We start from the raw sequence: 72,089 nt of genomic DNA, 5'->3' as shown, positions 1-72,089 counted from the left end.
ATTTAGTGCCTGTGTTCTCTTTCCCAGTTGTCATTTGTTGGATGCAATTTAGAGTTTAAGTTCTGTAAAAAAACCTTTCTGACTGCAAAATGAGTAGGAAGTGGCCAGTTCATTAAATAAAGTGTTTAATCAGAAGCAGTATTAACTTTTTTTAAACAGTGTCAGTTAGGTGTAAATGGTAGCAGCAGCTACTTCAGTGTCGTTTCTGCTTCAGTGAATATTAGCGGAAACTGATCAAAAAAAGAGAAGAAGACAGCTAATTAAATGAAATCAGTTAGAGGTAAAATAATGATCTGAACGTGAAACTGTAACCTAAAGCCACATGGGATCTCCACTGGCACACTCATACTTGTTAATTCTTTGAAAGGTAAATCAATCTTGTTGTGCCTTTCCATACTGACCCATTAAAGGTTGAAAGTGTCACATAATAGTATATTTAATTAGGACAGAAGTCCATTTAACATCAAGAATTGGTGATACAAATTCCTGCACTCACTGTGACTGCGCCATTACAAAGTCTATGCATTTTATTCACTCCATGTTGCACTGATTTTTTTTGTAATTCCCTTTTTAAAATGTATGCCAAAAGCTACTATGATGAAGTTTATCCCCTGTGACTGTAGATATCTCAATGTTCTTTCAAAATGTATCCTTTAATGGTATCATTTAAATAACATTATTTTTTCCTTTAAGGATATTCTGCCTGTAAAATGTACAATGGGACAGAATTTGAATTCATCCTGCTGGGGTTTCCTGCATTTCAAGACAAGGAGTCTAAATCAATCCTTTCTGCATTCTTCTTTTCTGTCTATGTTTTGATTTTACTTGAAAATCTCTTCATTATTATTGTAATTGTCATAGATGAAAACCTGCATAAACCCATGTATATCTTTATCTGCAATTTAGCTCTTGCAGATCTGTTAATTACTACAGTTATAATTCCAAAAACATTAGCAAATTTAATATTTAATCTGAACACAATTTCATTTTCTGCTTGTTTTATTCAAGCTTTTTGCTACATATATGGTATAAATGCCCAGCTGCATATCCTGGCAGCCATGTGTTATGATCGTGTCATAGCAGTTTGTAACCCCTTACAATATGTCACAGTTATGAGCAACAAATCAGTGAACACTCTGCTGTTAATTTGCTGGACTCTGGCATCGGTGTTTCCATTGTTCCTTTTGTGCTTTGCTCTCCGTCTGTCTTTTTGTGGACCAAACAAAATACCACACTGCTACTGTGATCATGGTTCAATAATCAAAATGTCTTGTACAGATTTTACTTTAAATAGTGTTTTAGGTTTGGTTTGTGGTCTTGGTCTCATAATTTCTCATGTCATTATTTTCATTTTTTCATACGCTAAAATTATAGCTGCTGTCCTAAAAATAAAAAGTGCAGATGGGTACATGAAGGCCTTTTCAACGTGTGGGGCTCATCTTTGTGTTGTGATGACGACACTGCTTTCTGCTGCCTTTGTCTATATCTCTTCTCGCATACCATCGTTTTCTATGGATGCTCGTGTCATGGCTGCTACTGTTCAAAACCTGCTTTGTCCGATGCTAAATCCCATTATTTATTCTCTGATGACTAAAGAGATTATGGAAAGCATAAAAAAAGTAATAAAAAAAATATCATAAAACCTTTTCAAGAATAAAAAGCAGATTGGTGTCATGTATATTAGAATGTAAATATCCATGTTAACATCATTAAAATTATATGTCAAACAGTTGTTTTTGATTGCATTCTCCTATAAAATATTGTTATTATGACTAAGAAAAACTAGTTTACTGTGCAGAAAGATTAAAAATGATGCAGCTAACCTCAACTAAACTGAATAATGAGTAAAAACATGTTTCAGATGTCAAGTTTGTTATTTAGTCCAAGGTAAAAACATATACACTGATACTTGTTTTTTATAATAATGGAACATTTACACAAAAAAAAACTGCCTAAAGTTTATTTAAATGCTAGAATAACACATTCTTTCATTATAAGAGGTAACACTTTAATATACATTCAAAGATCTTTAATAATAAATGAACACATTGGTTTATCCTATTATAAAGGTTGAATTCTGTACTGTATTAGTAAACCATATTCAACATTGATCATTGAAGGACATATTTATGATGGTTAAAAAATGAAAATTCTTCAAATTACCTTTCAAAACAGGAATGGCGGTGTATCCATTTGTTTCCTTCTCTAGAAAGATTAGTTGCTGCCTCATCTGTAGTTTGAAAGGCAAAGCAATGGGAAGAATATCGACTTTAAATATAGTAACACTCTCACCTTACCAACAATTTGTGTACATCTTAAACAAAACTCTTATTGAAATATAATTTGTCTTTTTTGTATTCAATTTAAAGGGACTGCAAAGAACTTTGGTAATTTTTGGAAGCCATCATTACACACATGGGCAAAAATGTTTAATTCTCCACAAAATCTAAAATTGCATTCCAGTAGATCAAGTCTTTAAAAATGGAATCTTTTTGCCACTGGCTAGATTTGCAATATGTAAATAACCAAATAAACAAACTGGCTTAAAAACTTTTTAAGATTTGAGAGGTTCAAGGACCTTAAACTACTAAAATGACTAAATGACTTGTAATCAATAGGTGATCCTTTGGCTATCCTTCATTAATTAAACATAATCCCAAAATTAATTGTGAAAAGAAAAATGTAATGCTTTTGACTAATGTTTTTGATACTGTCTAATCACAAATTCCACTGATTTACAACCTTTGCAATCTTCTCTTAAATCATATTGAATGTTTTATCAGTTTCCTCCGGGTGCTCCGGTTTCCTCCCACAGTCTAAAGACATGCAGGTTAGGTACATTGGCGATTCTAAATTGTCCCTAGAGTGTGCTTGGTGCGTGTGTGTGTGTACCCTGTGGTGGGATGGCACCCTGCCTGGGGTTTGTTTCCTGCCTTGCGCCCTGTATTGGCTCTAGCAGACCCCCCGTGACCCTGTAGTTAGGATATAGCGAGTTGGCTAATGGATGGATGTTTTATCAATACATTACATGGAAAATGGGTTTAGCACCTCATACTCACTTACTGTTCAAGAAAAATGTTTTTTTGTAGCCCGTAGAGACTAAAAAACTAAAGTTACCAACAATAATCTGGTTTCGCTCATCTCCTCTTTTTAGGTCAAATACAATGTCATTTTTATTAAATTAAATTTAAAAGGATTTTGTTATTTTGTATTAAGGTACTATTTGGATAGAGTTCTCTTTTGAGTTTTTATGTTTTTCTGTATTGATTCAATAGCTTTTTTTTTTTTAATCACTTTGCAGCCTTTGTCAATTTTTTGCAATACGTTTCACTCAGTTGATCAAGCTGCCCTGTGGAACATCCTGAGGGTTTGTGGCATCCCCTTGAGGTTGTTGGATATCATGGCAGGCCTGTACACTGGTGCTGTGAGTGCTATCCAGAGTGGAGGCAGGACCTCTGTGTTTTTCCCACTTGATTCTGGGGTTCGTCAGGGGTGTGTTCTTGCTCCTACTCTGTTCAATGCTTGTATGAACTGGGTGCTGGGCAAGGTCGTAGGGTCCAGCGGCTGTGAGGCATCTGTTGGTGAAGAAAGATTCACAGATCTTGACTTTGCTGACGATGCTGTGATCTTCATGGAGTCAATGAAAGCTCTGCTCAGGACGCTCGAGAGACTGAGCGAGGAGTCTGAATGTCTGGGCTTGTGAGTGTCCTGGATAAAAACCAAGATCCAGGCCTTTAATGACCTCTTGGGCACAGCCATTAGCAATGTGTCTGTTTGCGGAGAGAGTGTTGATCTTGTTGAGAGGTTTACTTACCTTAGCAGTGACATTCATGTCTGTAGTGACTCTTCCTGTGAAGTCAGTAGACGAATTGGGAGAGCATGGGGGGGTCATGAGGTCACCGGAAAGGGGTGTGTGGTGCTCTCGATATCTATGGAAGGGGTGTGTGGTGCTCCCAATATCTATGCAAAAAGATGAAGGTCCAAGTCTTTAGAGTCCTGGTGCTTCCTGTCTTACTATATGGTTGTGAGTCATGGACGCTATCCAGTGACCTGAGACACAGACTGGACTCCTTTGGTACTGTATCTCTCCGGAAAATCCTTGGGTACTGTTGGTTTGACTTTGTGTCAAATGAACTGTTGCTCATGGGGTCCTGAATGAGGCACATTACCTGCATTTTGAGTTACGTCACTACAGCCATGTGGTGCGTTTCCCTCAAAGGTGATCCGGCTCATAATATCCTCATTGTTGGGGATCCGAGTGGCTGGACCAGGCCAAGGGGTCACCCACATAACACCTGGCTGCGGCAGATAGAGGGTAATTTAATTTCCGGACAGCGGGACTGGACTAGTGTTTGATTCTGATATCCTTTTGTGGCAATTCTTTTTCATCTTAATGGTTAAAAATTTTTTGGGACCATTTCATCTACCATTTTGATTTTTATGCTTGCCACTATTTCTAAAGTTCCATAGTTTGGGTAAATGCACCCACCCTCTGAGGTTGTGACACAATGAGATGGATTAAAAAGTACCCCTATCGCTGGAGGGGTGGATTCAAAACCCTTTCCTAATCTCTCTTTCAAAGTCTTTTCCTAACAAAATTTAGGTTAACAGCTTCTTTGCATGTCTTACTAAGCTTAAATGTGAAGAAGGGAGTTTTGCATATTTTTGCAATTATTTTCTGTTATGAAGCGCTGCAATGAAAATGGTTGAAGTGTTTAATTAGAGCAGTCTTGAATTTATGTCTGTTGCTGTTCTTTAATCAAAACAACTCACTGTGTCCTGCTTGTTGTGGGCAAAAGACAACACTCAAGCAACAGTGTGTCCAAATATCACAGAAAACTTATCTAATAAATTTTCTAGGTCAGGTCAGATCAGTTGGGGAGTATGAACTCATATAGCGCATTGCCACAACCACCACATGACGAAACAGCTCAAGATCCCGGTTGGCAAACCCCTCAGGCAGACACACGATCCAGTCCCAATCATGACCATCTATCTGCTGCAATCAGGTGTTATGTCGGTGTCCCCTTAGCCTTGTCTAGCTGCTTGAGTCCTCAGCAATGAGTATCCTGCGAGCTGGATCACCCAGGTTGTGCCACATGGCCGTAGTACCGTAACTGACGCTCCTTCACAATCCAGGCAATATGCCTAATTTTCCAGGAAAATCTTTAAAATGATAGATAGATAGATAGATAGATAGATAGATAGATAGATAGATAGATAGATAGATAGATAGATAGATAGATAGATAGATAGATATCACCCTGAAAAATTATATACTACTGAAAAAGAAAACAGCATTAACTGCCATATCATTGTGAATATTATACATTTACTTTGAAAAGAAAAAAATAAACTTTGTAAAGGGGTGCCGCATGACTATGCTTTTCCCCTTTCAGGCCTTGCCTACAGTAAAAATTTAAAAACTCTGGTAAAAGCAGCATATGTAGGAGTACCTGTCAATGGAATTGGTTGGTGGGATTACACTGGAAGTTAATCTTGGCTGCAGCTTAAAAAGTGTTTCCAGTATATATTTTAGCTATCTAGTAGGCAGAAAGTTAGATAATGCAAGAGCTTGACTGGTTGCAGGAAAAAAAGAGGTTGGAAAGAAATGTATAGGATGTTGGATTGGGAGTCTTTATTGTGGTGCTATGAAATCACAATGCAAGTGATTTATTTTTAAATTCCTTAAACCAAAGGATTTTAATAGGAGTTGACAGAAAAAAAAGTTTTTTAAACAGGCAAGATGGATACAGAGGAAGACAAATGATCTAAAAGCTTTGAAGTTTAAAATAAAAGGAAGGGATCGTGATCAAAATTCAATACAAAATGGTCTAAGCCAAAAAGAATAAAACAGGCAATAACAAAAGGTTCTTTTTTTTCTTATGAAGCAAAGATAAAGCTGTCATACATGTGCATCCCGAAGTCCCCAGACAAGCTTGACTAAGGTAAGCAATACCAATCCGAGGCGAGAGGTTCTTTCTCCACAGTCCAGAGAAGATAGTCAGTAAGGGCACTCCTGACCGGCCGTGACATCAGGAGCAAGTCCTGTTGATCAGACATATGCATAGAAAGGCAGATACTTACAAGAGAAAGCAGAGCATAACAAAAGCAAGAGTGACTGACCTTATGTTTGTGTTTTTTAAGTTGCGTGTTTAAGTATCCATTTTCTGTTTCCTTTTTATTTTCTTTGTTCAGATAAGCAGGGTTACCAGATTGACACCCCAACACTTCTCTGTGCATCTGACCGCTTCCATGCCACAGGCCACAGAGTACACAGCTTTATTCCAAAGATGAATAGAGAGCAAACCAGTGCCATCTTAAATAAGGCATTGTGATGATGTCAATAGTAGCAATGTGGCTAGTCTCATGGTAGGACCAGCATAGCAATAAATATAAACTGTAATCTAAAAGTTAAAATGTAATGATGAAATAACATGCAAAAATAATGATACGTGTTCTAAACACAGAATATGACATAGCTTACTAGGAGAAGACCCCAGGCAAGACCCACTGGAGGGATTATATCTCCTTCCTAACCTAGGAATATCTAGGAATTTACCAGGGAAAAGTAGAAGTTGGTAGATACAGAATTGCCTGGGACTGTCCGCCATGTAGACATTGTCATGCTCACCAGGATAAGCAGTGTCAAAAAGGTGTAAGGTAAAAAAAACAAAGTTAAGCTAAATAAATATGTTTGTAATATAATATATTATATATGAATGTCTTTTTAAGATTAAGTAAGTTAACGTGTTTTGATAAGTAGAAAAGGATGTCTGAATTGCAGTATATGACTAAATGTTTGAGGACACCTGACCATCTCACCTATATGAGCTTGTTGGACATCCCAATCAAAAATCATAGGCTTTAAAATGGATTCCCAGGTCCCCATGAACATCTATAGCAGATTCTATCTTCCAGAAAGGCTTTCCACAAGATCTGAGTGTGTCTATAGGTATTTGTGCCTATTCAACCAAACAGCATTTGTGAGGTCAGATACTGATGTTGGATGAGAAGACATGGCTTACAATTATAGTGGCTATTCATCGTAAAGGTGTTCAATAGGGTTAAGGTGCTGAACATTCAACTTCCTCCTTCTTTTTATGGACCTGGTTCTGTGCATAGGGCACACTCATGCTGGAACAGAAAAGGGCCTTCTCCAAACTGTTGCTGGAAGAACACAATGGTCTAAAATATCTTTTTATGCTGTAGTATTGACAGTGCTCTTGACTGTAACTGAGGGGCCAAGCCCAAACTATGAACAACAGACCCAGGCCATTATCCCTGCTCTGCCAAATTTAACAGTAGGCACTGTGCAGTACAAAAGTTAGCGTTCCTCTAACATCCACCAAACCCAGATCCATTCATCAGACAGCCAAATAATGAAGTGTGATTCATCTCTCCACGTTTCCACTGCTCCAGAGTTCAATGCCAGTGTGCTTTACACCACTCCAGCTGACACTTTGTATTGTGCAAAGTGATCTTAGGCCTGTGTGCAACTGCTCGACCATGGAAATCCATTTTATGAAGCTTACAGGACACAGTTCTTGTGCTGATGTTGCTTCCAGAGACAATTTCAAACTCTGTCAGTGAGGTAAGAGAGGGCAGTTGATTTTATGCGCTATGTGCTTTAACACTCGGCAGTCCCACTGTGTGTGTTCTGGTGGTCTACCACTTTGAGGCTAAGCTGTTGTTGCTCCTAGACATTTTCACTTTACAGTAATAGCACTTAGAATTGATCCAGCATAAAAATTTCACATGCTGGCTTGTGGCAAAGCTGGCATCCTATGATGGTGTAATGTTTAAAGTCACTTTGCCCCTAGTATGCCCCCATTCTACTGCCTATATCTGTCAACGGAGACTGCAGGGCTGTGTGCTTCATTTTAAGAACCTGTTCACAAAGGGTGAGGCTGAAATACCTGACCCTAATCATTTGAAAGGGTGTCCTCATTCTTTGGCCATATAGTGCATAACCTCAAGAGTACCATCACTTTTCTCCATCCTGCTCAAAATAAAACTTTCAGTTTCATCAGGAAATGAAACTTCTCTTCAGAATATCTCAGAGACAGTCCACAATATCAAGAATCTGCCCAAAGGAAAACATTTGTGAAAAGTAAAGCTTTTCATCTTTAATCAGATGTCATTTCAAGAAATCTTGGCAACCAATATTTACACCCCTAGATTTGCATTTTTTCAGTCCTGGAATTAATATTCACAAATGGTGTTCTCTTTCTATCATTTGTAAATGTAACATTGAGGCTGTTTCTACTGCTGTATTTTTTTGTAGGATGGCTCCTATTTATTTTTAAACAAGTCAGTTTCATATGTTTAAGAAATTAAAAGCTTAAAAAGCAGTTTCAGTTGTTTTTGTGTAGTAAGATATCCCAAATACATTATCAATATTTGGTAGTTAACTACCTAACAGCAGGGGAATCACCTTCAGTGACTGACTGCACTTAGGGAAATGGAGGGCAAAACTCTAAAGAAATATAAATGCTCAAAATCACATACAACTTTCCATTTAAGGGGATAAAATTTAGAAGCCTTTCAGAGGATATCCTGGTGAGTTTTTATATTTTATACATCTATTGAAAACGGTAACATTTGGTTCAATGTTGGCTTGCCTACAATTTCACACACACAACAACTTTAAACTAAGTATTCTGCTTTCTAATGCAGCATTAAATAGTTCAAACATTTTACTAGAATTCAACGGGTAAGCCTGTACAGTGGACAGATGGTGTCGCCCAGCTCATGATAAAGGTGCTAGCTGTCCATTAAGGCAGATCTGCTGTAGCTCAGGTCGCAAGGCTGGGGATCGATTCCTGGCACAGTGGCAGACATGAATCCTTGTTGCCGGAATTATTTGCAGGTACCATATTATTTTTAATTCTGTATAACTAAGGTGAATTAATTTGTTTCCTTTGATATTGTCTAATATTTTCCTTTTATGTCACATTTATTACATAATGATTTCAGGAACACGCATGCAGGTTTTCTCTTGAAAACTCATATATATTAAAGCAGAAATTTAAAATATTAGTTACACATTTATTTTATACATGTACTACTAGTAATAATAATAATATGCCAGGATGTGAACTGAAAGGTGTTCAATCTGCAAGGGACCACTGTTGCAGTATTTAAAGTCATAAGTGCTTCTACAGTTTCTCTCTGGAGTGTTTACCAGTCACCACTGAAAGCGTCTTAGAACTACTTCTAAATTTTTTTCCCATAGGAACATTTTGGAAAGACCTGCTTTTTCATTCCTATGAGTTTTTACACAAACGGCTCCATATTATGATATAATTCTTACAAATTAATTATTCTCTGTAACCTAAACCCATGTTTTAGAGGCAATATGTAAACAGAAATGGCAAATGATTTAGAGTAATTATTGCATATATTGATAAGGGGCAAAAACAAGCATGTCATTGGATTTTGTTTAAATTGCATAATTTATTAAGGAACAGCTTAATGAAATATAAAAAAATTTGCAAGCAAAAATAATGCTTTGCTTTACCACATTTATACCCCTATTTGTTGCATTAGAAGCACTTACAGCAAGTAAATGCTCAACTGTGGCCATGGAAGGCTGAAATGCTGAAGTGACTGCAGGTTTTTGTTCCAATCAAGACCTGCTTTTAATGGAAACCTGACTCTTAATTAATCACATACTTATTTACTGCATTAGAACTTTATTGCGTCGTTACAAAATAACACAATAATAGTGACCTTTTTTAGGAATTTACAAAATAAAGATTACATTTTCCAGATCTTGAGATTTTTCTGTGCTGTTTATTTTGAAATGCCATTGTTGTTTAAGCAGTGCCTCACTGATGGTTTCACAAATGAAAATATAATTGGCATAGCTTCTTCTGTTTTCCATTTAATGCGTGTCCTCCCTCTCTCACTTGTAATATTTTAACTTTGAATCTTCTTTCTGACTGCAAAAAGATGGAGGTCAATTCTTTAATGGAAGAGTTTAATTTAAAGCGGTGTCATTTCTGATCAAATAGGAGCAGACATGGGTGCAAATGACAAGTGCAGCTACTTCACTGTTGCTTATGCTGCTGTGATCTTTAGCAAGCACATGATTTTGAAAAGCAAGATTTTTAAAAAATAAAACATCCAAATCTTGAAAAGAGGAATCAGAATAGCTTAGTCCAGTGGTTCTTAAACTCATTCATCTGGACCTCATGCGGCTGCAGTATTTTATTCCATTTATTGTCTGTTTTTAAATGAGCTACTAGTCCGATTAAGCAAGCTGTTAAATGTTGGGGTCAATGTACAAATTACAACATTTTCTGTAATTATATTTTTTATTACTGTGTACCAAGCATTTTCATAAGGATAGTTTTAGTGATTTTGTTTTATTGGTTTTTAAAGATTTCATCATCATCAAGATTTTTATTCTGCTTTTCCTGATGTTGGTGGCTCTGATGCTAGTTGCAGCCTGGGTGACTGCTCTGCTCGTTGTTAATTTGTCATTTTTGGGATTCAAATAAAGGAGCAAACTACACAAATAAAAGACAAATTAATAGGAACGCAACTCAAGTCAAGCTTTTAAAGTTAGAGCAAAAAGACAAGTATTTCAAAATGTTTACTTAATCCCTAAATCACATTGCTGTGCTTTACTGAATGCAAAAACAGAGAAGGAAAAATAGCTAAAGAAATGTGATCTTTTAGAAAGAAAATACCTCTTTGATTGTGAAACTGGTTGGAACAAAAATCTGCTGCCACAAAGGCTCTGCAGGGCTGAGTTTGAGCAGCACTGGCTCAGTTGTTCTTGTTAAATTCTTTAACAGGTGAATCAATCTTGTTGTGCCATTAAGGACTGACACAATAAAAGCCAAAACTGTCAAATAATGGCATATGTAATTATGACAGAAGTCTGGTTAAAATCACAAATTGGTTGGAACACAAGACTGGCCATGGCTACAAAATCAAAAGAGAAATTTAACTCACTGAAAGAAAAACTAAAGTGTCCCATGTACTCTGTTGAATGGATTATTCTTTTCTTACTATTTTAATTATCTTTTAAAATAATTGCATCAAAAGCTGCCAAGATTGTGCTTAGCTCATTTGATCCAAACTGTTTAATGAGCTTTTAAAATGTTTTATTTAAAATTAATATTTAAATAACATTTTTTTGTTTTTATTCTTCTTTGCTTTAAGGACGTTCTGCCTATAAAATGCACAATGGGACAGAATTTGAATTTATCCTGTTGGGGTTCCCTGGATTTCAAGACAAGGAGTCTAAATCAATCCTCACTGCATTCTTCTTTTCTGCATATATTTTGATTTTACTTGAAAACTTTTTTATTATTATTTTAATTGTCAGAGACGAAAACCTTCATAAACCCATGTATGTCTTTATCTGCAATTTAGCTCTTGTAGATGTGTTAATTACTACAATTGTCATTCCTAAAACACTAGCAAATTTAGTGTTCAATCTGAACACAATTTCATTTTCTGCTTGTTTTTTTCAGACTTTTGCCTTCTTACATAGTACTACTGTCCAGCTACATATATTGGCAGCCATGTGTTATGACCGTGTCATAGCAGTTTGTAATCCGTTACAATATGTCACAGTTATGAGCAACAAATTAGTGATCACACTGCTGGCACTTTGCTGGACAGTGGCATTAGTGACTCCATTAGTGCTCCTGTACTTTGCTTTTCAACTGTCTTTTTGTGGACCAAACAAAATACCAAACTACTACTGTGGTCATGCTGCACTAATCAAAATGTCTTGTACTGACTATAGTGTTAATAGTGTTTTAGGTTTGGTTTTCGGTCTTGGTCTCTTAATTCTTCATACCATTATTTTCATTATTTCATATGGTAAAATTATAGTTACTGTCCTAAAAATAAAAAGTACAGGTGGGCACATGAAGGCCTTTTCAACTTGTGGGGCTCATCTTTTTGTGGTGATTACGACGGTGCTTTCTGCTGGCTTTGTCTATGTCACTTCTCGAATACCGTCATTCTCTATGGATGCTCGTCTCATGGTTGCTACTGTTCAAAACCTCCTTTGTCCGGTGATAAATCCCATTATTTACTCTTTGATGACTAAAGACATTATAGAAAGCATAAAGAAAGTAATTCAAAAAAATATCATAAAACATTTTCAAGAATAAAAATCAGATTGATTTCATGTATATTAGCATGTAAATATATCTATGTAAACATCAGTTAAAATGATTACTAAATGTTTTTTAAGAAAGTGCTGTCATAATGAATAAGAAAAACTACTTAGTTGTGTAAAAGATTAAAGACTATTCAGGTAGACTTCAGTGAATTGAGTAATGAGTAAAAGCTGGTTGCAAATATTAATTATGTGGTTTAGTTTAAAGGAAAACGTATACATGGATAAATGTTGTACTTAATAATAATAATTTACACAAACAAATATTGTTCTCATCTGAAGTTACCTATTTTTTCCTGTGAAATGATTAACATAAATCTGTCCAGTGTAAAAATGAATGTTTAAATGTTTGTAAAATACAGTTTGTATTATTTAGTTGTAACTGGTAACACTTTTCAGTTTCACTAAGTCAGTTTCTCAGGAATTAAAAGATGAACACATTTGGTTTGACCCTCAATATTCAAAAATATTGAGTTAAATTATGTACTGCATTAATAAAAAAAATATTAAACATTGATCAATGAGGAGCATATTTATAATAGTAGTAAAATAAAAAAATAATGGCTGTGTATCTCTTTGTTTCCTTCTCTGGAAATATTACTTACTACCTCAATTGTAGTTTGGAATAAGAAGAATGAATACAGCAACACTTTGTCATCTTATTACAACTTGTGAACAACTTGATCTATCTATCTATCTATCTATCTATCTATCTATCTATCTATCTATCTATCTATCTATCTATCTATCTATCTAAATACATAAACTGAAAAAGGAATGGTTTTGTAATATTATAAACTAAAAATTGATTAAACATTGCCTACAATATTTAAATGATAATTAAACAAATTGTTTTAAACATTTTAAGAATTAAGAATTTCAGAGCCCAGTATGTAGGATTTACTATACTATAGTTAAGTTATAGTAAATAAATATGCTTGTAGCATAGTAAATGGTTTATAGTATTTACAATTCTTTTCGAGTTGTTTTTAAACTATTAAAATAACTGAGAAAAGAAACTGTAAAATATGAGAATATTCTATATTTGTATAGAAATATTTTTTTCTTGTTGTTATTGCTTATTTCTTTATGTATCAACAGTTCACCTATCGAAAAATAGTACTCTATAAAGCTCAACCACTCAGGTCTGAAGGGTGAAAATGACAGTTCTCATTACAGGCTACAATTAATCTTGCATGCAATGTCACTGAAATAAATAAATTAAGAAATGATTAAATCAATACACAAAGAATAAACAACAAAAAGCATATTTCATAACACATTTATTTATGTTTGCTCACATATTTATTGTCACATTTTATAACACGTTTATTTATTTGCTGTTTTATTGGGGATGAGTGAAACTTACCAAGTTCATTACTGGACTGATCTACTCTCACATCCTGAACCACACTCACAGAAAAAAAGGGCACACACATACAGACACATGCACACACACACGCACACACACTCACAGACACACACTCACAGTTGCACACAGTTGCACACTGTGCAAAAAATTTAAAACTTAAAATAGAGACTGTAATCTATACTAATAAAAGGCAAAGCCCTCACTGACTGACTGACTGACTGATTCACTCACTCACTCACTGACTTACTCATCACTAATTCTCCATCTTCCCGTATAGGTAGAAGGCTGAAATTTGGCAGGGTCATTTCTTACAGCTTACTTACAAAGGTTGGGCAGGGTTCTACGCTTAATGGTCATAATTGGAACATATTTTCATCCATATACTATAATAGACTGCAGCTCGATAGCCGTGGGAGGAGGAGTTTCATATTAAAGCATTTAACCAATCACATTTCATCCATCATTTGTTGCCAGGCAGAGAGAATAGACTGCAGCTCGATAGCCGTGGGAGGCGGAGTTTCGTATTAAAGCATTTAACCAATCACATTTCAGCCATCATTTGTTGCCAGGCAGAGAGGCTTTCACAATCCGTTGTGCAAGCACTCTAACGCAGGATAAATGTCGATGAACCTGTTGCTTCAACCAATCAGATTTTGAGTTGGTGTCAGTAGGGCCCTCTAGCAGGCATACGGCAACGTCACCATATTCAGACCCATTGATTGGATAGAAGCCGATATGAGGACCTCTACGAGGCCACTGAACGCATCGCAAACGTTCAGAGCGAAAGATCGTTGCGCACACTACGGCCAACTCCATGGCAGGATTCTGGACAATATTAATTGCCAGACACAGACCAGATTTCAAGACTACAAAAACCTGATGTTTGTCACGCTCCTCGAGCTCCAGAAGTTTTGGGAATACAAGAAAAATTTCACACATGCAGCCTTCTCCAGTTTAACACAAGAGCCACGGAGCGCTTTTTGATCTGTCTCAGCTACAGGAGTTAGAATTAGAATTAGAATTAGAATTAGAACAATCTAGACGAGAACAGGCCATTCAGCCCAACAAAGCTCGCCAGTCCTATCCACTTGCTTCCTCCAAGAAAACATCAAGTCGAGTTTTGAAAGTCCCTAACATCTTACTGTCTACCACACTACTTGGTAACTTATTCCAAGTGTCTATCGTTCTTTGTGTAAAGAAAAACTTCCTAATGTTTGTGTGAAATTTACCCTTAACAAGTTTCCAACTGTGTCCCCGTGTTCTTGATGAGCTCATTTTAAAATACAAGTCTTGATCCACTGTACTAATTCCCTTCATAATTTTAAACACTTCAATCATGTCACCTCTTAATCTTCTTTTGCTTAAACTGTAAAGGCTCAGCTCTTTTAATCTTTCCTCATAATTCAACCCCTGTAGACCTGGAATCAGCCTAGTCGCTCTTCTCTGGACCTTTTCTAGTGCTGCTATGTCCTTTTTGTAGCCTGGAGACCAAAACTGCACACAGTACTCAAGATGAGGCCTCACCAGTGCATTATAAAGGTTGAGCATAACCTCCTTGGACTTGTACTCCACAGATTGTGCTATATAACCTAACATTCTGTTAGCCTTCTTAATGGCTTCTGAACACTGTTTGGAAGTTGATAGCTTGGAGTCCACTATGACTCCTAAATCCTTCTCATAAGGTGTACTCTCGATTTTTCGACCGCCCATTGTGTATTCAAACCTAATATTTTTACTTCCTATGTGTAATACTTTACATTTACTGACATTAAATTTCATCTGCCACAAATCTGCCCAAGCCTGTATGCTATCCAAGTCCTTCTGTAATGATATAACGGATTCCAAATTATCTGCTAATCCACCTATCTTGGTATCATCTGCAAACTTAACCAGCTTGTTACTTATATTCCTATCTAAATCATTTATATATATTAAAAATAGCAGCGGCCCTAGCACTGACCCCTGTGGAACACCACACTTAACATCGCCAGTTCTGATGAGGTTCCTCGCACCATCACCCTCTGCTTCCTGTGTCTGAGCCAATTCTGCACCCATCTAAAAACATCACCCTGAATTCCCACTTCTTTTAACTTGATGCCCAACCTCTCATGTGGCACCTTATCAAATGCTTTCTGAAAGTCCAGATAAATAATATCATAAGCTCCACTTTGATCGTATCCTTTTGTTGCCTCCTCATAGAATTCCAACATGTTAGTAAAACACGACCTCCCCTTCTGAACCCATGCTGACTGTTCAGAATAACTCCTGTCCTTGTCATGTGTTGCTCAATCTTATCCTTAATAATTCCTTCCATTAATTTTCCTGTGATGCTTGTTAAGCTTACTGGCCTATAGTTGCTTGGATCTGCCCTGTCACCCTTTTTATATAATGGGATGATATTTGCCATTTTCCAGTCCTTTGGAATCTCTCCAGTGCACAGTGACTTCCTAAAAATATGTGTCAAGGGTTTATATATGTACTCACTAGCCTCCTTAAGAACACGAGGATAAATATTATCTGGGCCTGGTGATTTGTTTGATTTCATCTTATTTAATCTGAGCAGCACTTCTCCCTCTACAATTTCCAAATCCCTCAGTACCTCCTTAGTAGTTGTGTTTACCTCTGGCAGGTTATCCACTTGCTCACTTGTAAACACCTCAGACAAATGTAAGTTTAGGGCATCTGCTATTTCATTGTCTGTATCTTTTAATTCCCCTTTACTATTCCTGATGAACTTGACCTCCTCCTTAACTGTTCTTTTACTACTAAAATACTGAAAGAATCTCTTGGGGTCTTCTTTCGCCTTATCTGCTATATTCCTCTCCAACTGTCTTTTAGCCTCTCTGATATCCTTCTTAATGGTTGCCCTCATTTTCTCATACGCGCTACGGTTCTCTTTGCAGTCATTAGTCTTATATGCCTTATACAGCAGTTTTTTCCTTTGCAACTTCTTTTTTAAATCTTTATTAATCCATCGTGGAGATTTTTTTAGTTTCCTATTACTTCCAAATTTAGGTATGTATCTGTCCTGCATTACATGTAAAACATTTTTAAACCTGTTCCACTGCTCCTCGACTGTCTCCACATTTAAAAGCTTATCCCAGTCTATCCTACTTAGACTTTGTCGCATCTGCTCAAAATTAGCCCTACTAAAGTTCAACTTAACAATTTTAGTCTTTGCATCTGTACTCTTACAAAATACTGAGAAATACTGAGTTATCTTATATACAGTGCATCCGGAAAGTATTCACAACGCATCACTTTTACCACATTTTGTTATGTTACAGCCTTATTCCAAAATGGATTAAATTCATTTTTTTCCTCAGAATTCTACACACAACACCCCAAAATGACAACGTGAAAAAAGTTTACTTTGAGATTTTTGCAAATTTATTAAAAACTAGCAAAATACCCGTGCTTCGCAGCGGAGAAGTAGTGTGTTAATGAAGTAATGAAAAAGAAAAGTAAACATTTTAAAAATAATGTAACATGATTGTCAATGTAATTGTTTTGTCACTGTTATGAGTGTTGCTGTCAAATATATATACACACACACACACACACATATAAATATATATACATATATGCATATAAACATATCTACATATACACATATCTACACATACACATATCTATATATATACATATACACATCTCCACATATAACCATATATATACACATATCAACATATATACACACATACATACACACACACATATACATATATATATATATATACACAGACACATATATACATATATATACAGATCTACATATATATACATATCTACATATATATATATAAACATACATACATATATATACTGTATATAGCAAAATTCCCACGCTTCGCAGCGACAAAGAACTACTTTTAAATTTTTATTAAGAAGAAAAGAAAACCTTTTTAAACTGAGGGAAAAAATACCAATAACTATCTGTTAAGGATCTCTTTGTATACCACGTTGTCAGTTCAGCACTCCGGTTGTAATATGACCAAGCTGTGCACTGAGATTACTTTTGAGAATGCAACGTATAGTTGTCCAGGAGAAAAGCAATGTTGCCTCAAATCAATGGCAACCTTTTGTAGGGTGTGTCCTTGAGACTTATTAATTGTCATCGCGAAGCAGAGCCTTACTGGAAATTTGAGGCATTTCAATCGAAATGGGAGATCAGAGAGTACAATGGTGATGCGAGGAATACATTCAGAGTGTGGCGCTTTGCTGTTTTTTTGTGTAGCTGCCTTTACACAGCTTCTCTGCTGCTTTATAAACGAACGCCATATAAGGCCATCGTTTCACCTTGCTTCGCGGTTCTGTACTGTTTTATTGTCCGTTTATTACGATTCTTATAGTTATTGTGTAGCTATTCGAGACTTACTTTACTGTTCAGGTACCCATTTCCTTTATTTAATCCACGGCTTGCGTTATTTTTGTTCGTTTATTACGATTATAGATATTTATTGATTCCCTTCTTTAGCTGACTGCCTGCTCATATAAGACGCTCCACTGGTTTTTTGTGAAGCAGCCTTTACACAGCTTCTCCGCTGTTTTATAAACAAATGACATATGAAGCCATCAACTTGTCAATTGTGTAATGCGTTTTTTGAACAGGTTTGATGCATGGAAGTGATCACTCGTACTGCTTTCAGTCAGTTCACGTGAGCTGCTCTCTTGTGTGATGTTGCGATGTCCACGGCTTTATTTAATGTTAGCTAAGACCCGGGACTTAAAAGTTTCTCGCTACAGCAATTTTAACGTTACAAAGTGATCCAAAGTCTCGTTTATACCTCGTGTCTTCTCAATAAATTTGTATCTCATGAATAAAGTATTCAGCGTTTTTCTGCAGCGCTCTTTGGGAGCTCTTCATTCTTTTCTACATACTGCGGTCACAGTCAGTTTACGGGAGGCATGATGATGTCACACGCAGCTCTGCCCCCCATGGCCATCGAGCTAACGTCCATCACAGTATATGGAGAAAAATAGGTTCCAGTTATGGCCATTATGTGTAGAATTTCGAAATGAAACCTGCCCAACTTTTGTAAGTAAGCTGTAAGGAATGAGCCTGCCAAATTTCAGCCTTCACGGGAAGTTGGAGAATTAGTGATGAGTGAGTGAGTGAGTGAGTGAGTGAGTGAGTGAGTGAGTGAGTGAGTGAGTGAGTGAGTCAGTAAGTAATTGAGTCAGTGAGGGCTTTGCCGTTTATTAGTATAGATAAAAACATTTATATATATATAAAATATATCACAGCAACACTCATAACAGTGACAAAATAATTACATTGACAATCATGTTACGTTATTTTCGAAATGTTTCCTTTTTCTTTTTCTCTTTCTTCTTTAACACACTACTTCTCCACTGCGAAGCGCAGGTATTTTGCTAGGAATTATATAAATTTAATATGTCACTGTGCTCTGTACAAAATTATTCTACCTTCATGTACAGCTAACACAATGGCAGATTTAGCACACAGGAGTTCACCATATAAGAACTGCTAGACAAGCATTAGAAGACAAGACAGGGACTACTGCAAAATGGGCATTTCTGTGTGTCAAAGTCAGCATGAAAATGTATCCTCTGTGCCTTGTTTGGGAATGGCATGATTCACCAAAGTGGGGGCCTGCACATGAAGGAAGAGTATAAAGCCTTGGAACACTGCCCGGCACACCTTTGAAGACAACGGACAGATGGGAGATATCATCATCCAATCTGGAAAATCCTTCCGATGCAGCACTGAAAATGGCAGACTTTATACATCGGGCTCCCACTCCTGAACTTTGTCATGGCTTTCTCGTCTGTTATGCAGCACAAACCGTCATTAAAGAAAGTTATGTTATTTCTCTTATGTAATTCCTTACTGCCGTGTCATTAAGGGAGGGGTATCGCCTTTTTATATTATATAGCAGAATACCCGCGCTTTGCAGCGGAGAAGTAGTGTGTTAAAGAAGTTATGAAAAAGAAAAGCAAACATTTTAAAAATAACGTAAGATGATTGTTAATGTAATTGTTTTGTCATTGATATGAGTGTTGTTGTCATATCTATCTATTTATATTATACATATATATATATATATATATATATATATATATATATATATATAGCAAAATACCTGTGATTGGCAGCGAGAAGTAAAAGAAAAGGAAACATTTTAATAATAACGTAACATGATTGACAATGTAATTGTTTTGTCATTGTCATGAGTGTTGCTGGCATATATATATATATATATATATACACACATCTATACACATACATATATACAGTTATATATATATACATATACACACATACATATATATACATATACATATAGTATACACATACTGTATATATACACACACACATATATACATACTGTATATACAACATATACATATCTACATATATACTGTATATACACATATATACACAAATCTACATATATATATATCTACATATATATATTAGGGGTGGGACTCGATTAAAAAAATTAATCCAATTAATTAGAGGCTGTGTAAAAATTAATCTTGATTAATCGTATGTAATCAAGACACGTAAATTTGCCCCAAATCGCAAATTTTTTTTTTTAATTTAAAATGGTTTTAGTGGGCGACAGAATCAAATAATAGACATGGACATGAATATTGTAAACTGAAGCTGTTTTAATTTCTGAAAAAAAGCTTTTAAACTGCATTTGAATTCAAAACAGAAACAAAAATATCATCCCTGGTTAAAATTGGGCAGACTTAAAAATAAAGTGGTAGTTTAAGTACTTTAAGTACATTTTTTTCAGAATAGTATTGTCTTTAAATAATAATAACCAAAATTTCACCATAAAGTGCAGTTTTTCTTCTTAAAAAAATAAGTCAGAAACATAAAAGGTAATTTCAAGGATTTGATTATCATTATTTCTTTCAATCAGGCTCGTATTTGTAGTATGTGTTCAAGTTACATTCCGTGTTTGTCAATCGTTGTAAAGATAAGAGGTTTCATTCATCGATTAGTTCCTTACTGCATCAATAAACAGCTCGTCTTCCTCTTTATCTGAGACGTGACAAACTGCATGCACTTTTTTTTACGCTGTCTTCCTTTAGCAGGACATTCACTTTTTCCACCGTGTGCTTTGTTTCCGCAGTAGCTGCACTTATGAATATGATTGTATGTATAAGACGCTTCATATTTTTTTGCTGCCTTCTCAATTGTGTAATTCGGTTTTTGTTCAGCACTCTTTGGAACTGTTGCTTTTTGTCTGTGCACTGCGTCAGTTCACGTGAGCTGCTTGGTGTTCTTGCATCGAAGGTTCCCAGGTGTACTGGTGCCATCTCGTGTAATGTCAGCTAAGACCCGGCACTTAAAAGTTTCTCTCGCAGTTTCAATGAGTCTGTGCCAAACACCACCCTGACCATCTCATCTTCCTCTGCATAAGCACAGTCCTTCACACGTGAACATTTACCGGCAGTGTTTGTATTGGATTGCCGCTGATGGACGGCCTTATATGGGCAGGCACTAAATTACAAATGCTAGTGGTAGCCTATGAACTTAATTTAATATAAACTTACGGTTCACGCTGTGCTTTGTTTCCGCAGTAGCTGTACTTATGAATATGCTTGTATGCATCATTTGCTTCATAATGTTTTTCTGCCTTCTCAATTGTGAAATGGCGTTTTGTGCTCATCGCTGTTTGGAATCTTCCTTGTTCTCTACGTACTTACGTAGGAGGCGTGATGATGTCACACGAAACTCCGCCCCCCACGGCCATCTCCAACTCAAGACTCCATTACATTATATGGGGAAAAATAGCTTCCAGTTATGACCCTTATGCGTAGAATTTCGAAATGAAACCGAACTAACTTTTGTAAGTAAGCTGTAAGGAATAAGCCTGCCAAATTTCAGCCTTCTACCTACACGGGAAGTTGGAGAATTAGTGATGAGTCAGTGAGTCAGTGAGTGAGTCAGTGAGTGAGTGAGTGAGGGCTTTGCCTTTTATTAGTATAGATCTATATAGTTTTGGATTATGTAACATGCCACAATTACAAAAGAAGTTATTCCAACATTGTTATTAACATAATGCCTGCAGTTTCAAAATCATGATTTGTAACCTCCCAGGACATTTGTATAATTATTTATTTTTTTTATTTTCTTCAAAATATAGCAGCTTTTTGACCACTTCCAGTTTGAGACTACTTCTGTTTCCTTCTTCTGCTGATCAGTTGTAATCTTAATTTGGGCAGACGATGAGTAGCAATGGATGTGGACAGATGATAAGAAATATGTTCTGAACTGATGAAGAAGTGAAGAAAACTATGGTTACCTTGAACACATTGTCAAATCATTCACTGCTGCATGTCCTTGAGAACATTTTGGACTGCTGCACAAAGTGTACAAAGTGTGAGGGAAGTACTATGAAAAGGAAAATGTTCACAATACCAAGGAATCATAAGATATGGAAAGTGTGGTATACTCTCAAAATATTTTTTTAAATTAATAATTTAACTACATTTGGGCAGCATGAAAGGCGCAGTGGGTAGCGCTGCTGCCCTGCAGTTAGGACACCCGGGTTCGGTTCCCGGGTCCTACCTGCGTGGAGTTTGCATGTTCTCCCAGTGTCTGCATGGGTTTCCTCCCACAGTCCAAAGACATGCAGGTTAGGTGCATTGGCGATTCTAAATTGTCCCTAGTGTGTGCTTGGTGTGTGTGTGCGCCTTGTGGTGGGCTGCCGCCCTGTCAAGGGTTTGTTTCCTGCCTTGCGCCCTGTGTTGTCTGGGATTGGCTCCAGCAGACCCCTGTGACCCTGCAGTTATGATGTAGCAGGTTGGATAATGGATGGATTACATTTACATGATCTAACTTCTCCATCTCATAGTTTTCTCCATCTTGCCTGAAGAAGGGGCCTGAGTTGTCTCGAAAGCTTGCATATTGTAATCTTTTTAGTTAGCCAATAAAAGATGTCATTTTGCTTGGCTTTTCTCTACATTCATAATGGCTAACACGGTACAACAACCTAGTACTAAAGTTTTCTCCCTAAAATTTAAGTTGTTTTTAACCATTACTACAAACAAAGTTTTTTTTCTCCAAACCCTGAATAACAGCGGCTCCTAACATAACAAATGGAATCACTCATAATCGTACAATGCTTACTATTTCCACTCCACATGGAATGAAGGATGTGGTATTCATTTACAAAACAAATAGAGCTTTAAATCACATTTTAAAAGACCTGACCTCTACAATGATAGACTGCTATAAATGAAAGTGAAAAATAAGAGTTTTTGAGAGGCTCTGGGACTCACTAAATAATGCTTCAGACTCTGTAACGCCTCAAAATCAAAATGGTGGATGGCCCTTGAAAATAAATGTTAAAAATATACCATAATGTTAAAAATCACAATTTACTGGGTTTGCAAGAAAGTTTATATAATTATATATATATATATATATATATATATATATATATATATATATATATATATATATATATATATATATATATAATTTGGTTTATTAATTCTTACTCAGTAAAAACCCTACTAGAAATTTTGAAAAAGACAAAGAGTTTTCTTTTCACCGACTAAGCAATTTTTAAATCAAGGATTTTAAACTTGCAGTGAAATGAATGGCAATAAAGGGGACTTACAGTAGACGAAACTTAAGGGAAACACAAAGGGCAAACACTGAAATACAGTATAGTGCCACTATTAGAAGAGAATCCTGAATTATGTTAAGAACAGAGTATTAGAATAAACACTTTTTATTGATAACTAAACCTCCTTTATTCTGTTTCTCTTCTCAGCATGTGGATGTGGCACTTGGTGCCACTGCTCTGCTGCCCAGATGCTTTCCTGCATATGGAAAGTCATCTCTGATAAAGGAGCATTTCAATAATCAGATGGAAAGATTCCTGACTCTCCTTTGACTGGACGGCCAGCACAGACTCCACTGAAGAAAAGCCAGGAGCAGGTAGGCAGCCAGTTGGCCAAGTTCTTTATTTTGGATTTTCTCTTTTATAATTTTACCATCCATCGTTGTCCACTGACGACTGCTCATTAATTAATTAATTAATGGATAAATATTATTAGTTCCGATTAATGTTTAATCAATTTCTACCTTGGTCTGTGTTTTAACATATCTGCATTTCTGTGTGTACCAGTTCTGCATTTCGTAATTCGTTATGATCTGTAATTGTATTTTAACTGAGAATTGTTCACAGCGCTCTTGCACCTGCTCTCAGTGAAGAATACTATGCAAAAAATAAGTTGTATTTTATTGTAACTACCAAGGACTGAAATGATTGTTATCCCCTTTCACTCATTTTTTGAGATTCTTAATTCAATCATTTTCTATTAGCAAACATTGCATTGTAAGTGGCTGGAAAATTGCTGGAAAAGGCAGCATTCTTAAGTAGAACAATTTTGAATTCCTGTATTTCACAGATCTTTAAGCTCAACAACTCATTGCATTCCAATTGTTGTGGAAATGAAACACAACTCAAGGAAAATTCAGCCAAAACACTCAAACAATCCTACCACCTGACTCTACTAGAAAAAAAGCAGTCTGAAAAATAGTATAACACTGAACAAGAAAACAATAACTGCCATATTATTGTTAATATTATACATTTTCTTGAAAATAAAGACTGTAAATATTGTAAATGTGTGTCGCATGACCATGGCAGAGTAAGAATATACTTACTCTGGCAAGAGCAGCATGGTACCAATGGGAGTTTTCAGTTAAGAGCTCATAAATACCCCAATTTCTGCATTTGGCAGTGTATATGATAAAGCCGTGTCAGGGATGTGCATCTAAAAAAGAAAGGTAACCACACTGGAACAAAAGCACTGCTTTGACTCCGAGTGCTGCCAGTTGGCAAAACTGAGTTGAGAACTTGCGTACACCAAGCATTTAGTTTGCCTGGATTTGAGCGTGGAAACGGGCCTATGCAATAATTTTGTGCGTACGCACCATTTATACATGAGGCCCCTGGAATGGCTGCGTGATTACACTGAAGCTTAATCCTGGCTGGAGCCTAAAAGCCCTTTCCTGTATATAGTTTAACTAGCTTTTAGTGAAAAAGTGAGATTAGATAAGAGCTTGACAGATTGCAGGAAGAGGACAAGGGGTTGGAAAGAAGTTCGTACTATACAGTTGTGAAATCACAAGGCAAGTGAGAATGATTTTGTAACCAGAGGTTTAATGCATAACACTAAAACATGGTGTACAGCAAAGTGGAAATGTGTGTACGCACAAAAAAATTCAGATACATAAAACCATGTCTAAGCCAACTTCCACTACTTCCGCTACATAAATCCCGGTTAGTGTGAAAAGTAACACTCATGCACGTGCCTGCCACCCCACCCCATCTCCTCCCAGAATTTCACATATTTTAATATGCAAATCAATATAAATAGCCCTTTCCGTTCAGTGTTTGGTTAAAAGATAATGGAAAATCCATATGAAAAAAAGAATTTCAGCGAATGCGAAGTTGAGGCAAGGACAAAAGTACTATTTGTTCGCTTAAGCAGTGGTATAAACACCAAAAGGAAGTCGATTGAGTGATATAGAGTGTGGAGAAACTCGAAAGTTTAAGTTCAGAAAGTTGCACAGTGCCCAAAATAAAAAGAAGTGGTCAGATATCAAAGTCGTCATGAAAAGGTGAGTCATAGCCCACCATCTGAATGTCATATGGAAGCATATAAGGGTACAGAGAAAAGAAAAAAAAAATAGGGAGACAGTGAAAAAAAGGTCAAAATGTCCACTTTAATATCGTAGTTAATTTTGTCATTAAAGTAGAACGTCATAAAGTTAATCTTAAAATCAATATTTAATTTATTAGAGTTTCTCAGATCCCGTCGTAACTAAAGTAGCACGTTAAATGCTTCATATTGTATGTATTCTTCTATTTGCTCCATGTGTGTGCATCAGTACGTGTTTCTTAAACAGGCTTTCTCTTACGCCAACAGGGCACAGAATTCATTACATTCACGATATTACAGCTCTCTGAACAATTTAAATACTAGGATGTATACTTGATATCATGTTCATATGACATTAAAGAGAAAAGCCAAGCAAAATGACACCTTTTATTGTTTAGCTAAAAAGATTACAATATACAAGTTATCGAGGCAACTCAGGCCCCTTCTTCCGGCAAGATGTAATGTAATATGAAATTAATTAAAGCATGTATTAAACAAGAGGGCACGGTGACGCAGTGGTAGCAATGAGCTGGCTCCCCATCCAGAGATTGTTCCTGGCTCCCACAAGATGCTTGCTGGGATGTGCACGACCCTTGATAAAATAATCTATTGCAGAAGTACTATCTCTTTCAAACGTATGAACCCTCAATTCCTATCCTCCCTTTTCTTTTTTCAAGTAACCAATCGCCACACAATAAGTTCAGTAATAAATGTCAAACCATTTGTAAGCCTAGAATGCTGAATCTTCAAAACTTTTAAGGAACATTGAAATATCTTCATATTACACGTTTAATTATTCCATCCATGTATCCATCCAGGGTTGCGCCATTCCCAGCAAGCATACAGCGCGTGGCAGGAGCAATCCTGGGACGGGGCGCCAGGTCATCGCTACCGCTGTGTCACTGTGCCCACACGTTTAATTACTAATAGTATACATTATTTAAATGAAGTTAACAATTTATCCGTATAATGTAATATACTGTACATACTTTAAAAATGATATCAAGAGTTCTAAGAACATGGCTCTTGGAAATCTTAATCGACTTAGAAGTCAGTCATCATCATGCATAAATACACACTCTTCTATTGAATTGAATTGAATTCCTTTATTGTTATTGTATGGTACAATGAGATTCAATATGCAAATCCTCCATAAACTTATTTTCCTATAAAATGATAAAATAACGATAACAATAATGATACGATAAAAACAATGAAAAATACACAAAATGAAAGCAAAAGAGCAATATACTGTACATGTACATATATAGTGCAGATAGTGCAAATGGTTCATAAAGTGGCTCAGGTTGTGCAATAATACATTGCAACTTTACAGTGAGGTAATTGTATTTATAAGCACAAACAGTTCTACCAGGATAGATAGATTAGATTAAATAGATAGATTGATTGAGAACATTTATAGCTCTTGGGATGAAACTGTTTCTGAACCGTGAGGTTCGTACAGGAAAGGCTCTGAAGTGTTTGTGTGCATGGCTGAGGCAGCAAGTGGTGCACTGAAAGTAACAACGCTAAAGTAGCTGTGGTATTTGGAATAGTTTGGCCATTCCGTGGACCATTATATTGTTAGAGGATGATTACAATCAGATGCCTTTAATTTATAAACAATATGCAGTTATTTTCAGTGTAGGTGATAAAGTCGCGTCAGTGATGTGAATCTAAAAAATAAAGGGAAACCATACAGGAACAACAGCACTGTTTTAATGCTGTGCAAAACCGAGCCGGAAACTTAACACTAGAATTACCAGAGCCTACGAAAAAACTCGTAATTCCGTCCCACCTTAAACTGCTTCTTAAATCCCTTCACACCTCTCCGCCAGCGTCCTTTGTCTTCTAAATGTGCTGATAAAGAGAAGCTAGGAGCAGCCGGCTATTCCATCCCCCCACCAATTTAGAACGTGCACGAACTTCTCTCAGCTCATGCCTTGATTGAGTATCTGGGAGTGAAGTGGAGTTTTAGAGTGGAAATAATAGATCGTTGTTTGGAACACACATTTCATGTCTGTTCCGTTTCTACAGTAATCTGTGTCAACACATTGTTAAAACAGAAACGTTTTTTTATATTCTAGTAGTAGATGACAAAATGTAGGCATAAACTATATAATGTATGAAGCCTGAAGTCCAAATAGTAAAGAAACATTTTCACAAGAATAACACAATTGTGCTTTTATTCAAAATATAACTGCAGAAACAAAAGCCGCTTTAACATGCGACATTGACACCAGTTTATTGTAGCTGCTTCTGTGGTTCAATAGACTCAGCTCCCGCTTGGGAATCAAGGGTCATGAGTTCGATCCTGCCTCCGTTTTGAGAAGTAAACTGCTCTTAGTCTTACTGTTTTAGAATAAAAGCATACATTTGATTTCAGTCTGTAACAGCCGGTGCAATTTATGATCCTTGTAAAGGTTAGCTTTTTTTTTATTCACTTTTCATTCTCTCAGTCGCGCTCAGAATCAATCCATACAACCCCATCTGACACGGCTGTTTTCACTAAAGACGCGTTATAGCTCTGCAGTGTACCACGATGCATACTAACGCCAACCCCCCGGTTCTGACACACAAACGCTGGCGAAGCTGCCTTCTTCGTATCTCACCGTCACTTGCTTTTCTTTTTATTCAGTTTTATTGAGTGTTCCTGCCAGTCCCCGCATGTTGCTGTATGCTGTTTCTTTTGTACTCCAGGACATGCAGAGGAAAGAATGGTAAAGACCAGTAACTTCGGCGCTATATGCAATCATCAGACACTCCCCATCTGCCCGTGTCACTCAAACACAGGAACATATATTGGTGTAAAGTATAACAAAAGTGCACTTTTATTCAAGTGCACTTTTTCCATCGCCTTTTCCTGTAAGAAGCAGTGTACACACTTCTCTCTATGCTGTGGTTTCTATTACACACCTGAAAGAAAGAGACAATATATGTGAAAATATAATCGCACTAATGCAATATTATTTGAAAACGAACAGCGCCAGATCGGGTGTGAATTTATGCAGGAACTGGAAATTCTCTGATGCGGACCTTCCCCAGGGAAGAAAGTACAGTGTCAGGTGCTCATTCAGTGTAATAGAAACCATAGCACAGAGAGGTGTGTACACGCAACAAGTACACGGTCGTAAATGTAGGAAGGACGGTCCTTGGGTGTGTGGGAACTGTTAATATTTGAATGTGATGATTTTATATAGCACGGAATGAAAATCTGCACTTCTTAGCATTGCACCATGCAAGCTGTCGTATCAATCGCCTACTGTAACTTGCTTTCTTTTTTCTTCGGTTATACAGGTAGTTTTGAATAAAAGTGCACTTGTTTTGTTTGCGAAATGAAGTGTCTGCGTGCACTTTTCGTGGCATTACACGTGTATTTTTGAGCATGCCCGCTTGAGCAGTATAAAAGTATTGAAAAGTATAACAAAACAACGGGCAGATGGGGAGTGTCTGATGATTGCATATAGCCAACTTACTGCTCTTTACTATTCTCTCCTCTGCGTGCCCTGGAGTACAAAAGAAACAGAATACAGACGCGCTATAGCTCTGCGTTGTACCACGATGCATACTAACGCCCCCCCACCCGGTTCTGACACACAGACGCTGGCGAAGCTGCCTTCTTCGTATCTCACCGTCACTTGATTTTCTTTTTATTCAGTTTTATTGAGTGTTCCTGCCAGTCCCCGCATGTTGCTGTATGCTGGATATTTTCACATGTATTGTCTCTTTCTTTCAGGTGTGTAATAGAAACCACAGCATAGAGAGAAGGACATTGCTTCTTACAGGAAAAGGCGATGGAAAAAGTGCACTTGAATAAAAGTGCACTTTTGTTATACTTTTACACCAATATATGTTCCTGTGTTTGAACGACACGGGCAGATGGGGAGTGTCTGATGATTGCATATAGCCGGTTACTGGTCTTTACCATTCTTTCCTCTGCATGTCCTGGAGTACAAAAGAAAAGCATACAGCAACATGCGGGACTGGCAGGAACACTCAATAAAACTGAATAAAAAGAAAAGCAAGTGACGGTGAGATACGAAGAAGGCAGCTTCGCCAGCGTTTGTGTGTCAGAACCGGGTGGGGGGCGTTAGTATGCATCGTGGTACACTGCAGAGCTATAGCGCCTTTAGTGAAAACAGCCGTGTCAGATGGGGTTGTATGGATTGATTCTGAACGCGACTGAGAGAATGAAAAGTGAATAAAAAAAAAAGCTAACCTTTACAAGGATCATAAATTGCACCGGCTGTTACAGACTGAAATCAAATGTATGCTTTTATTCTAAAACAGTAAGAATAAGAGCAGTTTACTTCTCAAAACGGAGGGGCAGGATCGAACTCGACCCTTGATTCCAAGCGGGGCTGATCTATTGAACCACAGAGGCAGTTACAATAAACTGGTTGTCAATGTCGCATGTTAAGGCGGGCTTTTGTTTCTGCAGTTATATTTTGAATAAAAGTGCAATTGTGTTATTCTTGTGAAAATGTTTCTTTGCTATTTGGACTTCAGGCTTCATACACTATATAGTTTATGCCTACATTTTGTCATCTACTACTAGAATATAAAAAACGTTTCTGTTTTAACAATGTGTTGACAAAGATTACTGTAGAAACTGAACAGACATGAAATGCGTGTGTTCCAAACAACGATCTATTATTTCCACTCTAAAACTCCACTTCACTCCCAGATACTCAATCAAGGCATGAGCTGAGAGAAGTTCGCACGCTCTAAATTGGTGGGGGATGGAATAGCCGGCTGCTCCTAGCTTCTCTTTATCAACACATTTAGAAGACAAAGGCGCTGGAGAGGTGTGAAGGGATTTAAGAAGCAGTTTAAGGTGGGACGGAATTACGAGTTTTTTCGTAGGCTCTGGTAATTCTAGTGTTAAGTACACAATGGATTGAGCTGACATGAGAATGTGCGTGGCTTTACGGCAAGTATAGTTGTTATACATCGCGATGTGAGCGTGGAAATGGGTGTATGCAACATTTTTGTGTGTATGCACCATTTATATATAAGGTCCCAGGAGAGAAAATAATTTTTAGACAGAAAAAGGGCAGTTTAAACAGGCAGGGCAGAAACACAGGAAGTCAAACAATTTAGCAATGAAGTTCAAAATGAAAAGAAAGAATCTTGGTCAAACTTTTATACAAAACAGTCTAAGTCAAAACTAATAAAATGGGCTTTAGCCAAAAGTTACTTTTTATAAGCAAACAAAGCTTTACTCCAATGCTACAAAATAAAGAAAACCACACACACAGAAATGTGACTGGTCACGTGATGCCAGCTGACTGGTGCCTTATGAGGGAAATTCCAGACCAAAATGGTATTAACTGCATAACAATAAACTACAGGTAAAATTCCATTACAACAAATATCTTTACAATGAAATTTTTATTACAGCGAAGTATTTTTATGGTCCCGACAGCTTCCGCATATGACGTGGGTCTATAGAAATCTTGTTACTACAAAGTACATTCAGCAGATACTTTCATTACAATGAAGTGCCCAAAAGACCTTGAAATGCCTGAATGAATCATTCACAGAGTAGTTAGTTCTATGGTCGCAGCTCAGTTGTGCACAACGATCCCCAAACAGAAACATTATAATTTTTTTTCTTTCTTCGAACTTTCCTCATACTGTTTTTTTTTTTTTTTTAACTTTTGTTTACTGCGGTTTTCAGTGATACTATTTGCTTATTGCTCAACATCTGAAAAACATCCATTGGAATTTAACTCATTGTCACCCTCCTATAGAAACGGCAGACACAAAAAAACGATAACAGTTCATATTAGAAAAAAAAAATTACATTTTTGCAGCTCTCGATTGCGGCAAAAAGAAAAAAGATGTTGCCAGTGAATTTGGAATTTTACCATCAACACTGTCAACTTTCTTGAAAGAAGAAAAATCTCGGGTTGCAAATGTTGTATGTGAACTGCTGCATTTGAAGGCATTGAAAAGGCAGTTTTGATGTGGTTCAGTGATGCTCGTTCAAGAAACATTCCTATTAATGCGGCACTCATTCAAGAAAAGGTGAGGTTTGTAAACTCTCTTGAGACCTCCCCCAACTAGACAGCACACCGAAGAGCGTCCTGAAGTTCGATCTCCGCGTCTATGAAAGACTGTTTATCTGTTGCTAGGGCAACAGCAGGCTCAGAGTTATGCTGAGTCTCTCAACTATGTTGCATCTCTCTGCCAAAACAAACAGAAAAGATATGGATGGGTGATGCAAGGAATATTGTAAATGCAGATAACAGGATTACTTGGTCACTGACCTGGCCATGACCCTGCCTGACTCCTGTGTCTGTGTATAGCAGAGTGGCAGATCACGCTACAATAAATAAGTGTGCTGTTCCTGTTTCAAGCTGAATAAGGCTGGTTTTGCTAAGGTACTGAAACTAAGTCTTGTGTTTTGGAGTGCGACCCCGATCTTTTATGATTTGCTTCTGTGTCGCTTCACTGCAGCGCTATAAGCCTGATGTTGCCCTGCCCCGGCAATGGACAAATAATCTTCCAAAGATGCTGCAATTGCGCTTCGGGACGGGTGGGGAGTGAAGGAGGTCTCCAAAAAGTTCAGAAACCTCACAATATGAAAAAGAAAAGGATGATTCGGCTCCTGATTGATAACTGTGCTGCCCACAACATGCTTCCACATGTAGATAATGTTCGCATTGAATTCCTCCCACTCAATTGCACAGCAGTGTTTCAGCCAATGGATTTGGGCATCATTCACACCCTGAAAGTGTATTATCGCAAGGAAATGCTGAGAAAAATTCTCAAGGAGGAGATTAAAATTAACGTGAAAGAAGCTACTGAAATGATTGCAAACGCCTGGGCACAAGTTAAAGATAGAACTATACAGAATCTCATTACAACGAAATTTTCGTTACAAGATAATATTTTTTAGGTCCCTGGGAGTTCATTGTAACGGAATTTTATCTTAATCTAAAAGTCAAAATGTAACGATGAAACAAATAACAACAGACATGTCCCAAACTCAGTTTATGACATGGAGAGTGCATTAGACATCCCGTTACATATTCAAGGCACTGAGATTTCAGTATTGTTTTGAAAATACTTCATGAATAAGACCTGTTTTGGTATAAAAATGTTTATCATTCTATCATGGTTTGAAAGCATAAGCTTTGGCAGGGAGGATGAGAAGTGCAACCTCTTGGTAACTAGAACACATTTTCTTATCCTCTATATTATAAATAATACTGATGATGCTGGCATAAGAATTATCATTTTCATATCTAAAGTCAAGGTTCTCTTCTGAAATAGAGTGATTTCTATGCAGGTATGGGATGAGAGGCTGACCCAAGATTAATAGTACAAATACCCTGAGATTTTGTTCACAAGTGAAGACACTGTGTGAGACTGAGCAGTGAATAGGAACTTCATAGTACCAAGAGCAGCCAGCTAAGGTGGTTTAGGGTTGTTATTGCGGATGTGCCAGGCATGGCTTAGTGGGAGAAGACACTTAGCAGGGCCAAGTGGGAGGATTATATCTCTTGACTTACCTGGGAGCAACACGGAATTTACCAGAAACTAGTAGAGTTTGTTAGAAATAGGTTTGCATGGATTGTCCTGAATGTAGACACTGTGATGCTCATAATGTGATAAGCAGTGTGAAAGTGATTTAAATAAATAAAAATCATAATATTGAATACTCTCACTTCAATTTATTCTACTCAACATTTAATCAAAAAATCAAATCAAACTGTCATATTCATCAAACAAATTAAACTACTCGTCAGAATATTTTAGGGTTGATAGAAGTTAACATAAATCTGCCCAAAACATTTGTGAACAGCAGAGTTCTTCATCTTTAATCAGGATCAATTCTCAATTTTGCTAAATTTGCATTTTTTTAATCCTGGAATTTAACTTTCAATTATGTGTTTCTCTTCTTATCATTTCTAAATACAGCTTTCTCATTTAGTGACCTTTGTGTTGCTTTCACAGCTATGTTTTTCAGTAGGATGGCTCCTGTCACTTTTTAAATATGCCAGTTTAATGAGCTTTATAATGTAAACACTTATGAAAGTGTTTTAGTTGTTTTTGTGTAGTCAGTTATCCAGAATCAAATATCAGCTTTAGTAGTTAACTACTTAACAGCTGGAGAAAATGTCTGGTCCAATTACCGTAAGTGACTGCTCTTTAGGAAATGGAAATTGAAACTCTAAGAAATATAAATACTCAAATTTACATACAACTTTCAATTTAAGGAGTGATATTTTAATAGCCTCCCAGAGGACATTCTGGTGAGTTCATATACTTTACACATTTCTTGAAAATACAAACAGTTAGTCTGATGTTAACTTGTCCACAATTTGATTTTGATGTTTATTTTAACACAACATACATGACAACATTAAACTAAGTATCCTGCGTTCAAATACAGCAATAAAAAGTTCAAACATGTTACCAGTGTTCAATGTGTAAGCCTGTTATAGTGGAGTGATGGTGCCATCGTCCACATAATAAAGATGCTAGCTGCCTATTACTGTGATCATATTGCAAGGCTGACCATCGGTCCCTGGTGAAAAGCCAGTGGCAGATGAGCATCTAAGTTCCAATAAGAATTATTTGCAGGTATTATATTATATTAAATTAAGGATGGCTAATGTAAGGGAAATCATTTCCTTTAATAATGTCTAATATTTTGCTTTAATGTAACACAAATATTTTTGCCTGAAGAAGGGGCCTTAGTGCCTCGAAAGCATATTGTAATCTTTTTAGTTAGCTAATTAAAGGTGTATATTTTGCTTGACTTTTCTCTACATTCATAATGGCTAACACAGTACAACACCCTAGTACTACAGAATGATTATGGAAACACTATCATTCAGATTTTACCCTGAACACTTGTATATCGAAAAGCATATGCTTTACATATTAGCTTTATAAATACATCAGGATGTGAAGTGGTTGATGTTTATGCTGTAATTGGCCATTGTCATAGTGTTTAATTTTATAAACTGCTTGTGCAGTTTGTCTTTGAAGTTATTATCAGTTACCACTGAAAGTCTCTTTCATCTAAATTTTCTTCCCATAGAAACTTTCTGGTAAAGACACCTCTTTTAATTCCTGGGTTTTTGAAAAGGTTTTATACAAGTGGGCCCATATTATAGATTTTTTTTCCCTGGTTAACTAATTATTCTCTCTAATCGAAACTCATATTTTAGAGGCAGTAAGGTAATGGCATATATTTTAGAGCAATTAAGTACAATGACTGCGGTGGGCTGGTGCCCTGCCCTGTTTTTGTTTCCTGCCTTGCGCCCTGTGTTGGCTGGGATTAGCTCTAGCAGACCCCCGTGACCCTGTAGCTAGGATATAGCGGGTTGGATAATGGATAGATGGATGGATAAGTACATTGAAAGGGACAAGAACAACTGTATTATTGTATTTTATATAAGTGTATTAAGGATCACAAACAAAAAATGTACTTTACCAATTTTTAACTAGTTTTTATTTTATCAGTGTCATTTACAGCAAGATGGCTGACAATGTAGTTTCACAATAACATTACCATGCACTGCACCAGCTACTCAACGCAGGACACGGAGGGCTGCAGTGGTTGCAGCTTTTTGTTCCAACCAAGGTCAGGTGAGGTTGGGTAGCATGCATTGGTACAGTGCTTTGCCGCACCCACCACACAACAAAACAGATTCTGATTGGTAACCCCCCAGGCAGACACGCGGTTCAGTCCCACCCTCTAGAAATAACCATCTATCTGCCTCAGCCTGGTGTTACATGGGTGTCCCCTTGGCCTGGTCCAGCCACTCGGGTCCTCAACAATGAGGATCCTTTGAGTTGAATCACCCTCTGGGAATCGCTCTACATGGCCGTAGTCCCGTAATTGACACTCCCTTAGAATGCAGATAATGTGAATCATTCGGGACTCTGTGAGCAACCACTCATTCGACATAAAGTATAACCAGCGGTACCCAAGGATTCTCCGAAAAGAGACAGTAGCGAAGGAGTCTAGTCTTTGTCTCAGGTCACTGGATAGTGTCCATGTCTCATAACCATATAGCAAGACAGGAAGCACCAGGGTTCTAAAGACTTGGACCTTCTTCCTTTTCCAAAGATATCAGGAGCACCACACACCCCTTTTCAGCGGCCTCATGACCATGCTCTCCCAATCCATCTACTGGCTTCATAGGAGTCACAAGAAACATGAATGACACTGCTGAGTTAAGTAAACCTCTCAAAAGCTCGATAGTCTCTCCTCAGACAGACATACTGCTGATGGCTGTTCCTAAGAGGTCATTAAAGGCCTGTATCTTGGTTTTTGTCCAGAACATTCACAAGCCCAGACACTCAGACTCATTGCTCAATGTCTCGAGAGTCCTAATAAGATCACTGCATCATCAGCAAAGTCAAGATCAATGAATCTTTCTTCATCAACAGATGCCCCTCAGCCGCTGGATCCTATGACCTTGCCCAGCAGCCAGTCCATGCAAGCATTGAAGAGAGTAGGAGCAAGAACACACCCATAATGGAACTAGAATCAACTGGGAAAAACACAGCACTCACAGTACCAGTGTATAGGCCGGCGATTAGGATGTCCCACCGGATAGCTCGATCAACTGAGTCGAAAGCTTTATGAAAATATACAAATGCTGCAAAGAAACTCTGCCGAAATTTGTGTTTGCACTCTATGAGATCCCTCAGTGTTAGGATGCAGTCAATGGTAGACTTCTTAGGTGTAAAATCAGACTGCTCCAGTCGCTGGTAGGTAAGCAAGTGATCATGGATCCTATTGAGGATGACCCTAGCAAGAACCTTAACCAGCATTGACAGTAGTTTTATCCCCCTGTAGTTGCTGCAATCCAGGCGATCACCGTTTCCTATACAGATAGGGACAACAAGTCACATTTTCCGTTCAGTTGTGATGACCCCAGTCTCCCAAATGGAAGCAAAGATAGCTTGCAATGCCAAGAGGAGAGCCTTACCACAAGGCAGAAAAAGTTCCACAGATCCCTGCAGCCTTCACTACCCTCTGCTGGTTCACCACCTATTCAATCTCAATGAGATTGGGTGGTTCAGACCTAAATGGAGGATCAGCCTCAACAGCCTTGGACCTAGTGATATGCAATGTCCTAGCTAGAAGGAAGCAGAGGAAGATTATTATCATTCCGGAGAGACAAGAAGTTCAACGTCCATACCCAGATGGGCCACCTCAAATTGGGACCCGAGTGCTGCCGTGCAGTGGGTGACGCCAGTTCTGATCCCCGACAGGCCTGACCCGATTGGTTCTCTGACTGTTTTGACTCTTCTCAGGATGGGGCCCCGAGGGTTTTCCCCTCATCCCCTTCATAATTTGAGCAGTCTTCCTATAGGTGGTTGCAGCAGAGCTACTCCCACGGAGAGCAGAAAGGAGTCTTGTCTGTCGTCTCAGAGCTGCATGAAGTTTATTTTTTTTACGTTGGCTAGGGTTTCAAACCTGCCACCAACCCCCATGATTTCTCTGCAAGTTAGAGGACCACACTCTCTTTTATATTTAGTGTCTGAGTCTTCTCTTTCTTAGTTGTCGTTATTTGGAGACAACTTAAAAATGTAACCTCTAAAAGTGCAATAACAAAACAGAGTCCTATGTATCGAAATCTATGCAAAAAATGAAATATTACTTTGATTGTTCTTTTTGACTGCAATATGAGAAAAGAGGGAGGTCAGTTCATTAAACAAAGAGTTTAATTAGAAACAGTAACTCTTTTTTTCAATATTTTTGTTTAACAAGGAGTAGACAAAGGTGAAAATGATGGCAGCAGCAACTTCACTGTTGTTTCTGCCACTGTGACCATCAGCAAGCAAATGATTCAAAAAAGGAAGACCTTTTCAATAGAAGTAAAACAAATCTGAAAAAGACAGATCAGTATACCCTAGTTAAGTGGTTTTCAAAGTCATCTTGCTAGACTCCATGCGGCTGCAGTTTTTTGTTATTGTCTTTTAATTGGTTTTTAGTTTTCCATTATCATAATTTTTTCATTCTGTTCTTCAAAATGTTATTTAGCCCATTATTTACTGCTAAGTACCCTACAGTATGCCAGTTGATGCTGAAGTAGTTGCATCCTTTCTGATTCTTATTTAACTATAGTTATTAGGATACAATTACAGGAAATAGGTAAATTAATAAGAAAGATAACAAAACAGATATAATTTACAACAAACATACTAATAATATTTCTAAATGTCTCATAAATGGAAAAATCACACAGTTATGCATTTTCGAATGCAGGAAAAGAGGGGAAAAAAGACCAGCTAATGAAATGAGATCAAAGTAAAATGACTGCATCATTGTGGTAATCTGGCTCAGTCGTACTTATTAAAGGTCTTTGAAAGATAAACCTTTTCATGTTTTTTTCTGGAATGACGCAATACAAGTTAAAGGTGGTAAATAATGGAAGTCCAGTGAACATAATGAATTGGTTGGAACAAAGAGAGGAGTAGCCATGTTAGAGTAAAATGGGGTTAGGGGTGGGGGACTTAAAAAGACTGAAGCATTTCAAGCACTTTCAATCTTTTGTTTTTTCATTTTAATGAATTTTTAACATTTGTACCAAAAGCTGCCAGGATGATGTTTAGCCCCCATGATGCTACATGTTTCTGTACTCTTTTAAAATGTTTACTATCGTATTAAGATTTAAATAGTACTTTTTGTTTTGTTTAATTCTTTTTTTCTTTTATAGATATTCTTCCTGTAAAATGAAAAATGGGACAGAATTTAAATTCATCCTCCTGGGGTTTCCTGGATTTCAAGACAAGGAATCCTTTCTGCATTCTTCTCTTCTGTCTATATTTGATTTTATTTTAAAATCTTTTCATTATTATTGTAATTGTTGTAGATGAAAACCTTCACAAACCCATGTATATCTTTATCTGCAATTTAGCTCTTGCAGATCTGTTAATTACTACAGTTATAATTCCAAAAACATTAGCAAATTTAATATTTAATCTGAACATAATTTCATTTTCTGCTTGTTTTATTCAAGCTTTTTTGCTACATATATGGTATAAATGCCCAGCTGCATATCCTGGAAGCCATGTGTTATGATCGTGTCATAGCAGTTTGTAACCCCTTACAATATGTCACAGTTATGAGCAACAAATCAGTGAACACTCTGCTGTTAATTTGCTGGACTCTGGCATCGGTGTTTCCATTGTTCCTTTTGTGCTTTGCTCTCCGTCTGTCTTTTTGTGGACCAAACAAAATACCACACTGCTACTGTGATCATGGTTCTATAATCAAAATGTCTTGTACAGATTTTAATTTAAATAGTGTTTTAGGTTTGGTTTGTGGTCTTGGTCTCATAATTGCTCATGTCATTATTTTCATTTTTTCATACGCTAAAATTATAGCTGCTGTCCTAAAAATAAAAAGTGCAGATGGGTACATGAAGGCCTTTTCAACGTGTGGGGCTCATCTTTTTGTGGTGATGACGACACTGCTTTCTGCTGCCTTTGTCTATATCTCTTCTCGCATACCATCGTTTTCTATGGATGCTCGTGTCATGGCTGCTAATGTTCAAAACCTGCTTTGTCCGATGCTAAATCCCATTATTTATTCTCTGATGACTAAAGAGATTATGGAAAGCATAAAAAAGTAATAAAAAATATCATAAAACCTTTTCAAGAATAAAAAGCAGATTGGTGTCATATATATTAGTATGTAAATATCCATGTAAACATCATTAAAATTAAATGTCAAACAGTTGTTTTTGATTGCATTCTCCTATAAACCACTGTTATTATGACTAAGAAAAACTAGTTTACTGTGCAGAAAGATTAAAAATGATGCAGCTAGCCTCAACTAAACTGAATAATGAGTAAAAACCTGATTGAAATATCAAATTTATTATTTAGTCCAAGGTAAAATATACACTGATACTTGTGTTTTATAATAATGGAAACTTTACAGAAAAAACTGCCTAAAGTATATTTAAATGCTAGAATAACACATTCTTTAGTTATAAGAGATAACATTTAAAGATACATTTAAAGATAGAGATCTTCAATAAGGTTTCCTCCGGGCGCTCCGGTTTCCTCCCACAGTCCAAAGACATGCCGGTTAGGTGGATTGGCGATTCTAAATTGGCCCTAGTGTGTGCTGGGTGTGTTTGTGTGTGTCCTGCGGTGGGTTGGCACCCTGCCCAGGATTGGTTCCTGCCTTGTGCCCTGTGTTGGCTGGGATTGGCTCCAGCAGACCCCCGTGACCCTGTATTCGGATTCAGCGGGTTAGAAAATGGATGGATGGATGGATCTTCAATAATTAATGAACATATTGGTTTATCCTATAGGTTAAAATATGTACTGTATTAATAAACCATATTCAACATTGATCATTGAGGGACATATTTTTGATAGTTAAAAAATGAAAAATTCTTTAAATTACCTTACAAAACCGGAATGGCTGTGTATCCGTTTGTTTTCTTCACTTAGTTACTGTGTCATCTGTAGTTTGAAAGAGTAAGCAATGGGAAGAATGTTCTCTTTAATAGTAACATTCTCACCTTACCAACAACTTGTGCAGAACTTGAACTCTTCTCAAAATCTTAATACGGAAACGAAAATCCGAGCACATCACCCCAGTTTTGATGTCACTACACTGGTTACCTGTGTCATTTAGAATTGACTTTAAAATACTGCTTATGGTTTACAAACCATTAAATAATCTTGCTCCATTTTATATTTCGGAATGTCTTACACCTTACACTCCAAATCGTAACTCGAGAGCTTCAAATGAGTGTCTATTTAGAATTTCAAGAGCTAAACTTAAAAGAAGTGGTGAGGCGGCCTTCTGCTGTTATGCATCTAAAATCTGGAATAGCTTGCCAATAGGAATTCACACATTACTTTAACATGGCTTTCTCATAGCTTCATCTTAGTTAAATCCTGATGCTCTGTATATTCAATTAATTATCATTACTATTCATGGTGGCTCCAAAATCCGTACTAACCCCTACTTTCTCTTGCTCTGAGGTGGCGATCTGCGCCACTACCACCTGATCAAAGCACCATGATGTCCCTACATTGATGGAATTAAAGGCCAGAATTCCACATGACCATCATCATCAAGGTCTTCCATGTGAACCCTGAATACAATGAGGACTGATTGAGGTGAACCCCTGCAGATTTTTGTTTTTTGTGTTCCCTTGTCATTGGACCTTAATTTTATTCTATGTTAATTAGTGTTCCCTAATTTTAATTATTTAATTTGTATTTTTTTGTCTTTCTTCATCATGTAAAGCACTTTGAGCTACATTGTTTGTATGAAAATGTGCTATAGAAATAAATTTGATTCTTGTTGATGAAATATCATTTCTCTTTTTTATATTCAATTTAAAGCGATTGCAAAGAACTTTGGTAACCAACAGACAAATATATAATTTTTTGGAAGCCATCATTTACACACATCGGCAAAAATGGTGCATATAAAACATTTGATTTTGTGTAAAATGTTTAATTCTCCACAAAAATCTAAAATTGCATTCCAGTAGATCAAGTCTTTGAAAATTTAATCTTTTTGCCACTGGCTAGATTTGTATTTTATATAAATAACCAAATAAAGAAACTGACTTAAAAGCTTTTTAAGATTTGAGAAGTTCAAGGACCTTAAACTACTAAAATGACTAAAATACTTGTAATCAATAGGTGATCCTTTGGCTATCCTTTGTTAAGTAACATAGTCCCAAAATTGATTGGAACAGAAACATGCAATGCTTTTGACTAATGCTTTTGATCCTGTGAAGTAGTATCAATCACTAATTCCACTGATTTACAGCCTGAATGCTTCTCTGCCTTAAATAAGATTGCATGTTTTATCAAAACAATACATGGAAAATGGGTTTAGCACCTCATACTCACTTACTGTGCAAGAAAAATGATTCTTTGTAGTTCACAGAGACCACAGGTTGTACAAAACTAAAGTTACCAGCAGTAAACTGCTTTCGCTCATCTCCCCTTTTCAGGTCAAATACAATGGTAAATCTTTTTAATTAACTAAATTTAAAAGGATTTTGTTATTTTTTTATTGAGGTGCTATTTGGATAGAATTCTCTTTTGAGTGTTTATGTTTTTCTGTATTGATTCACTCACTCTGGGGTCTTGTTTTGAATCACTGTGTTTGATTCTGACATCCTTTTGTGACAATTCTCTTTCATCTTAATGGTTAAAAAATTTTTGGGACCATTTCATTTACCATCTAGATTTTTATGCTTGCCACTATTTCGGAGCTTCTGTAGTTTGGGTAAATGCACCCACCCTCTGAGTTCGTGATACAATGAGATGGATTAAAAACTCCCCTTATCACCGGAGGGGTGGATTTAAAACCCTTTCCTAATCTCTCTTTCAAAGTCTTTTCCTAACAAACCTCATTGCTGTGTCTTGCCCAGTTTAAATATTCAGAAGGGAATTTTACACATTTTTGCAATTATTTTCTGTTATGAAGCATTACAATGAAAATGGTTGAAGTGTTTCTGAGGCAAAATTTTAAATTAGAGGAGAATGTCTGTCTGTTGCAGTTCTTTAATCACTACAACTCATTGTGTTCTGCTTGTTGTGGACAAAAGACAACACTCATGGAACAGTGTGCCCAAATATTCAAAAAATCCTTAACTTTAGATCTTGTTTGTGCATAAAAGTTTTGTATTTTATGTGAAATACAAACATGATTTTAATCCCAGGAAAATTATCTGTGAAATGTTTCAGGTCAGTTGGGGAGCAAGTATAGGTACAGCACGTTGCCACAACCACCACATGATGAAACAGCTCAAGATCCTGGTTGGCAACCCCTCAGGCAGACACACAGTCCAGTCCCAACCCCCGGGAAATGACCATCTGTCTGCCGCAGCCAGGTGTTATGTGAGTGTTCCCTTATCCTGCTCTTGCCGCTTGGGTTATCAGCAATGGGGAATTGCACCACATGGCCATAGTGCCACTGACTTCACAATGCAGTTTATATGCCTAATTTTCCAGTAAAGTGTTTAAAATGATAGATAGATATTGTCACACACATGCGCATGGGAGGCAGCTAAAGGGCTTGAGTAAGGTCAATTCCGAATCAGACTGGGATGTGGCAGAGTGTACTGATTCTTTTTCTCCCTTTACTGCAGACCAGTCACGGGAAATTCCACCTGGCCCTGTTGATGTCGCTTCCATGCTCGAACTTATCGCTGAAGACCCTTATGAGCCTTACCCCTTTGACCTCACTTCCTGTCTCCCCCTTTAAAAAGCCTCCACCTTTCCCCTACTCTCTCAGTTCTTTTTTGGACTCTGATATGTGCACACCAGTGTTATCTTTTGTTTGCAACTTTGCAGTCAGGAAACCAATTATACGGGTGGCTGCCCCAAACCTTGCTATGATTTGTGGTCAAGTCTGTGACAGTGGCGTAGTCAGCAGGATAGAAAGGTCCCAGAGGAGAAGGGGACAGGACCTGCAACGTACCCAGGTGGGAGCCCCGATTTCCACCTAGGGGTGCCCCAGACTGGCCGTGTGAGTAAAGTCAGAAACTGGAGGTTGGATCCAGAGCGGCCAACCCACAAACAAGTCTGGTCCTTATGGCAATGGTAGGGCAAATAATACAAGCTCTGCCCCACGGTTTCACCCAGCCGGTCTGGAGTATAGAGTTTTAGAACATGAAAGAGCTCATAGAGCTCAGCCGGAGTATGTCCCAAAACCCAGCCCCCGCCCCACTACAGCTTGTGCCCCGGAGCTGTGGGTGTGCAAACCACTTAGGAACGAGAAGGAATGCAGGTGGAGGGAGAGGAGGGGTTAGTGTGCTCTGACTAACCCCTTGGCGGTCCCACACACAGGCATGGTGATCGTAAACGGGTTCAAGACCAGAGCCTTATTCGATTCTGCCAGCAACATTACCATTGTTGCCCGCCGGTTTGTGCTACCGTGACAGTGGTTAAAAATTAAGACTAGTATAACCTGTGTCCATGGAGAAATTTGCTGGTACAGGTCCGCCGTCTGTATCATCAGTTGCGGATGATCAGTATAGAAATTAACCGTGGTGGTCCTCCTAAATCCACCACATCCGGTGGAGCCGATACGTCATCCACCAGTGCCGAGACAGAACAGGAGAAAACCACGCCCCTTGAGGTCGGCCCGGACCGTCTCTCCATTTTGCAGTTTCAATTTAGAGAGATGCCGGCTTCTTTTAAAAGGGAGCAGTGGAATGACGATTCCCTTAAGTTTGCCAAAAATGCAGTAGTCCTGGTCAACATTTAGCGCACTCACTAGTCGATGCCACAGGGTCCTCACTTTGTTCTGAAAATTGGCCTTCTGTATCACGTAGCAGAGCATGAGGGACAGGAGTGAAAGCTACTGCTAATCCCGCAGACCTTCCGGTGGCAGGTCTGTGAGTTAGCACAAGCCCACCTCCTATGTGGACATTTGGGCACCAAAAAAACCCTGGAGGGGATCAAGCTCCGCTTTTATTGCATGGGAATCAATAAGGAGGTTCGTCGCTTTTACACTTCATGTCCAGAGTGTCAATTGTGACAAATTCCTAGGAAGGACCATGCTCCTCTCATTCCTATTACGCTAATTGATGTCCCATTTCACAGAATTGGGGTCAATTTATTCGGACCCCTAGAACCCTCAGACTGAGGACACAAGTACATTTTAGTCCTCATAGATTATGCTACCAAATACCCCAAAGCTGTTCCGTTGCACTTAGCTATTTCTAAAGCCATTGCACGGGATTTGGTAGGGGTCTTTGCGTGAGTGGCATCCCTAAGGAAGTCCTGATGGACCAAGGGACACCTTTTACCTCGGAGACGTTCAAGGAGACTGCCCAGTTACTTAAAATAAAGCATCTAAAGACCGTGGTGTATCATCCTCAAACCGACGGTCTGGTGGAGAGACTCAATCAAACTCTCAAACAAATGCTAATTAAGGTGGTCAATGAGGATGGAAAGAATTGGGATAAGCTCCTCCCCCTTGTCCTTTTTGCCTATTGGGAAGTCCCACAAGCCTCTATGGGATTCTCCCTTTTAGAATTATTGTATGGGCGACAACCCCGGGGCATATTAGACATTTTAAAAGAAGGATGGGAAGAAGAGGCCCTTCCCTCTACAAACAAATTGGAGTATATCGCACAATTATGTGATAGATTTAGTAAGATTTGGCCCAACCTTAAAAGTCACATATAAGGGGCATAAGCAGCACAGGTCTGATATTACGACCAAGGCACGTCTCTTCGGGAGTTCCACCTGGGAGATCGAGTCATGGTTCTAGTACCTACCTCCCACTCTAAGTTACTAGCCCATTGGCAAGGTCCATACAAAGTTAAGGAGTGGAAAGGACTCGTCGACTATTTGGAATCGTCGGCCAAGGGAGCGGGTTTATCATGTAAATCTGCTGAAAACGTGGAAGGACAGTGATCCAGATCCCGCCTCTGGTCAGCCCCACTGACTCTTTGCTCACACGGTAACTTTAAATTCGGTGCAGATTTAAGTCCCAGGCAGCCACGGGAGCTGGAAAGTTAGAGTCCGAGAACGTCCGTATCCCCTTCTTTTGTTTGCAATTTTGCAGCCAGGAAACCAATTATATGGGTGGCTGTCCCAAACCCAGCTTCAAGAGCACCTGACAATGACATTGGTTGGCAGGATTACAAGTCAAGTCAAGTTGGGGAGCATGAACTGGTACAGTGTGTTGCCGCATCCACTACATGAATAAACAACTCAGGATCCCGGTTGGCAAACCCCTAGGTGGACATGCGGTCCAGTCCCACCATCCGGAAATGACCCTCTATCTGCCGCAGCCAGGTGTTACGTGAGTGACCCCTTGGCCTGGTCCAGCCACTTGGGTCCCCAACAATGAGGATCTTACGAGCAGGATCACCCTCAAGGAAATGCGTCACATGGCCCAAGAGGTCATTAACACTAGAATCACCAGAGCCTACGAAAAAACTTGTAATTCCGTCCCACCTTAACTTGCTTCTTAAATCCCTTCACACCTCTCCGCCAGCGTCCTTTGTCCTCTAAATGTGCTGATAAAGAGAAGCTAGGAGCAGCCGGCTATTCCATCCCCCCACCAATTTAGAACGTGCACGAACTTCTCTCAGCTCATGCCTTGATTGAGTATCTGGGAGTGAAGTGGAGTTTTAGAATGGAAATAATAGATCGTTATTTGTAACACACGCATTTCATGTCTGTTCCGTTTCTACAGTAATCTGTGTAAACACATTGTTAAAACAGAAACGTTTTTTATATTGTAGTAGTAGATGACAAAATGTTTGCATAAACTATATAATGTATGAAGCCTGAAGTCCAAATAAAGAAACATTTTTTATCCAGTACACTCGCAAGCCCATACACTCAGACTCCTCGCTCAGTCTTTCAAGCTCCCCAATCAGAGCCTCCATTGATTCTGCGAAGATCACATTGTCAGCAAAGTCAAGATCCGTGAATCTTTCTTCACCAACAGATGCCCCACAGCCGCTGGACCCCATGAACCTGCCTAACACTCAGTCCATACAAGCACTGAACAGAGTAGGAGCAAAAACACACCCCTGATGAACCCCAGAATTAACTGGGAAAAACGCAGAGGTTCTGCCTCCACTCTACACAGCACTCACAGTAACAGTGTACAGGCCAGCCATGATATTCAGCAACCTTGTGGAAATCCTGCAAAACCTCAGGATGTTCCACAGGTCAGCTCGATCAACTGAGTCAAACGTTTTGCGTTTATGCTCCATGAGAACCCTCAGTGCCAGGATGCGGTCAATGGTAGACTTCTTTGGCGTAAAACCAGACTATTCCTGTCACTGGTAGGTGAGCAAGTGAGCAAGGATCTTACCCGGCACCGAGAGCAGTGTTATCACCCTGTAGCTGCTGCAATCCAGGCGATCACACTTCCCTTTCCAGTAACAAAAAGTCCCATTTTCCAGTCAGTTGGGATAATGGCAGTCTCCCAACTGGAAGCAAAGATTGCTTGCAATGCCATGTGGACAGTCTTAACACCAGCCTGGAGAAGTTCACAGATCCCAGCAGCCTTCCCCACCCTCAGCTGGTTCACCACCTGGGTAATCTCAGTGAGACTGGGTGGTTCACAGCTAATTGGAGGATCAGCCTCAAGAACTGTGGACCCAGAGATATCAAGCGTCCTATCCGGAGGATCAGCTTTGACCAACTGCTCAAAGTAGCCAGCCCAGTAGGTCACAACTGCAGTGTCATCCGCAAGGACCGTTCCATCAGCTGCCCTGATTGCGACTCTCCGAGGAACAGATTCAGATGTGCATAATGCTTTGATTCCTCTGTAAGCAGGACATGGGTTGCTAGACCACAGATGGTGCGTCAGTTGCTCACAGATTCCTCCAACACACGCCTCATTATCTGCCCTCAGAGCCGTCCTTCTCAGCTCCTGGTACAGACCAGAGTTGCCATTGAGCCATGCGCTGCGACTCCTCCTCAATGATATCCAGGGTACCCTGCGAGATGAAACACCAGTATCACCAGCGCAACCGTCAGCAACCTTCAGGGTCTTGTCACGGAAGGTCTCATACATCACATTAAGATCAGCAGTAATACCCAAATCCAAAAGTTCCTCACACAAACATGCGTGCAAACTCATTAGAAACAGCCTGGTCTTGGAGTCTGGCCAAGTCCAGGCTCATTTTCCTAGTAGGTGGTAACCTATTGGACCTAAGCTGGATCCTAAGAGTAGCAACAACAAGTAAATGGTCAGAATTCACAAACTGGGCATTTCTGTATACCCTGCAGTTTTGCAAGAGCCACCAGCGTCTGCCCATGAGGATGTGATCGATCGATCTTCAACGCACCACCAGTATTGGAGTACCAAGTCCAACGATGCGGTTCAGGGCGCTGGAACCAGGATCCAGTGATTCGTAGCCCCTGACCTTTTGCAAAGTCAAGGAACATGGAGCCACTTTCACCCACGGTCACCAGACCGATGGGGACCGAGACAATCCTCATAGCCAGCCCTGTCGGTGCCAGTGGCTACATTGAAGTCACATATGACCAGAGGAGTGTCACCCTCGTGGGCACTCATCAAACACCGAGTGAAGCTGCAAATAAAATGTCTTCCTCGCTGAGACATCACTCATCGCGGTCAGAGCATACACTGAGACAACAGACAAGGCACCCAGGGAGTGCCGTAATCTAAGTGTCATAATACGCTCATTGAAAGGAGTGACATCGGACACCATTGGAAGAAGCAAATCCACTACAGCAACAGGTACTCCCCGAGTATGACAGCCATCAGACTGACCAGACCAATAAAAGATGCATCCACCTACAGAGATCTGGCCAGTCCCTGGTCTGCGCACCTCAGAGAGTGCCGCCACTGAAATGCGGAGTTTACGCAGCTCCTTTGACAGCAGAGGAAGATGATCATCTTGCCGGAGAGACAAGACATTCCATGCACCCACCTGTATGGGCTGCCTCAAATTAGGACCCGAGTGCTGCTGTGCAGCAGGTGACGCCTCAGCACCACACCAGCTCCGATCCCCAACAGACCTGACCCTATTGGCTCTCCAACAGTTTCGACTCTTCTGGGGATGGGGCTCCCGAGGGCTTTCCCCCATACCCTTCATGATGCGAGCAGCCTTCCTATGGGCAGCTGCAGCAGAGCTACTCCCGCGGAGAGCAAAAAGGACTCCTTTCTGTAGTCTCTGAGCTTTGTGAAGTTTTTTTTACGGTGGCTGGAGTGCCAATCCCGCCACAAACCCCCATGATTTCCCTGCAAGTTGGAGGACTGCTTGCAGGGCCGGATGCAGTTTAACGTCATACCCAGGACGGGATTACACTGGAAATTACGCATGTGCATCTGAAGGTCCCCAGACAAGCTTGACAGAGGTAAGCAATACCAATCCGAGGCGAGAGGGGGTGCTGTTCCTAACAGTAACCTGTCCTTTTTCCATAGCCCATAGAAGACAATCAGTAAGGGCACTCCTGGCTGGCCGTGACATCAGGAGCAAGCCTTGCCGATCAGCCATATAAAGAAATGGCATAGAAAGTCATTTTTATGCTGACCTGAACCTGAGTCCACTAAGAGCCACAGATGCTTACAAGAGAAAGGAGAACATAACAAAACCAAGAGTAACTGACATTATGTCAGTGACTTTTAAGTTGTGTGTTTAAGCACCCATTTTGTTTTCTTTTTTTTTTGTTCAGATAAGCAGTGTTACCAGATTGATACCCAAACATTTCTCTGTGCATCTGACTGCTTTCATACCAGAGCACACATTCCAAAGATGGATAGACAGCAAACCAGTGCCATCTTAAATAAGGCATTGTGATGATGTCAAAAGCAGCAATGTGGCCAGTCCCATGCTAAGAACAGCACCTTTTCTACAAATAGGTATGGTTGTCACTATGACTAATACTATGTAAAATGGCTGTAGCTGTGAGGCATATACCAGCACAAAATGGTTTTGGATAACATTAACTGCATAATAATAAATATAAACTGTAATCTAAAAGTCAAAATGTAATGATGAAATAACATTCAAAAATAATGATACACTTGTTCTAAGCACAGAATTTACACAGAGTTTACTGGGAGAAGACCCCACGCAGGACCCACTGAAGGGATTATATCTCCTTCCTAACCTATGAATATCTAGGAATTTACCAGGGAAAAGTAGATGTTGCCAGATACAGAACTGCCTGTACTGTCCAACATGTAGACATTGTCATGCTTATCAGGATTAGGAGTGTCAAAAAGGTGTGAGGTAAGAAAAAACAAAGTTAAGCAAAATAAATATATGTTTAAAATATAATATTTAATATGTGAATGTCTTTTTAATAATAAGTAAGCTAATGGGTTTTGGTAAGTAGAAAAGGACGTCTGAATTGCAGTATATGACTAAATGTTTGAGGACACCTGACCATCTCACCTATATGTGCTTGTTAGACATTTAAAATGGAATCCCAGGTCCCCTGGAAATCTATAGCAGATTCTATTATTACAGAAAGGCATTCCACAAGTGTGTAGGAATTTGTGCCTATTCAACCAAACAGCATTTATGAAGTCAGGTACTAATGTTGGATGAGAAGACATGGCTCACAATTATTGTGGCTATTCATCGTAAAGATGTGCAGTATGGTTAAGGGCATGACTTTGTGCTGGGTGTTCAACTTCCTACTTGTTTTTATGGACCTGGTTCTGCGCATAGGGGCACACTAGAACAGAAAAGGACCTTCTCCAAGCTGTTGCCACAAAGCTGGAAGAGCACAATGGTCTAAAATACGAGGTGTGATCAAAAAGTATGGTAAATGTTGATGCAGAGCACCATCCAAGAGCAATGTAAAACAATTCAATGCAGGTTCTGACATGTCCATCCTACAGCCAAGTTTGTGACAATTTTCAACTTGTTTGATACTGTCAGTTGTTTCTGAGCCACTGTTGAGTTCAAGTGTGTTTTCCAAGTTTGTTGTTAATAATGGATATTGAGCAATGCATTAACATGAAATTTTGTTTCAAATTGCAAAAATCTCAGGAAACCCATCAGATTTTAAAATCAGTTTATGGTGACACTGCACCGACAATTAAGACTGTTTACAAGTAGTTTAATCAGTTTCGCAATGTATCTGACTTGGTTGAAGAAGAGAAAAGATCAGGACGTCCTTCAATATCAATGACCGAGGAAAATGTTGAAACAGTTTCATTCTTCATCGTGACAACATTCCTTGTCACACATCCCTTCTAGTACGACAATTTCTGTAGAATTAAAACATTACGCTATGTCCGCATCCACCTTATTTGCCGGATCTGGCACTGTGCAACTTCTGGCTGTTCCCTAAATTGAAAATGACCATGAAAGGCAAACAATTTCAATCCATTGAGGGCATCCAGGGAGCCACGACAGCCCAACTAAAGACACTCTTGAAAGAAAACTTCCAGAACTGCTTCGCAAAGTGGCAGAAGCGTTGGGATAAGTGCATTCGAAGTGGAGGAGAGTATTTTGAGGGTGACTAGTAGTTGTAAATCTTTTACTGCAATAAACATTTCCATTTTTTAAACATTCACCGTATTTTTTCATCATACCTTGTATCTTTGTATGCTGTAGTATTGACAGTGCTCTTGACTGTAACTGAGGGGCCAAGCCCAGACTATTAAAAACAGCCCTAGACCATTATCTCTGCTCCATCAAATTTTACAGTAGGCACTATGCTGTGCGAAAGGTAGCGTTTCTCTGACATCTGCCAAACCCAGATTCATTCATCTGACTGCCACATAATGAAGTGTGATTCCTCTCTCCACGTTTCCACTGCTACAGGGTTCAATGCCAGTGTGCTTTACACCACTCCAGCTGACACTTTATATTGCACAAAGTGATCTTAGGCCTGTGTGTAACTGCTCAATCATGGAAAACCATTTCATGAAGCTTACAGGACACAGTTCTTGTGCTGATGTTGCTTCCAGAGACAATTTCAAACTCTGTCCGTGATGTAAGAGAGGGTAGTTGATTTTATGCGCTATGTGCTTTAACACTCGGCAGTCCCACTCCATGTGTTTGGGTGGTCTACCACTTTTAGGCTGAGCTGTTGCTGCTCCTAGACACTTCGACTTCACAATAATAGAATTTATCCAGCACAAAAATTTCACAAGCTGGCATCCTATGATGGCGTCATGTTTAAAGTCACTTTGCCCCTAGTATGCCCCCATTCTACTGCCTATATCTGTCAACGGAGACTGCAGGGCTGTGTGCTTCATTTTGAGCACCTGTCAACAAAGGGTGAGGCTAAAACTCTTTACTCAGATGTGTCATTTCAAGAAATCTTGGCAACCAATATTTACACCCCTACATTTTTTATATCCTGGAATTAATATTCACAAATGGTGTTCTCTTCCTATCATTTGTAAATACAACATTGATGCTGTTTCTACTGCTGTATTTTTCAGTAGGATGGCTCCTATTTATTTTTAAACAAGTCAGTTTCATATGTTTTAGAACTTAAAAGCTTAAAAAGCAGTTTCAGTTGTTTTTGTGTAGTAAGATATCCCAAATACATTATCAATATTTGGTAGTTAACTACCTAACAGCAGGGGAATCACCTTCAGTGACTGACTGCACTTAGGGAAATGGAGGGTGAAACTCTAAAGAAATATAAATGCTCAAAATCACATACAACTTTCCATTTAAGGGGCTGCAATTCAGAAGTCTTTCAGAGGATATCCTGGTGAGTTTTTATATTTTATACATTTATTGAAAACAGTAACATTTGGTTCAATGTTAGCTTGCCTACAATTTGATTTGTAAGTTTATTTAAAAAAAATCACTTCACACACATGACAACTTTAAACTAAGTATTCTGCATTCGAATGCAGCATTAAATAGTTCAAACATTTTACTAGAATTCAACAGGTAAGCCTGTACAGTGGACAGATGGTGTCGCCCAGCTCATGATAAAGGTGCTAGCTGTCCATTAAGGCAGATCTGCTGTAGCTCAGGTCGCAAGGCTGGGGATCGATTCCTGGCACAGTGGCAGACATGAATGCTGGTTGGAGGAATTATTTGCAGGTACCATATTATTTTTAAATTCTGGATAAGTAAGGTGAGTGAAATTGTTTCCTTTTATATTGTCTAATATTTTCCTCTTATGTCCCACTAATATTTATTACATAATGATTTCAGGAACGCTGTCATGGAGATTTTCTCTTGAAAACTCTTCTAAATTTTTTCCAATGTGAACAGTTTGGAAAGACCTGTCTTTTCATTCCTATGAGTTTTTAAATATATTTTACACAAACAACCCAATATTATGGTGTCATTTTTACAAATTCATTATTCTCTGTAACCTAAACCCATGTTTTATATGCAATATGGAAATAGGAATGGCAAATGATTTAGAGGAAGTAATACACATATTGAAAGGGGCAAAAACAAGCATATCAATGGATTTTGTTTAATTGTATAATTTATTAAGGAACAGCTTACTGAAATATAAAAAAATCACAAGCAAAAATGATTTCTGCTTTAATTTACCACATTTATACTACTCTTTGTTGCATTAGTACACTGAAAAAAGGGAAATGGCAGGTTGTTACATTTACAAAAATGTATTTCATTTATATTACATGTATTGTTTATGTTCCACTTTTGAACTTAATTCAATTATGTTTAATTTATTAAATCTTGTCGAATGTCCATTATACTAATTTCAGTCATTTAGGTAAATCTCAAAATAGTTATATTTAGTCCTGACCGGAAATTAGTAAGCACAAAGCGGGTTCATCGTCAGTGGAGGTTGCATAACTTGGCGGTAAAGTCATGTGACTTTCAAAGAAGCAACAGGTTGTGGGTTTGAGTTATTGTTGCCAGCTAAGAGCAAAAGGTTAGTGAAATAAAAGGTAAAAAACACACACGATAAATATTCAAATAAAGCACTTAATCACACAGACTAATATTACTCCAATTTGCGTTTTTCCTTTTATTCTCTTGTAATCTTTTATCAAACTCTGCTCACAAACTACCGTCACAATTCAATAAATGTACGATTAAATTGTCTAGATTTACTCACTTATTTACGTTTACGTACTTAGGGAAAAGTTCTGACTTTCGTTACGGGTCAACTACTTTCAGCATTGCTGTTCATTAGTATTATCATAATATTACTTAACACAAATAAATAATACACCCGAATACAATACAAAGCAGTTGCTGAATTTGCTTGTTTGAAAAAAAAAAAATATATATGTATATTTTGTGAAAGAAGGTGCCAAGCAGCAATTTTTGCACTTTATATTTTACTAATATTTAACATTTATTCTATAATATATACAGTTAAATAAATATAAATAAATGTATTTTATAATTTAATACTTTATCCAAGGTTTATTTTCTGTTCATATTTAGTTATACATTGGCTGTGCCAGAATGCCATGACCAAAGAAGCAGTGTTCTTGTACAACTGTTGTACATTTCAGCTTTTGAAAACTAATCTTTTGTATTTTTGCTGGTTTGTATTGTTTTTATCAAATAAAATTAGTTTTGGTATAAGTAAACCTGTTTATTTCTTATTAATAACTTTGAACATGAACATGAAAATGATACTGGAACAAGTATAATTGACAACCTAAAAAAGTTATAGCTAAGTAACTCGGTGAGGGGCAATTTTTAAAAAGTTTATAAAACTATTGTTAAAATATTGCTTTATTGACATGTTCATTTAACATAATATAATTAATTTTACAGAGAATGAAAAAGTTTCATTCATTTTATATAAAAATATCATGTTGTTTCAGGATATATAATTTAGTGCATTAAGCATAATTAAATTATTTTTGATAAAAAATGTTATTATGGGCAATGCAATTTTTTTCAGTGTAGCATTTACTGCAAGTCGGCTCAAAATGTATTTTACACAGTAACATAACGTTCTACACCTTCTAGTCAACTGTGGCCAAGGAAGGCTGAAGTGCTGAAGTGACTGCAGGTTTTTGTTCCAATCAAGACCTGCTTTTAATGGAAACCTGACTCTTAATTAATCACATACTTATTTACTGCATTAGAACTTTATTGTGTCGTTACAAAATAACACAATAATAGTGACCTTTTCTAGGAATTTACAAAATAAAGATTACATTTTCCAGATCTTGAGATTTTTCTGTGCTGTTTATTTTGAAATGCCATTGTTGTTTAAGCAGTGCCTCACTGATGGTTTCACAAATGAAAATATAATTGGCATAGCTTCTTCTGTTTTCCATTTAATGCGTGTCCTCCCTCTCTCACTTGTAATATTTTGGATTGAAATGTTACTTTGAATCTTCTTTCTGACTACAAAATGATGGAGGTCAATTCTTTAATGGAAGAGTTTAATTTAAAAGCGGTGTCATTTCTGATCAAATAGGAGCAGACATGGGTGCAAATGACAAGTGCAGCTACTTCACTGTTGCTTATGCTGCTGTGATCTTTAGCAAGCACATGATTTTGAAAAGCAAGATTTTTAAAAAATAAAACATCCAAATCTTGAAAAGAGGGATCAGAATAGCTTAGTCCAGTGGTTCTTAAACTCATTCATCTGGACCTCATGCGGCTGCAGTATTTTGTTCCATTTATTGTCTGTTTTTAAACTACTAGTCCGATTAAGCAAGCTGTTAAATGTTGGGGTCAATGTACAAATTACAACATTTTCTGTAATTATATTTTTTATTACTGTGTACCAAGCATTTTCATAAGGATAGTTTTATTGATTTTGTTTCATTGGTTTTTAAAATTTTCAGCATCATCAAGATGTTTATTCAGCTTTTCCTGATGTTGGTGGCTCTAATGCTAGTTGCAGCCTAAAAAATAGCTAAAGAAATGTGATCTTTTAGAAAGAAAATGCCTCTTTGATTGTGAAACTGATTGGAACAAAAATCTGCTGCCACAAGTGCTCTGCAGGGCTGAGTTTGAGCAGCACTGGCTCAGTTGTTCTTGTTAAATTCTTTAACAGGTGAATCAATCTTGTTGTGCCATTAAGGACTGACACAATAAAAGCCAAAACTGTCAAATAATGGCATATGTAATTATGACAGAAGTCTGGTTAAAATCACAAATTGGTTGGAACACAAGACTGGCCATGGCTACAAAATCAAAAGAGAAATTTAACTCACTGAAAGAAAAACTAAAGCGTCCCATGTACTCTGTTGAATGGATTATTCTTTTCTTACTATTTTAATTATCTTTTAAAATAATTGCATCAAAAGCTGCCAAGATTGTGCTTAGCTCATTTGATCCAAACTGTTTAATGAGCTTTTAAAATGTTTTATTTAAAATTAATATTTAAATAACATTTTTTTGTTTTTATTCTTCTTTGCTTTAAGGACGTTCTGCCTGTAAAATGCACAATGGGACAGAATTTGAATTTATCCTGTTGGGGTTCCCTGGATTTCAAGACAAGGAGTCTAAATCAATCCTCACTGCATTCTTCTTTTCTGCATATATTTTGATTTTACTTGAAAACTTTTTTATTATTATTTTAATTGTCAGAGATGAAAACCTTCATAAACCCATGTATGTCTTTATCTGCAATTTAGCTCTTGTAGATGTGTTAATTACTACAATTGTCATTCCAAAAACACTAGCAAATTTAGTGTTTAATCTGAACACAATTTCATTTTCTGCTTGTTTTATTCAGACTTTTGCCTTCTTACATGGTACTAATGTCCAGCTACATATATTGGCAGCCATGTGTTATGACCGTGTCATAGCAGTTTGTAATCCGTTACAATATGTCACAGTTATGAGCAACAAATTAGTGATCACACTGTTGGCACTTTGCTGGACAGTGGCATTAGTGACTCCATTAGTGCTCCTGTACTTTGCTTTTCAACTGTCTTTTTGTGGACCAAACAAAATACCAAACTACTACTGTGGTCATGCTGCACTAATCAAAATGTCTTGTACTGACTATAGTGTTAATAGTGTTTTAGGTTTGGTTTTCGGTCTTGGTCTCTTAATTCTTCATACCATTATTTTCATTATTTCATATGGTAAAATTATAGTTACTGTCCTAAAAATAAAAAGTACAGGTGGGCACATGAAGGCCTTTTCAACTTGTGGGGCTCATCTTTTTGTGGTGATTACGACGGTGCTTTCTGCTGGCTTTGTCTATGTCACTTCTCGAATACCGTCATTCTCTATGGATGCTCGTCTCATGGTTGCTACTGTTCAAAACCTCCTTTGTCCGGTGATAAATCCCATTATTTACTCTTTGATGACTAAAGACATTATAGAAAGCATAAAGAAAGTAATTCAAAAAAATATCATAAAACATTTTCAAGAATAAAAAGCAGATTGATTTCATGTATATCAGCATGTAAATATCTATGTAAACATCAGTTAAAATGATTACTAAATGTTTTTTAAGAAAGTGCTGTCATAATGAATAAGAAAAACTACTTAGTTGTGTAAAAGATAAAAAGACTATTCAGGTAGACTTCAGTGAATTGAGTAATGAGTAAAAGCTGGTTGCAAATATTAATTATGTGGTTTAGTTTAAAGGAAAACGTATACATGGATAAATGTTGTACTTCTAAATAATTACAGATTTACACAAACAAATATTGTTCTCATCTGAAGTTACCTATTTTTTCCTGTGAAATGATTAACATAAATCTGTCCAGTGTAAAAATGAATGTTTAAATGTTTGTAAAATACAGTTTGTATTATTTAGTTGTAACTTGAGTTGAAACTTTTCAGTTTCACTAAGTCAGTTTCTCAGGAATTAAAAGATGAACACATTTGGTTTGACCCTCAATATTCAAAATTATTGAGTTAAATTATGTACTGCATTAATAAAAATAATATTAAACATTGATCAATGAGGAGCATATTTATAATAGTAGTAAAATAAAAAAAATAATGGCTGTGTATCTCTTTGTTTCCTTCTCTGGAAATATTAGTTACTACCTCAATTGTAGTTTGGAATAAGAAGAATGAATACAGCAACACTTTGTCATCTTATTACAACTTGTGAACAACTTGATCTATCTATCTAAATAAATAAATAATTTGAAAAAGGAATGGGTTTGTTATATTATAAACTAAAAATTGACTAAACTACATCTACAATATTTAAATGATAATTAAACAAATTGTTTTAAACATTTTAAGAATTAAGAATTTCAGTGTCCAGTATGTAGTATTTATTATACTATTGTTACAGTAAGTTATAGTAAATAAATATGCTTGTTGCATAGTAAATAGTTTATAGTATTTACAATACTTTTCAAGTAGTTTTTAAACGATTAAAATAACTGAGAAAAGAAACTGTAAAATATGAGAATATTCTATATTTGTTTCATCTGATCAGTATATGATCCTCTTTTATATCCTTGACATATATAATGCCAACAACGAAGAGGAAAATGAAGAAGAGATGCTTTGGACTGGAAATTATCAAAATAAAAGTCCTCATTCCATTCAAGTAGTTTAAGTCATGACTTGCAGTGCATTACTGCCGAAAAGCAAATTACATGTTTTATCTTCCCAACACTACATAAATGAATGACAGAAACTTGGAAAAATATGTTTACTGTTTGTTGTAGGCCTTTATAGACTAAAGGTTTTTGCACAAAAATTATATTATGACAATACATCTAATTTCAGTCATCATCCCATTCTGAAGGTGGCATGGTGGCGCTGCTGTCTCGCAGTAAGGAGACCTGGGTTCGGTTCCCGGGTCCTCCCTGCGTGGAGTTTGCATGTTCTCCCCGTGTCTGCGTGGGTTTCCTCCCACAGTGTAAAGACATGCAGGTTTGGTGCATTGGCGATCCTAAATTGTCCCTAGTGTGTGCTTGGTGTGTGTGTCCTGCGGTGGGCTGGTGCCCTGCCCAGGGTTTTATTTCCTGATTTGTGTGCTGTTTCGGCTGGAACTGGCTCCAGCAGACCCCTTTGACCCTGTAGTTGGGATATAAGGGATTTAGTACACTTTAATGAAGAACTGATTCTGTACCTGTAGACATTTTGTTTGTCCCATTTACTTCCATTTATTATAATTTAACTACAATATGTAACAAGTTTCTTCACATTTTTATGCTTTCTAAAAAATTCTTAGGCTTAAAAGAGCTTTGTTTCTATATTGAGATTTCTAATGTCCAAGGTTATGATTAAACAAGGATTACAAAACACTTTGCACCTTTTCAGTGGAATTATACAATTTTGTTTTTAGTCCACAGGAAAGTGGTTTGTGTTTATGCACACATATTAGGTTACTGGATGAATGTGCATTCATTTTTTTTCATCTTCGGAACTTTACATTCTCTGATTTACCACATATGGAGAAAAAAACACCAGGAATATTATTTCAATTAAGTAACAAATTCAACAAACAGTAGAAATTTATGATAAGTTTATCAACATAGAATTTTGGAATTATATTGTGTTAAGGGTTCTTTTTGATCTTTCAGCTTATGGAGAAATATTTCAGACAAAATAAACTACAAAAATAAAATTAATTAAATAAATAAATGTGTTGTGAAATGTGACAATAAATAAATAAAACCATAATGGCATGTAAGTGTGAATAATTGAATTTGTTGTGAAATGTTATTTTTTTTGTTGTTGTTGCTTATTTCTTTATGTACCAACAGTTCACCTTTCGAAAAATAGTACTCTATAAAGCTCAACCCCTCAGCTCTGAAGGATGAAAATGGCAGTTTTCATTACAGGCTACAATTAATCTTGCATGTAATGTCACTGAAATAAATAAATTAAGAAATTATTAAATCAATACACAAAGAATAAACAACAAAAAGCATATTTCATAAGACATTTATTTATGTTTGCTCACATATTTATTGTCACATTTTATAACACGTTTATTTATTTGGTGTTTTATCTGGGAGGAGTGAAACTCACCAAGTACATTACTGGACTTATCAACTCTCAAATCCTGAATCACACTCACAGAAAAAAAGGGCACACACATACACATACACACACACACACATACAGTGCATCCGGAAAGTATTGACAGCGCATCACTTTTTCCACATTTTGATATGTTACAGCCTTATTCCAAAATTGATTTCATTCATTTTTTCCCTTAGAATTCTACACACAACACCCCATAATGACAATGTGAAAAAAGTTTACTTTTAGTCTTTGCAAATGTATTCAAAATAAAAAATTGAGAAATCACATGTACATAAGTATTCACAGCCTTTGCCATGAAGCGCAAAATTGAGCTCAGGTGCATCCTGTTTCGCCTGATCATCCTTGAGATGTTTCTGCAGCTTAATTGGAGTCCACCTGTGGTAAATTCAGTTGATTGGACATGATTTGGAAAGGCACACCCCTGTCTATATAAGGTCCCACAGTTGACAGTTCATGTCAGAGCACAAACCAAGCATGAAGTCAAAGGAATTGTCTTTAGACCTCTGAGACAGGATTGTCATGAGGCACAAATCTGGGGAAGGTTACAGAAACATTTCTGCTGCTTTGAAGGTCCCAATGAGCACGGTGGCCTCCATCATCCGTAAGTGGAAGAAGTTCAAAACCACCAAGACTCTTCCTAGAGCTGGTCGGCCATCTAAACTGACCGATCAGGGGAGAGTCAGGGAGGTGACCAAGAACCCGATAGTCACTCTGTCAGAGCTCCAGAGGTCCTCTGTGGAGAGAGGAGAACTTTCCAGAAGGACAACCATCTCTGCAGCAATCCACCAATCAGGCCTGTATGGTAGAGTGGCCAGACGGAAGCCACTCCTTAGTAAAAGGCACATGGCAGCCCACTTGGAGTTTGCAAAAGGCACCTGAAGGACTCTCAGACCATGAGAAACAAAATTCTCTGGTCTGATGAGACAAAGATTGAACTTTTTGGTGTGAATGCCAGGCGTCACGTTTGGAGGAAACCAGGCACCGCTCATCACCAGGCCAATACCATCCCTACAGTAAATCATGGTGGTGGCAGCATCATGCTGAGGGGATGTTTTTCAGTGGCAGGAACTGGGAGACTAGTCAGGATAAAGGGAAAGATGACTGCAGCAATGTACAGAGACATCCTGGATGAAAACCTGCTCCAGAGCGCTCTTGACCTCAGACTGGGGCGACAGTTCATCTTTCAGCAGGACAACAACCCTAAGCACACAGCCAAGATATCAAAGGAGTGGCTTCAGGACAACACTGTGAATGTCCTTGAGTGGCCCAGCCTGAGCCCAGACTTGAATCCAATTGAACATCTCTGGAGAGATCTTAAAATGGCTGTGCACTGACGCTTCTCATCCAACCTGATGGAGCTTGAGAGGTGCTGCAAAGAGGAATGGGCGAAACTGGCCAAGGATAGGTGTGCCAAGCTTGTGGCATCATATTCAAAAAGACTTGAGGCTGTAATTGCTGCCAAAGATGCATCGACAAAGTATTGAGTAAAGGCTATAAATACTTATGTACATGTGCTTTCTCAATTTTTTTACTTTTAATAAATTTGCAAAAACCTCAAGTAAACTTGTGCGGTGAGACCGGCCACCTACTGCCGACCTGTCCCCTCAACACCACCTCGGAGCCGATGGACTGCACCTGGGCCACCACGGAAAGGTACTGTACTCCGTTGCACCTGCTGGCAAGTCCAAACACGGGAGTGGTGTTATTGAATGGGCACTCGGTGGTGGCTCTGTTTGACTCCGGCAGCAACATTACCATTGTCGCTCCCCATTATGTATTACCACGACAGTGGCTTAAGCAACATTTGCAAGTCACTTGTGTGCATGGGGAGACCAAGTCATACCGTTCCGCTTGCTGCTACATCACCTGGAAGGGGCAATTGTCTAATTTGGTGGTCGCGGTGTTGCCCGAACCCCCCTATCCAGTGATTTTGGGACAAGACTGGTCACACAGAAACTGCGGTAAGACACACACCGCTCCCAGGGCCTCACTGGGTCTGGCTATGAGGGGACAAGGGCCCTTCCCGCGGTCTCCACGCCGTGCTCTGGGGCAGGCCCTAATGGCGCAGGCACATGGGGGGACGCTTCCTCGTCGACGGACCCTGACCCGAAAGTATCCGCCGGAGAAGGGACGAGCCAGGGAACGCTTCCGCTAACTCACTCACAAGACCCCCTGAGCAATTTGGACCATCAGTTTCGGTCCACGCCTGCCTCATTTAAAAGGGAGCAGTGGAATGACGATTCCCTGCGGTTTGCCCGGAATGCGATTGTTCTTCCAGGCAGCTCACAAGCTGACGGTTCCACGCCACGCGAGCCCTTCTTTATTCTGGAGAATGATCTGCTGTATCGGGTGGCAACCCACGAGGGCGAGGTGCGGAAATTCCTGCTAGTGCCGCGTACCTTCCGGCGGGAGGTATGTGAACTAGCTCACGCTCACCTCCTAGGCACCCACCTCGGGGCCGAGAAAACTTTGGAGAGGATCAAACTCTGCTTTTACTGGCCCGGGATCAACGAGGAGGTCCGGCGCTTCTGTCAGTCCTGTCCGGAATGTCAGACTCGCCAGATTCCTAGGAGGGACCGCGCTTCTCTCGTCCCAATACCCCTGATAGACATCCCTTTTGATAGAATAGGGGTGGACTTAGTAGGCCCCCTGGAACCCTCAAACCGTGGCCATAAGTACATATTGGTCATGGTGGATTACGCTACCCGATACCCGTTTCCCTGCGCTCCGGTTTAATCAGACGCTTAAACAGATGCTCCGCAAGGCAGTCAACGCCGATGGCAGGAATTGGGACCAGCTCCTACCGCTCATGCTTTTTGCCTACCGAGAAGTGCCCCAGGCCTCTATGGGCTTCTCCCCTTTTGAATTATCGTACGGGCGACAACCTCGAGGACTTTTAGACATACTAAAAGAGGGCTGGGAGGCTGAGGCCCTTCCCTCCTCCAATATATTGGAGTATGTGGCACAACTGCGCGACAAACTAGCTAAAATCAGGCCACTCCTAAACAACCATGTGACTTGTGCGCAGGCAGAGCAGGCCCGGTGTTACAACCGCAACTCCGTCCTCCGAGAGTTCCGCCCGGGGGATCGAGTGATGGTGCTCATTCCTACCTCCCATTCCAAGTTGCTAGCTCACTGGCAGGGGCCATACGAGGTTAAGGAAAGAAAGGGGCTCGTCGACTATTTAGTTAAGCAACCTAATCGTCGGCCGAGCGAGAGGATCTACCATGTCAATTTGTTAAAACCTTGGAAGGACAGGGAGGAGTCTCCCGACACTCGTAGATCCCTCTCCCTATTCGCTAGCACGTCTGCCCTTAATCTCGGTGACGAGCTGACACCCTTACAGCGGCAGGAGTTAACCCAGGCAATACAGCGCATGGCAGGAGCAATCCTGGGAGGAGGCGACAGGTAATCATTCAATATGCAAATCCTCCATAAACTTATTTTCCTATAAAATGATAAAATATCGATAATAATAATAATGATACGGTAAAAACAATGAAAAATATATAATATGAAAGCAAAAGAGCAATATACATGTATATATATAGTGCAGATAGTGCAAATGGTTCATAAAGTGGCTCAGGTTGTGCAATATTACATGGCAACTTTACAGTGAGGTAACTGTATTTATAAGCACAAACAGTTCTACCAGGAGCACTTGATAGATTGATTGAGAACATTTATAGCTCTTGGCATGAAACTGTTTCTGAACCGTGAGGTTCGTACAGGAAAGGCTCTGAAGTGTTTGTGTGCATGGCTGAGGCAGCAAGTGGTGCACTGAAAGTAACAACGCTAAAGTAGCTGTGGTATTTGGAATAGTTTGGCCATTCTGTGGATCATCATATTGTTAGAGGATGATTACAATCAGATGTCTTAAATTTATAAACAATATGCAGTTATTTTCAGTGTAGGTGATAAAGCCGCGTCAGTGATGTGAATCTAAAAAATAAAGGGAAACCATACAGGAACAACATCCCTGCTTTAAGGCTGTGCAAAATTGAGCCGGAAACTTAAGTAAACAATGGATTGAGCTGACATGAGAATGTGTGTGGCTTTACGGCAAGTTTAGTTGTTATACATCGCAATGTGAGTGTGGAAACGGGTGTGCGCATTTTTGTGCATACGCACCATTTATACATAAGGTCCCATGAGAACAAAGAATTTTTAGACAGAAAAAGGGCAGTTTAAACAGGCAGGGCAGAAACACAGGAAGTCAAACAATTTAGCAATGAAGTTCAAAATGAAAAGAAGGAATCTTGGTCAAACTTTTATACAAAACAGTCTAAGTCAAAACTAATAAAATGGGCTTTAGCCAAAGGTTATTTTTTATAAGCAAACAAAGCTTTACTCCAATGCTATGAAAGAAAGAAAACCACACATACAGAAATGTGACCGGTCATGTGGCGCCAGCTGACTGGTGCCTTATGAGGGAAATTCCAGACCAAAATGGCATTAACTGCATAACAATAAACTACAGGTAAAATTCCATTACAATAAATATCTTTACAATAAAATTTTCATTACAACGAAGTATTTTTATAGTCCCGACAGTTTCCCTATGTGACGCGGGTCTATAGAAATCTCATTACTACAAAGTACATTCTGCAGATACTTTCATTACAATGAAGTGCCCAAAAGACCTTGAAATGCCTGAATGAATCATTCACAGAGCAGTTAGTTCTATGGTCACAGCTCAGTTGTGCACAACGATCCCCAAACAGAAACATTATAATTTTTATTCTTTCTTTGAACCTGCGGTTTTCAGTGATACCTTTTGCTTATTTCTAAACATTTGAAAAACATCCATTGGAATTTAAATCATTTTCACCCTCCTATAGAAACGCCAGACATGAAAAAACGATAACAATTCATATTAGAAAAAAAAACGTAAATTTTTGCAACTCTCGATTGTGGCAAAAAGAAAAAAGATGTTGCCACTCAATTTGGAATTTTACCATCAACACTGTCAAGTTTCTTGAAAGAAGAAAAATCTCGGGTTGCAAACGTATGTGAACTGCTGCATTTGAAGGCAAAAAAACAGTTTTTAGGTGGTTCAGTGATGCTTGTTCAAGCAGCATTCCTATTAATGCGGCACTCATTCAAGAAAAGGTGAGGTTTGTAAACTCTCTTGGGACCTCCCCCAACTAGACAGCACACCGAAGAGCGTCCCGAAGTTCGATCTCCGTGTCTATGGAAGACTGTTTATCTGTTGCTGGGGCAACAGCAGGCTCAGAGTTATGCTGAGTCTCTCAACTATGTTGCATATCTCTGCCAAAGCAAACAGAAAAGATATGGATGGGTGATGCAAGGAATATTGTAAATACAGATAACAGGATTACTTGGTCACTGACCTGGCCATGACCCTGCCTGACTGCTGTGTCTGTGTATAGCAGAGTGGCAGATCACGCTACAATAAATAAGTGTGCTGTTCTTGTTTCAAGCTGAATAAAGCTGGTTTTGCTAAGGTACTAAAACTAAGCCTCATGTTTTGGAGTGCAAGACAGGGACTTATACCGCGACCCCGATCTTTTATGATTTGCTTCTGTGTCGCTTCACTGCAGCGCTATGAGCCCGATGTTGCCCTACCCCGGCAACGGACAAATAATCTTCCACAGACGCTGCAATTGCGCTTCGGGACGCACTTCAGCGTGTCGTTCCTGTTGGGTGGGGAGTAGGAGTTCAGAAACCTCACAATATGAAGAAGAAAAGTATGATTCTGCTCCTGATTGATCTGTGCTGCCCACAACATGCTTCCACATTTAGATAATGTTCGCGTTGAATTCCTCCCACTCAATTGCACAGCAGTGCTTCAGCCATTGGATTTGGGCATCATTCGCACCCTGAAAGTGTATTATTGCAAGGAAATGCTGAGAAAAATTCTCATCAGCATAACCTGTAGACAGGAGGAGATTAAAATTAACGTGAAAGAAGCTATTGAAATGATTGCAAACGCCTGGGCACAAGTTAAAGAAAGCACTATAGTAACAAAGATAGAATCTCATTACAAATAAATTTCGTTACAACAAAATATTTTTTAGGTCCCTGGGAGTTCATTGTAATGGAGTTTTACCTGTAATCTAAAAGTCAAAATTTAACGATAACGACATGTCCCAAACTCAGTTTATGACATGGAGAGTGGAACAGACATCCCATTACATATTCAAGGCACTGAGATTTCAGTATTTTTTTGAAAATAATTCATGAATAAGACCTGTTTTGGTATAAAAATGTTTATCATTCTATCATGGTCTGAAAGCATAAGCTTTGGCAGGGAGGATGAGGAGTGCAACCTCTCAGTTACTAGAACACATTTTCTTATCCTCTATATTATAAATAATACTGATGATGCTGGCATAAGAATTATCATTTTCATATCTAAAGTCAAGGTTCTCTTCTGAAATAGAGTGATTTCCATGCAGGTATGGGATGAGAGGCTGACCCAAGATTAATAGTACAAATACCCTGGGATTTTGTTCACAAGTGAAGACACTGTGTGAGACTGAGCAGTGAATAGGAACTTCATAGTACCAAGAGCAGCCAGCTAAGGTGGTTTAGGGTTGTAGTAAAACTGCAGCTCTGGGCACAACCTATTGCGGATGTGCCAGGCATGGCTTAGTGGGAGAAGACACTTAGCAGGGCCAAGTGGGAGGATTATATCTCTTGACTTACCTGGGAGCAACACGGAATTTACCAGAAACTAGTAGAGTTTGTTAGAGATAGGTTTGCATGGATTGTCCTGAATGTAGACACAGTGATGCTCATAATGTGATAAGCAGTGTGAAAGTGATTTAAATAAATAAATAAAAATCACAATCTTGAATACTGTCACTTCAGTCCATTCTGCTCAAAATTTAATCAAAAAATCAAATCAAACTGTCATATTCATCAAACAAATGAAACTACTCATCCGAATATTTTAGGGGTGAATGCTAATATAATATAATATAAAATTTTTGCTAAATTTGCATTTTTTTAAGCCTGGAACTTAACTTTCAGTTATGTATTTCTCTTCTTATCATTTCTAAATACAGCTTTCTCATTTAGTGACCTTGGTGCTGCTTTCACAGCTATGTTTTTCAGTAGGATGGCTCCTGTCACTTTTTAAATATGCCAGTTTAATGAGCTTTATAATGTAAACGCTTATGAAAGTGTTTTAGTTGTTTTTGTGTAGTCAGTTATCCAGAATCAAATATCGGCTTTAGTAGTTAACTACCTAACAGCTGGAGAAAATGTCTGGTCCAATTACCGTAAGTGACTGCTCTTTAGGAAATGGAAATTGAAACTCTAAGAAATATAAATACTCAAATTTACATACAACTTTCAATTTAAGGAGTGATATTTTAATAGCCTCCCAGAGGACATTCTGGTGAGTTCATATACTTTACACATTTCTTGAAAATACAAACAGTTAGTCTTATGTTAACTTGTCCACAATTTGATTTTGATGTATATTTTAACACCACATACTTGACAACATTAAACTAAGTATCCTGCATTTAAATACAGCAATAAAAAGTTCAAACATGTTACCAGTGTTCAATGTGTAAGCCTGTTATAGTGGAGTGATGGTGCCATCGTCCACATAATAAAGATGCTAGCTGCCCATTACTGTGCTCAGATTGCAAGGCTGACCATTGGACTCTGGTGAAAAGCCAGTGGCAGATGAGCATTTTAGTTCCAGTAAACATTATTTGCAGGTATTATATTATATTAAACTAGCAAATTACCTGTGCTTCGCAGCGGAGAAGTAGTGTGTGAAAGAAGTAATGAAAAAGAAAAGGAAACATTTAAAAAATAATGTATCATGATTGTCAATGTAATTGTTTTGTCACTGTTATGAGTGTTGCTGTGATATATTTTATATATATATTGTGGCAGTAGGGGGTGCTAGTGCTCCCTTGAACCCTGAGGTAGAATTCCAGACACCAGGTAAAAGTCCAATACTTTTTATTTTTATCCACAGTGCACCAAGCACCCTCCATACTACTCATATACAATAAACCACAATACACCACTATAATCACTCTCCTCCTCGCCCAGACACTTTGCTCCTCCACCTCCCAGCACAGCTCATTGTCTGGAGCGAGGCACCGCCCTTTTATAGCCCCTGACCCGGAGGTGTTTCTGTCCCAACAGTCCACAGTTCCTTATATCTTCCGGATCAGGGCAATTAGTCCTTTACTTCAACCCGGGAGCACGACATTTCTTCCTGTCACGTCTAGCCTGCGAGCTATTGAGCTGTCGCCACCCTGCCTCAATAAGTGACCCTAGCTTCTCGCTCTTACTTTTTTACCATTCATTTAATCATGGCTAGTCGCGAAAAAAATTAGAAAATTGAAGGAGGATTACACTGAGTATGGCTTTACCAAAACGATTATTGATGGCGAATAAAGTATCCATTATTCATAAAGCTTCAAATGGTGATCTGTTTTTCTGCGTTAACCTTATATTTTTTCATACTTCTTCTCAAACCAAGGGTGTGCAAGGGTAAAATGAATCGGGAAGTGCTGATATATATATATTGAATATATTGAAATAGTTTTACTGTCAAATAATGCAAAGAGCACGCGGCAAGTATATATATATATATATTATGATAAGAATGAGTTGGAGACATCATAAAGATTTGGGGCAGCCACCCATATAATTGAATCGGCTGCAAAAAGTAGTTTTAAATAGCACGATGTGTTTAGTTCGGAGTCCGGAACAGAACTGCCTGTACTGAGGCAAGATGGCAGTTTTAAAAGGCTGGAAGGGAAATGACGTCATCTATGCCGGAACTGGGAGTGGTGTCCTTGTGCCCGGAAGTGACGTCATCCTTGGGGGCGGCAACAGGTGGGATTTCCTGGAAAAGGTCTGCAAGGGACTGAGAGAGATAGTCAGTACACTCCGCCACCCCCTGGCCTGGCGTAGAATTACTAGTGTTTAGGCTCTTCAGCTGGTTCCCATGCACACGTGTGTGACAATATATACAGTATATATATATATATATATATATATATATATATATATATATATATATATATATATATATATATATATATATATATATACTGTATATATATATATATGATAACTCCTGCAGCCACAGCCGCGACACACATAAAAAACATCAATAATAACTCATAAACTTGCAATATTATTTAGGAAAATCGCAACATTTTACTCACCAAAAATTCGGATTATTTGTAAACAAAATCCATCCTCCTCTCTTTCCTCAAAAACAGTTCAATTACTCTGTCGTACAGAGTATCCGTGCGCTTCAGTTCCATCAAAATGTCCCTTTCTATTGCCATCGAAGCTAATGCTGAAAGGCAAACCCACCCTATGGTATTTCTGGCATAAGTTTGAATTCGCTTTAAGGCTGAAAATGTCCGCTCGACAGAAGCAGTGTACACGGGAATGCTCACCGCCAAATATACCAATGTAAATAGCTGCCCCATGCTCTAATTCAGATTTTTCTGATGAAGGAAGTCAAGGATATCAGTGGAAGATTTTCCTGCAAAATCATCCATAGCATACATTACAGTCAGTTCTGTTTTTAGCTGAGACAGATCAAAAAGTGCTCCGTTAAACTGGAGAAGGCTGCATGAGTGAAATTTTTCTTGTATTCCCAAAACTTCTGGGGCTCGAGGAGCATGACAAACATCAGGTTTTCGTGGTCTTGAAATCTGGTCTGTGTCTGGCATATAATATTGTCCAGAATCCTGCCATGGAGTCGGTCGTAGTGCGCGCAATGATCTTTCGCTCGGAGCGTTTGTGGTGCGTTCAGTGGCCTCGTAGAGTTCCTCATACCGTCTTCTATCCAGTCAATGGGTCTGAATACGGTGACGTTGCCATACGCCTGCTAGAGGGCCCTACTGACACCAACTCAAAATCTGATTGGTTGAAGCAACAGGTTAATCGACATTTATTCTGTGTTAGAGTGCCTGCACAACGGATTGTGAAAGCCTCTCTGCCTGGCAACAAATGATGGCTGAAATGTGATTGGTTAAATGCTTTAAATAGGATCTCCACCTCCCACGGCTATCAAGCTGCAGTCTATTAGAGTATATGGACGAAAATACGTTCCAGTTATGACCATTATGCGTATTTCGAAATGAAACCTGCTTAACTTTTGTAAGTAAGCTGTAAGGAATGAGCCAGCCAAATTTCAGCCTTCTACCTACACGGGAAGTTGGAGAATTAGTGATGAGTGAGTGAGTGAGTGAGTGAGTGAGTGAGGGCTTTGCCTTTTATTAGTATAGATCAGGATGTGAAGTGGATGATGTTTATGCTGTAATTGGCCATTGTCATAGTATTTAATTTTATAAACTGCTTCTGCAGTTTGTCTTTGAAGTTATTATCAGTTACCACTGAAAGTGTCTTTGATCTAAAATGTCTTCCCATAGGAACTTTCTGGTAAAGACACCTCTGTTAATTCCTGGGTTTTTGAAAACGTTTTACACAAGTAGGCCCATATTATAGATTGATTTTTATTCCCCAGGTTAACAAATTATTCTCTCTAATCGAAACTCATATTTTAGAGACCGTAAGGTAATGGCATATATTGTAGAGCAATTAAGTACATTGACTGTGGTGGGCTGGTGCCCTGCCCAGGCCAGGGTTTGTTTCCTGCCTTGCACTCTGTGTTGGCTGGGATTGGCTCCAGCAGATCCCCGTGACCCTGTAGTTAGGATATAACGGGTTGGATAATAGATGGATGGATGAACAAGTACATTAAAAGGGACAAGAAAAACTGTATTATTGTATTTTATATAAGTGTATTAAGGATCTGCTTTCAAAACCATAAAAAAACACAAACAAAAATGATGATTTCTGTTTCACTTTAACAATTTTTAACTAGTCTTTATTTCATCAGTGTCATTTAGAGCAAGATGGTTGACAATGTAGTTTCACAATAACATTACAATGCACTACGCCAGCTACTCAATGCAGGCCACAGAGGGCTGCAGTGGCTACGTTTTTTTGTTTCAACCAAGGTCAGGTGAGGTTGGGCAGAATGCATTGGTACAGTGCATTGCCGCACTCACCACACAACGAAACAGATTCTGACTGGCAAATTCCCAGGCAGACACGCAGTCCAGTCCCACCCTCTAGAAATAACCGTCTATCTGCCTCAGCCATGTGTTACGTGGGTGCCCTCTTAGCCTTGGTCCAGCCACTCGGGTCCTCAACAATGAGGATACTACGAGCTGAATCACCATATGGGAATTGCTCCACATGGCCGTAGTCCCGTAACTGACACTCCCTCACAATACAAAAAATGTCAATCATTCGGGACTCCGTGAGCAACCACTCATTCGACATAAAGTCTAACCAGCGGTACCCAAGGATTCTCCAAAAAGAGACAGTAGCGAAGGAGTCTAGTCTTTGTCTCAGGTCACTGGTCCATGTCTCACAACAATATAGCAAGACAGGAAGACTTGGACCTTCTTCCTTTTCCAAAGATATCGGGAGCGGCACACACACCTTTTCAGCGGCCTCATGACCATGCTCTCCCAATCCATCTAGTGGCTTCAGAGGAAGAGTCACAAGAGACATGAATGACACTGCCGGGATAAGTAAACCTCTCAAAAGGTCGACAGTCTCTCCTCAGACAGACATACTGCTGATGGCTGTTCCTAAGAGGTCATTAAAGGCGATCTTGGTTTTTACCCAGGACATTCACAAGCCCAAACACTCAGACTCATTGCTCAATTTCTCAAAAGTCCTGAACAAGTGATCACAGATCCTATTGAGGATGCGCCTAGCAAGAACCTTACCCAGCATCGACAGCAGTGTTATCACCCTGTAGTTGCTGCAATCCAGGCGATCACCCTTCCCTATTCAGATAGGGACAATATGTCCCATTTTCCGATCAGTTGTGATGACCCCAGTCTCCCAAATTGAAGCAAAGATTGCTTGCAATGCCAGGAGGTGAGCCTTACCACAAAGCTGAAGAAATTCCACAAATCCCTGCAGCCTTCACTACCCTCTGCTGGTTCAAAACCTATTCAATCTCAATGAGATTGGGTGGTTCAGACCTAATTGGAGGATCAGCCTCAAGATTCTTGGACCTAGCAATATGCAATGTCCTAGACAGAGGATCAGCTTCAAACAGTTGCTCAAAGTAGGCAGCCCAGCGGGTCACAACTACAGTGTCATTCGTAAGGACTATTCCATCAGCCGCCCTTACTGCAACTCTCCAAGGAACAGATCTGGATGTACATAATGCTTCAATTCCTCTTTAAGCAGGACATGGTGTGTCACTTGCTCACTGATTCTTCTAACAAACATCTCCTTATATGCTATCAGAGCCCTCTCATTCATCCTCATTTCTAGGTACAGACAGTTGCCATCAAGCCAGGCACTGGGAGTCCTCTCAATGATATCCGGAGTGCCCTGCAAGATGAAACACCTCCTTCTGGGAACACCGGTAGCACCAACACAACCCTCAGCAACCTTCAGCGTTCTGTCATGGAAGGTCTTCGACATTACATTAGGATTGGCAGTCGAACCCAAGTCCATAAGTTCCTTATACAAACTGTGTGCAAACCCATTAGAAACAGCCTGATCTTGGAGCCCAGCCAAGTCCAGCCTAATTTTCATAGTAGGTGGTAGCCTACTGGACCCAAGATGAATCTTCAGGGTAGCAAGAACAAGTCTATGGTTAGAATTCACAAACTGGGCACTTCTGTGGACCCTGCAGTTTTGTAAGAGCCTCCAGTGTCTGCCCAAGAGGATGTTATTGATCTCCTTCACTGCAACAGCAGTATTGGAATACCAAGTCCAATATTGCGACTCAGGGTGCTGGACCCTGAATACAGCGATCTGCAGCCTCTGACCTTTTGCAAAGTCAAGGAACATGAAGGCACTGTCACCACAGTCACCAGACACATGGAGATCAAGACAATCCTCACAGCCAGCCCTATTAGTGCCAGTGGTTTCATTGAAGTCACCCATGACAAGAGGAGTGTCACCTCATGGACACCCGTCATCCACCAAGCAATGTTGCAAATAAAATGTCTTCCTGACCACCCACCGTGGTCAGGGTGTGCACTGAAACAACAGACAAGGCACCCAGAGAGTGCTGTAATCTCATAATATGATCATTAAAAGGAGTGACATCAGACACCTTTAGAGGGAGTCGATCTGCTACAGCAACAGCTACTCCCTGAGTATGACAGCCATTAGAGCGATCAGACCAGTAAAAAATGTACCCACCTACAAAATTATGGCCAGTTCCAGGTCTGCTCAACTCAGAGAGTGCCGTGACAGAAATACGGAGTTTACGCAGCTCTTCTGACAGCAGAGGAAGATTATCATCATTCCGGAGAGACAAGAAGTTCAACGCCCATACCCAGATGGGCCACCTCAAATTGGGACCTGAGTGCTGCCGTGCAGTGGGTGACGCCTCAGCAACACACCAATTCTGATCCCCGACAGGCCTGACCCTATTGGTTCTCCGACTGTTTTGACTCTTCTCAGGATGGGGCTCCCGAGGGCTTTCCCCTCATCCCCTTCATAATTTGAGCAGCCTTCCTATAGGTGGTTGCAGCAGAGCTACTCC

General features: G+C 38.7%; 1 protein-coding gene across 1 annotated transcript; it reads left to right on the top strand.

The window, feature by feature from the left end:
* The first annotated feature begins 36,133 nt into the window (after nt 1-36,133).
* LOC120524408 (olfactory receptor 187-like) lies at nt 36,134-55,943 on the top strand. The gene is made up of 3 exons (XM_039746262.1): nt 36,134-36,410; nt 36,940-37,046; nt 55,293-55,943. The coding sequence occupies exons 1-3, from the start codon at nt 36,134-36,136 to the stop codon at nt 55,941-55,943; spliced, it is 1,035 nt and encodes a 344-aa protein (XP_039602196.1).
* The last annotated feature ends 16,146 nt before the right edge of the window (nt 55,944-72,089 follow it).

This window comes from Polypterus senegalus, chromosome 2, assembly GCF_016835505.1.
Source record: "Polypterus senegalus isolate Bchr_013 chromosome 2, ASM1683550v1, whole genome shotgun sequence".
In the NCBI taxonomy this organism is placed as follows: domain Eukaryota; kingdom Metazoa; phylum Chordata; class Cladistia; order Polypteriformes; family Polypteridae; genus Polypterus; species Polypterus senegalus.
The sequence above is the reverse complement of the archived record's forward strand: the minus strand, read 5'-3'. Positions and strand labels throughout refer to the sequence as shown.

Bases quoted from the DNA above. Each gene is read 5' to 3' on its own strand.
- LOC120524408 (XM_039746262.1), top strand. From the start codon at position 36,134: ATGCCAAGAGGAGAGCCTTACCACAAGGCAGAAAAAGTTCCACAGATC. The intron at 36,411-36,939 runs GTGGGTGACGCC...TTGTTTAACAAG, and splicing joins GACCCGAGTGCTGCCGTGCA to GAGTAGACAAAGGTGAAAAT. The intron at 37,047-55,292 runs GTAAAACAAATC...TGTTTTATTCAG, and splicing joins GGAAGACCTTTTCAATAGAA to ACTTTTGCCTTCTTACATGG.